The 72,089-nt window shown below is 33.5% G+C and overlaps 2 protein-coding genes across 2 annotated transcripts; both read left to right on the top strand.

The window, feature by feature from the left end:
• The first annotated feature begins 11,813 nt into the window (after positions 1 to 11,813).
• On the top strand, positions 11,814 to 13,740 carry LOC146993983 (uncharacterized). Its single transcript, XM_085826439.1, has 2 exons — positions 11,814 to 12,055; positions 12,758 to 13,740. The coding sequence occupies exons 1-2, from the start codon at positions 11,900 to 11,902 to the stop codon at positions 13,172 to 13,174; spliced, it is 573 nt and encodes a 190-aa protein (XP_085682565.1). The 5' UTR covers positions 11,814 to 11,899; the 3' UTR covers positions 13,175 to 13,740.
• Positions 13,741 to 19,442: 5,702 nt separating this feature from the next.
• Positions 19,443 to 67,270, top strand: LOC146993982 (uncharacterized). Its single transcript, XM_085826686.1, has 2 exons — positions 19,443 to 21,369; positions 65,935 to 67,270. The coding sequence occupies exons 1-2, from the start codon at positions 20,239 to 20,241 to the stop codon at positions 65,989 to 65,991; spliced, it is 1,188 nt and encodes a 395-aa protein (XP_085682812.1). The 5' UTR covers positions 19,443 to 20,238; the 3' UTR covers positions 65,992 to 67,270.
• The last annotated feature ends 4,819 nt before the right edge of the window (positions 67,271 to 72,089 follow it).

Raw genomic sequence — 72,089 nt, 5'->3', positions numbered from 1 at the left:
CCCTTAATTATGGCAAAATCTTCGTTTTCAATTCCAGAATGCGGAAATAAGGGTGATCGCGCATGCGCGCCCTTCTTCACTTAGCCAACAACCGGACCCTCAATCGCCAAAAACCTGAATGACTTACATTGAAAGACAAGTAGCAACCTTTGACCTTTCCGTCACGTACTTTCCTCTCTTAAGGTCAACTAACAATGAAAATTCTTTCTCGAACATTCTAAAGCGCGCGAAATCATGACTTGGCGAAAATTGCCTCCCTTTCCCTGCTTCTTTCACAATGAATAAAAGTTTGTACAAGATTTACAAATAGAGGAAAATAAATAATACTCTTTTAAACTAAATAATATTTCCAGAAGCATCTGTTTTTCCCCAAAATTAAAGCCTTAAATTAAATAATTCAGAATCAAAATAAAATTTAAATTTCCATAAATCATAAAATCATTCACCTAATTTTTTATAACGCTATCAGATAATTTCTCTACATAACAATATTATCAATGAACTCATATTATCAAGTGCAATTACGATACCAAACACTACGTATTAAAATATGAGGTAAACGTTACTTCAAGAGTTAAAGTTAACAATTTTGCTACTGTTGAGTAGATCGTCGGGCTATCGATATATGTCGTACGTCGGAAAGCGTTATAAATATATCAAAGCCAAAAAATTAAAAATACAATTTAAATGAAAAACGACGTCTTAAATATAATTCACAATTAAAACAACAATACAAATTTAAAATACACTAACAATATGTTAACCATTGCACATAGATAAAGTTACATTACTGCTCGGCATCACACACAACCTCGCTTTCTTTTCTACACAACAATCAGTATTCGCTCGAAAAACATCAAAGAATTCCACAGACTCGGTGTCCATGTGCTCATCCATCAATTTTCACCTAAAGAAAAATCAGAGAATTGCTCAAACTCGGGATTGCGCAACACATTGACTTTGACCATGTGCACATCGATCTATTTTCACTTAAAAAAACATCCCAGAATTGCCCAAACTCGGCATCGCGCACAACATCGGCATTGCGCACCACATTGGCTTTGCCCATGTACACATCGACCTATTTTCACTTAAAAAATCCCAGAATTTCACAAACTCGGCATTGCGCACCACACTGGCTTTGCCCACGTCCACATCGATCTATTTTCACTTAAAAAAAATCCCAGAATTGCACAAACTCGGCATCGCGCACAACCTCAGCATTGCGCACAACCTCAGCATTGCGCACAACATTGGCTTTGCCCATGTGCACATCGATCTATTTTCACTTAAAAAATCCCAGAATTGCACAAACTCAGCATTGCTCTCCGGCTCTCTGGCTGCCTTCGCTTGTGGTGTGAATGGGACACCCCTTTTTGGACCATAAGATCACTTTGTGATCAGGCGGGTTGCGGCGTTCTAGCAAAAACAAAACAAAACTCACCATTGCGCACCACACTGGCTTTGCCCATGTGCACATCGATCTATTTTCACTTAAAAAAATCCCAGAATTGCACAAACTCGGCATCGCGCAAAGCATTGGCTTTGCCCATGTGCACATCGCTCAATTTTCACTTAAAAAAATCCCAGAATTGCACAAACTCGGCATCGCGCACAACCTCAGCATTGCGCAAAACATTGGCTTTGCCCATGTGCACATCGATCTATTTTCACTTAAAAAATCCCAGAATTGCACAAACTCAGCATTGCTCTCCGGCTCTCTGGCTGCCTTCGCTTGTGGTGTGAATGGGACACCCCTTTTTGGACCATAAGATCACTTTGTGATCAGGCGGGTTGCGGCGTTCTAGCAAAAACAAAACAAAACTCACCATTGCGCACCACACTGGCTTTGCCCATGTGCACATCGATCTATTTTCACTTAAAAAAATCCCAGAATTGCACAAACTCGGCATCGCGCACAACCTCAGCATTGCGCAAAACATTGGCTTTGCCCATGTGCACATCGATCTATTTTCACTTAAAAAATCCCAGAATTGCACAAACTCAGCATTGCTCTCCGGCTCTCTGGCTGCCTTCTCTTGTGGTGTGAATGGGACACCCCTTTTTGGACCATAAGATCACTTCGTGATCAGGCGGGTTGCGGCGTTCTAGCAAAAACAAAGCAAAACTCACCATTGCGCACCACACTGGCTTTGCCCATGTGCACATCGATCTATTTTCACTTCAAAAAATGCCCCAGAATTGCACAAACTCGGCATCGCGCACAACCTCGGCATTGCGCACCACATTGGCTTTGCCCATAAACACTTCGATCTATTTTCACTTAAAAAATCCCAAAATTGCACAAACTCGGCATTGCGCACTACACTGGCTTTGTCCATGTGCACATCGATCAATTTTCACTTAAAAAAACATCTCAGAGTTGCACAAACTCGGCATTGCGCACCACTCAAAATCGTCTATACGTCTCAAAACCGTCTCTCTACCAGTTTCATATTTGTTCCACAAATTGGGCACTTATAAGATATTGCAATCAAACTTTTCTCCATACACCACTCAATAACGCACTTTTTACCTCTTCGCTCCAACTGATTAAAAAAATCCAGATTCAGATACTCATCCATTCTGCAGTAAACACCGACCAAGGCCAACTAGATATCTACAGGCCTGCTCCAATCTGATGATCACATGATTTGACGTCATAATCTTAGTCTTTCAATCAAAGAATCTCTAAGGAGAAGAATGAAAGCTTCCATAGACGCAATGTAAACCTGTTTCACCTCTGCGCCGCTGTACCGAAGAGCCACGGCTATGCAGTGAAACACCAGCGCAGGGTGAAATTTAAACAGCGCGGTTCGAGGAGATAGTAAATTTTTTCTTTGAACTAACTCAAAATGTTTTATTTTCATTCATTTCTGGAGTTTTATGAGCAAAAGGATGTTAGTTGGAATTTTGGGCGAATTATAGAAATCCTGTCCAATTTTTACTTTCAATTTAAACAGCGAGCCGTACGAAGACAAAATTTAAATGAAATAAATTTCTTAATTCTTTTCTCCTGTAAACTTAAAAAGGGGGGAAAACGCATGTCATACAAAACTTAATAAATTTTTATGAATCCATAGTTAAAATTTTACAGTGAAATTTTAAAAGCAAAATTTGCAATAACTAACTGAAACAGAAAAAAATATTTAAAGACAATTAAAGGCACCCCTAAATAAATTGAAAACACTAAAATACATTATAATTATCCGACAACTTTAAAAACAAATTACCATGAAAACGTTTAGACAATTATTTGGAATGACCATTGTGAAAACCAAGAGCAAAGTTTTCACCCAATAGCCAAAACCATTTCACATTCATTACATTTAAAAAGTCTTTAAAAGAATTTCACATAGCTAAAACCAAGTACCTCTGACTACAACAACAAAGAACGTTTTCGAACAACGTGGTAAAAGATTGCTAATATGGCCGACGGCATGCTGCATTCTTTGATGCTGCTTTGTTGCCTCCTGATATTATTTCGCACATGCGCAGTGAGGTACGGAGGGTGGATAGCTTTGGAATGGTTTTAAAAGTAAGCTTCAAGGATATACATAATGTGTCTCTTCGGTATGACGGAGCCACATTTGCCTCGGGGAACCTTTACTTCTTCTCCTTAGAGATTCTTTGTTTCAATTTTGTAGGTTGAGCTTGCTTCGCCGTAGGACTAGTGCTAGTGAAATAATCGTAGTGTTTCAATTTTGTAGGTTGAGCTTGCTTCGTAGGACTAATGCTAGTGAAATAATTGTTTACATGTGTTTTTTCTTCTGAAAAATTTTGTATTTTACCGGGAAGTAAAATATTATATTGTGAATTCGAATTTATAAGAAAAAGTGTGTTTTAGAATGCCAAGAAAGTGTAGTGTACCTAAATGCCGGTCAAATCACGATAGCACTACTGAACATGTGTCCACTTTCAAATTTCCTTCGGATACTGTACTCTCACAGAAATGGATAAAAAATATTAATCGCAAAGATTTTGTAGCTGGCAAACACAGTAGTGTATGCATTAAGCATTTCGAAGAAGAATTTATCGTTCGAGAAGATAAAGCTGTTCGTGATGATGGGACGGTATTAGTAGTTCCTAGAACTATTCCAGCTTTAAAAAAAGATGCTTATCCAACGATTTTTCAAAACTAGCCATCTTATTTATCGAAGAAACTTCTCACAAAAAGAAAAACACCGGAAGAAAGAGAAGCAGAAATTGATATCGTTGTGATAAACAATTTGAACAGTGGAAAAAGAATGACATTATTAGCGATTTTGAAATCCTAATAAATAATTTTGAAAAAAAAAAAAAAAAAAAAAAAAAAGATCTTCCCTTTTCATGGATATTCATTACCAAAGGTAAGATCTTTTGGCTATCGAAATTAGAATTTTTAAACTGTCCAAAAGTGCTTGTATCTTTAAAAATATTGGAAGATTTAAATGTAAGAGTTTTTTTCAATGAAAATGAAATTCCCATTGAAAAGTTCAAATGGATATTTGGAGAAGAAAAGCTATGTGATAAATGGTCTAAACTTGAGACAATGATTAGCCATTTGGATGGTTTTTCTGCTTCTGATATTCATGATGACTGCAATTTAAATTTAGATAAAATATCAAAACTACTGTTGAAATGTGCAGAAACAGGAAATAACCCACATTCTGAGAAATTTAAGTTTTTGTATGAACAGATTCAATTAATACAAATGAAACATCCTTCGTATAGTGCAGAATTTCTTGCCTGGTCTTGTTATATATTTTATTGTAATCCAAACAGCTACAATATTATATGTAACAGTAAGTATATTATATTGCCTCATCCGTCATACTTAGGGAAGTTATCTCTGAAAACTGGCCGAGCAGATTCTGGATTGCAAACAAGTCACTGGATGTATTTGAAAAAAAAAATGTGAAATTTTAAATGATTCTGAAAAAATTGTCAATTTATTATTAGATGAGATATATATAAAACACAAGTTTCGCATAAAAGTGGTCATGTTTTAGGTTTTTCGGATATTTCGCAGATGGAGGCCACAACTCTGCAAACATTTATGATAAGCTCTATATTATTAAAAAACAGAGATATTGTAGCAATGTTTCCCGTAAAAAACTTATCATCACATCAATTATTAATATTTACAAAACAAGTAATTGACCATGTACAGTCTTGTGGCTATCGAATTATAACTGTAATATCAGACAATAAAAGAATTAACAGAAATATGTTCGAAATGCTTTGTGGTGGTGCATTAAAATCCTCATTTATAAATCCTACCATGCGTAATCTTCCTATATTTATATTATTTGATACAGTTCATTTATTGAAATCTATACGAAACAACTGGTTCAATCAGAAAGATTCAAACCAAACATTTTTTATACCGTCATTTGAAAACTCAAATATTGTTTACAATTCCAGTGTTCTACATTAAAAAAAAATGTATGAAATAGAAACAAATGATAATATTAAAATGGCTCCAACTTTATCAAGAAAAGTTTTATTTCCGTCTTCTATAGAGAAGCAGAATGTAATTACTGCTATTAAACTTTTTGATGAAAAGACTTTAGCTGCTCTGCAAATTGAATCACAGAATAATAGAACTGGGTATGGAAAAGATGTCTTAGAAACTATACATTTTATTGATATAATTTTAAAGTGGTGGAAAATTGTGAATGTTAAACACTCTAAAAAGGCCTTACAGTTTCGGGATGTATTTATGCAGCCTATAAGGACACCAGAAGATAAAAGCTTAGAATATTTATCACAGTTTTGTTCGTGGCTTATATCATGGAACGATTTTTGCCCAACAACAAAAAACTGTAAGTCACAAATTGGGAAACTGTCCAAAGAAACCCAAGTTGCTCTTCTCCATATAACAGCAACATTGAATGAACTTTCAAAGTATTTGTTAAAAGAATTTAAATTACCTTTTATTCTTTTAGGAAAATTTCAGACAGATAACCTTGAGGGACGTTTCGGTCAATTTCGACAAATGAGTGGCTGTAATTATAATGTATCCTTACAGCAGATTATAGAGTCTGAAAGAAAACTAAAATTAATTAGTTTGCTTAAAATGCAGTCTTCTGAGAAAGGTTCATTTATTTTACAACATTTTTCTTGTAATGATAATGAAGATTTTAATGATGATCAACTTATTGATAAGGAATTTGTTGATGTTTTGCATCAATCCAATGATGTTAATGTTACAGAAAAAGATATAATGTGTCTAATTTACATTTCCGGATATGTTTGTAGATCTGTATTGAAGCATATAAATTGTAATCTTTGCAGGAAAAAATTAATTCTTGACAAAGAATTAATAGTTGAATATTGTGAAGATTTTGCTGCTATTGATCAAGGTGGTTTATTTTGGCCTACAGAATTTGTGCTTTTCATTAATACCTCTGCATTTAAAATATTTTCAATCCTAATATCTGAAATGTATGAGAAATTATATATTTCATCAAAAAATCAACGTTCTATATTAATAAGTCTCATCACAGAGAAAGTTGAAAACAGGATTATTTGGGATGATAATATTTGTGAGTGGGGCAAATCATTGCATGATTTGTTGAAAAGTTGTGCCACATGCATTTCCAATATATTGCTGAATAATTACTGTAAGGTTAAAAATAACAATTTAAAGGAAACCAATGACCAAAAAAGAAAAATGAGTAAATTAAATAATTCTGGAATTTAGGTGAATTTTTTACGTAATTTTAAAGTTAAATAATTAGTATTTGCAAACTGTGCATAATTGAGCCATAGATATATTAAGACACAATAACACGCCGAATAAATACTAATTCAGAAGTCAAACAACAAAAATCAGCGTTATACCTACAAAATTTTCACAGGACTAGTTTCGATGGTTTTACCGAACCATCATCTTCAGCTGCAAAACCGCAAAATCATTTTGCGGTTCGGTAAAACCATCGAAACTAGTCCTGTGAAAATTTTGTAGGTATAACACTGATTTTTGTTGTTTGACTTCTGAATTACCATAGATATATATATGAAATTGAAATTACCTGATCGCGAAAAAGTATATACCCTTTCCAAAGATGAACATTTCCACGTATAAAATAAATAAAATATTCAATAAAGAGAAAGATATAGCTTCAATTAGATAAGCTTTAAGATAAACAAATTGTAGATCATGATTTAAAAGTAATTTTTACCAAAACTAAAGCAGAAGAAAAGACGAGAGAGAACAATTGAAAAAGATTATGTAGTATGATGTATGAAATGATAGAAGAACTAAGTTCAATGGAGGCTCATGAAGTCTGGAAATTAGTTGAAAGATCCATCAATAAGAAAATTACGATGTTTACGAAAACTACAAAATAAGATTTTTGATATAAAAACTGCATATTTAAATGGATACTTGAATAAAGCAATTTACATGGAACAACCACCTGGATTTAAATCAGATTCAGACTGCCAAGCATTAATAGATTGGATAAAAAAAACAAAACAAAGTAGTAGTTCAAGGCACATTAATCGAAATCCTTTGACGTAAGCCAAAACAACTGGCTAAATCATGTTTATTTTTGTAGACCTCAAATCAGGGGCTACAATGATAAGCCTGTTTTGGCATTCATATTTCAAAAATTTGAATGGCAAATTTCTTGTTGATGTGAATTAATGATGTTTAACTCAATAATTAATATCTTATAACATTGTAATGATTTGCTGAATTTTTCATTGCTTAATACTGCATGCATCTTTTACTATTTGTCTATTATTAAATAAATTTACAGTGTATATTTAATCAGATGTTCTTTCATAAGAATTTTTTATAGCATCATATGGTGCTCATTGGGGTAGATTGCATAGTTATGATCTCAATTTATTTTCAGAGAATTTTATAACATATTTATGGATATGCTACAAGATTTCTCGGCTAATCTTTGGAATATGGTCACAGGTAGTTTGGTGACATTTTGGTAAGGCGATAAACGTTACTAGCTAGGACTTTAGCAGTGTACGTGGATAAAGTCAAGAGTGTGCGCAATGCCATTTTTGTGCAATTCTGTGATTTTTTTTAAGTGAAAATAGGCCGACGTGTACATGGATACCGTGCATGTGCAATTCTTAAAAACGCGGCAAGCAGTGGGCGATTCTGCACTTTCTCCCAATTTAGCACCTAATCTTCGTCATGATTAAGCACTTTTGTTCCATAAAAGTTCAAATATAAGCGTAATTAAATGTTGAGTAAAAAAAAAACATGCCTTAACTTCCAGAAAACAAAATGGCATCCAAAACAAAAATAGTAGGTTGCTGTAGCAGGGTTGGTCGCCAAAGTTTCGCCAAAAAATCGCCAAGTTACCATAATCCAAAGATTAATCGATTTCTCGTATAATGTTCATGCTTTAAAACATCTTTAAAATAAAACTTTTTTTCTCATATACAGTCAAAAGTCATTAATCCAGACTCGTCGGGACTTCGGCGATTCCGGATTATCGATTTTTCCGGATTATAGATCATCAGTTTAAATCTCGTAAGATGGCATGCAGAAATTCTAAAATTAAAAACATGAAACCTTAATTTATGAAATAAAGAACAATTATGATCTAAAGGGTATCAAAATTTACAAAAAAAAAAAAGCTTAATATTTATTTGTTTACATTATTAAACATTTCTTTCAATGTAAGTTGTTTTAAGTTGCTTCGTTATATGTGATAATACTTTCTCTTTAATTCTATAAACAGACACAATTTCTTTTTCAGTTACAAAGTTCCGCTGTTCAAGTCCCGTTAATTTTTGTGCCGAGAATACCGACTAACTTGTCAATCGAAATTTTTTCGTTTTCACTAACCTCTCTGTCACATTCTTCATGTCTTTATCCATTTTTTGCAGCAATTCCACTTTTTGTTTGATGGACATCGAAACAAACTTTCGTTTTGTACGATCCTTTGGGAGCTCCAGAATCGGAAAGTCTATTTGACATAATCGAAAGTTCAAGTTTACTTTTATAAAATTGCTCTTACAGTCTGCAAAAAATAATAATCCGGATCCAGTTCGAAGATTAAGGAACAACGCAATCATCAACATTAACTGAAATAGATAATTAGATAATTTTAGAATATGCCGTTCGTTATACATAAAACGCGCACGCAAAATCGTATTCTGCGCTTGCGCACACGCATATGCACAGTGGTAAAAGGTCTTACGCGTACGCGTAAACGCCTATGCGCATGTGTCAATGCGGCGCATGCACAGAAAGGTTTTAGCTTTGAGGTCCGGATTATAGATCATTCTGGATTATGGGTGTCCGAACTAACGACTTTTGACTGTATTTCCCAAAATGTTCACTTGTACGTTTAAAATTAAAAAGTACAGGTACTTACGTATTATCGCAACCAGGTCAAAATTCGCATAAATTGCGAAATTTGGCAACCCTACTTACGGCAACCCTACCTGTTATACGTAGTTTTGTAAATTCGCATAAATTGCGAAATTTGGCAACCCTACTTACATCAACCCTACCTGTTATACGTAGTTTTGTAAAAAGAGCATGTGGAGATTCACAAAATTTTCCTGCATTTTCGTGCAAATTTTTGTAATATATGACAGAATAGCAGTGTACATGGTAAAGTGAAGAGTGTGCGCAATGCCATTTTTGTGCAATTCTGGGATGTTTTTTTAAGTAAAAATAAGTCGACATGTACATGGTTATGGCGAATACGGTTTTTAATCAGTGCTAAAAGCAATGGCCAAAAGATTTCCACCGAAAAAATAATTCTGCAACTTATTCAAATTCGTAACCGGATGGGTTTAATTGCTATTTTATATTTTAAAAGAAAATAATATAAAAAACTGTATTAAAAATTATCTGTAATTAATAAATGTACATTTTCTTTCTATTCATACTTTTTTACTCAAACTTACAAATAGCGCCAAAACTTACGAATAGCGTCAACCTGGTTGACGTAATAATACGATAATACGTAAGTACCAAAGTACCTTAAGATATTATATTGAATGTTGAAACGTCCTTATGAGAAAGAAAAAAAAAAAAAAAAAATTGGCTTTTGCTTCAATAGGATTGCATGTAAAATCATAAATGTAAATCAAAATTTTATTTAAATTAATATGTTTATGAATTTTGTTATGAAATATCACATATCTTTTTAATATTTAAGCAGTATAAATCAATCTAATTAATTTAAGCAATACAAATTAATGTAGTAGTATGTGGTGTACAAAGAGTTTAAATATTTTTAAAAGAAAAAAAAAAAAAAAAAAGAAGAATGTCTAAATTAATTGAATACTAAGCATCTGTAAACTATATCCGTGTTGGCATATAGAATGATATAGATGATATATTGTAATATCAGTGAGTCGTAGAAACTTATTCAAGTTTGAAGTTTATTTTTGTGGACCTCACATCAGAGTCTACAATAATAATGTTCCATTATTAATATTTAAAAAATTCAAATGACAACTTATTGCAGATGTGAAATGATAATTTCAACTAGCTAATCAGTATCTTGTACTATCCTAATGACTCTCAGGATTTTTCATTGCTTAATATTGTGATTTTTAATGAGATGTATTAAGAGTGTATTTTAAATCAGATTTTCTTTCATACGAATTTTTTGGAGCATGATATGATGCTCATTGAGATTGATTGCATAGTTATGATCTTGCTTTTTTTAAGAGAATTTGAAATATATTTTTGAATATTCTGTGTAATGTTTTTGCTATAAAACATCTTTAGAATGAACCTTTTTTTTTCAATATGTAGACTAAACTTCAGATATACTTTTAATATATTAATGTATTAATAAGATTTATGTATTTCACTTAATATCCACATGTGTATTTATTATTAAAAAGCATCTTAGGATCTCTGATTGAATCTTGAAAAATCTTTATGGGAATGAAGAAAAGAAAGAGTTCGTTTTGCTTCAATATCATCGAACCAAAAAATAATTATAAAGCAATATTTTATTATATTAGAATTAATGAATTGATATTAATTTTATTATGAAATACTATATATGTTTGTTTAGTATTCAATCAGTATAAATCAGTCTTCATAATTTAAGCAATATAAAATTATCTGAGAGCCTTAACATATTTTTTCTTTTTATTACAAAATGAAAACATCTCATGTTTAGTTCATTACATATGTTATATTTTCATTGATATTAACATACCGTATAATTTTTATAAATATTTTGTGTCCATATTATTTCTGTTTAAAAGTTCAGATATGTTTCAGTTTATTTAAATCAGCTCTGCTAAATTTACAATATCACTCGAATCTTATTTTTATTTTCTGTTTGATAAATCGGTAGAACGGTATTTAGTATTTAAATATCCATCATTACGATGTAACATAGTACGTTATTATTCCTAAAATTCGAAATATTAGTTGTAAAAATTAATTTAACTTGACTTGTGTTTGAAATAAAACGCTGCATACTACATAAATGGTTTGGTTTATTTAATTATGGCAAAGCACACTAGGGCTATCTGCCTAAGGGGAGGGATGCCTTCGTGGAGGACTTTCTAAGGGAAACTGACTCGTATACACGTTACACATGGGGAAAACCACGAAAACGCCCATGCAGCCAGCCCGTTCGCGGGATTTGAACCTCGGACCGAACTACCAGTGTTCAGCGACTTTACCGATCGGCCGCTGGCTACATAAATGAATCAGTCGGCTGCGTCTACCCAACACCTCCTTATAGAAGGAAGCCGGGACACTGAAGCGAGGGGAAGCTCTGACGTCACAGGTAGTCGTCTCTGACTCACCTCGCTCCTTCAAACAAAATCAAAGCCCCGTAGTTGAGCCAAGAGCGACGAACGTGGAGTGGTTATTTGCGTTAGCGACAGAGTTTTTATATTGTCTCGTGCTTTTTTTATATATTGTCTCGTGCTTTTATAATTTCATACGATGCCTCATAAATGTGCTGTAGCCACATGTCGTGGTAATTATAAAAACGGACCAAAAGTGGCTGTATTCAAGTTTCCAAATGAGACTGAACTCCGGATGAAATGGATAAGGAGTCTACGAAGAAAAGATGGCTTTCAACCTACTAAACATACCAGAGTAAGTTCAATTTTACTGCATTTTTTTATGTTTTGTATCTTTACATTTTTTTATTACTTTTATTGATAGGTATGTGATGTTTATGCTTACGATATTAGATTTTGATCTGTGGGTAAGAAGTTTTATGTTTGAAAGATTTTTAATCTTGCCTGTTTTAATCATTTCAAAAAAATATTTTCCTTCAAAGTTTTATGAATGAAATAAAGTTCCATATAACAGGAATAATTCTAAATTTAGTAGTTACATAAATGCCAATAATTTGTAAATGCTTTCTAGTATACTGTGCAGGCAGATTCTGTAGTTATTCCAAATTTATCATAATTTATATGACAAGGAACTACTAAGTAATCATAATAGGTTTCATTTTAAAATTTTTGTAATGATATATGAAAGTTTGGTATGATGTATTTAAGGTAATTATTTGTATTTGGTAACCAGTGTTTGTTGTAAACAATTATCTCAAATATATAATTTTCTTTAAATGTAAATAAAGCTGTAATCATTATGATGAGCATTCCAGATTTTACAAATTACTTAAATTATACACGTAATTGAAATGATATTACTGGTTTTTTAATTCGTATTTATGTATCAAATTATTTATTTAAATCATAGGGCTTATTGACTTCTGTTACTAAATATTAACATGCATCTAACTTTTGTACTCACAACAAGTTGATTTTTGAATATTTTCTTTTATAGGTATGTGAATTACATTTTCGATCAGATGAAATAATACGAGAAATCGAAATGTATGATGAGAAATCAGCGAAGTTAATTAAAGCCCCAATTTCTAGGCCACGTTTGAGAAAAGGATGCATACCTTCTCAGTTCCCTGATGGCCCATCCTACATGTCATCAAATTCTGTATCGAGAATGTCACCAGAAAAGAAGAAAGCTCGTTTAGAAGAGAAATACCTGGAGAAAGCGATAGAAGAAAGTTTGAAAATGAAAGAACGGTATGATAATGAACGATCATTTGAAAGTTTAATTGAATTCAATAATTGCCTAGAACATCAGATTTTAGAAACATTTTGGACAACTGTACATACTGAAAATTCAACTATGTTACTTGATATTTTAAGTGACCCAGCTTCAGAAATCGGTAGTAATAAATGAGGATTTAACAGTATGTGTTTATATTAAAAACATCGCTATAAAATCTATTGGTAAATTTGTTTTCCCTCTAAAAATTAGTAATGTAAATATGTTTCTAGAAGTACTAAAGGAAGTTGAAAGTCTGTCTCATGACTTACAAAATGAAGAATATATTAAGAATTCTATACAAATTGTGGATGATATGCTTTCAGAATTGAAAAGAGTGTTACCTGAAAAAGAAACTGAACTGAACTTCCTTTCAGAGCAAGTAAATAAACTAAATGTAAAGAAAGAGAAGTATCGATATACTCCAGATTTACTTATTTTTTGCAGTTTGTTAAACTCGATCTCACCGCATGCATACAAGTTTTTACGACATTCAGGTTACATATCTATTCCCCATCCACGTACTATTCGTAGAATTTGTTCAACGTTTTCTCTTAATCCTATTACTGAGCAATTTAATGATGACTTTTTAGGATATGTTAAACAAAGATGCAAGGATTTAGAAGAAAATGATAAAACTGTAATTATTATGATGGATGAAGTGCATTTAAATTCATGTTTCGATTTTAAAGGAGGAAATTTGTGTGTCATGGCCTACAACTGTGAAAAAGCTGCTACAAGTGCTTATGTTTTTATGATACGTAGCTTATTATCACCTTTCAAGGATGTGGCACATATATTACTGTGTTTCGATTTTAAAGGAGGAAATTTGTGTGGCATGGCCTACAACTGTGAAAAAGCTGCTACAAGTGCTTATGTTTTTATGATACGTAGCTTATTATCACCTTTCAAGGATGTGGCACATATAGTAACTTTCACTTGAAAAGTAATAGTAACGAAAAATTCATTTCTATGCATCTATGTAAATAAGTGTCTGGGTTGTATTTTAAGTGGTCCTTATTATTAATGTGGATATCAAATTAGTGTTAACATATGGTAAGATTCTTTATCATTATAATTGACTTGAAATATTGAAAAATTCATTTCCTTGCCCTTAATTTGTTGTGTAAAGTGTCTGCGTTATGTTTTTATGTGGCCACTACTTTTATCATTTGGGTATAATTTTGGTGTTAACATGATAAAATACTTTATCAAAGTAACAGTTATATGTTTCAAAATGCTTACAAAATGTTATGTATATAATAACTGCCACTGTTATACTGGTAATGGGTCATTATACTTTTGTTGATATGGACAGATATTGACTGTTTTACATTCAGATGACTTGAAATATTGAAGAAGGCATGTCCTTTTTTTAATTTCTCATCGCGGGTACAAAATGATATGTATATAATAACTGCCACTGTTATACTGGTAATGGGTCATTATACTTTTGTTGATATGGATAGATACTGACTGTTTAACATTCAGATGACTTGAAATATTGAAGAAGGCATTTCCTTGCCTTTAAATTGTCATTGCGTAAAAAGGTGTCTCGGTTTGTGTTTTAGCGCAGCCACTACTTTTATCATTTGGGTATAAGTTTGGTGTTGACATATGGTAAAATGCTTTCTCCTGATAAAAGTTATGTTTCAGCATGCTTACCGAATGATATGTATATAATAACTGCCACTGTTATACTGGTAATGGGTCATTATAATTTTGTTGATATGAACATATACTGACTGTTTTATATTTAGATGACTTGAAATATTGAAGAAGGCATGTCCTTTTTACTTCCTTGTACGAAGTAAAAAGGAAGTATTGTAATCGCGAAAAGTTTCAGGCAGCATATTTCACCGAAAATATCCATTTTGACTGCTATCGAATGCAATTTAACGATGTTTTTGCACCATATCTGTACGTAAGGACAGAATAAAATACTCTTTTCCTTCAAAAAAATTATAAAACTGCTTAAAAAAACTTAAACTAAAATTAATTCTGAAGAGAATTTTTCGTGGCTTCTGTACGTACGTTCGTGCGTACGTACATATCTCACATAACTCAAAAACGAGTAGCCTCAGAACGTTGAAATTTTGTATATAGGACTGCTATAACATGTATATGTGCACCTCGTATTTTGGTTGCAATCGGCCACACCAAACATATATAAATATATTTATATATATATCCACTCTATGACTTGAAATATTGAAGAAGGAATTTCCTTGCCTTTAATTTGTCATCGCATAAAAATGTGTCTGGGTTATGTTTTAAGTGGCCACTACTCTTATCATTTTGATATAATTTTTGTGTTAACATATGGTAAAATGTTTTATCGAGGTAACAGTTATATGTTTCCGGCATGATTAGAAAATTGTATGTTTATAATAGCTGCTGCTATTATACTGGGAATGGGTCATTATAATTTTGTTCATATGGACATGCAATGACTGTTTTATATTCAGAGCACTTGAAAGATGATAATATTGAAAAATTCATTTTCGTGCTGTTGAGTGTTTGCTGCATAAAATGGTATCTGGGTTGTATTTAAATGGCTACCACTTAATGTTTAGTAAGTGGTTATCATTTGGTGTTAACATACTGTAAAATGCTTTCTCATGATAAAAGTTGTGTTTCAGCATGCTTACAAGATGACAAGTTTATGGTAACTGCTGCTTTTATACTGAGAATGGGTCATTATAATTTATATTTTTTATATGGGCATGTACTGACTGTTTTACACTTAAAAATATTGAAAAATTCATGATGATGACAAGTTTATGAAAGATGACAAGTTTATGGTAACTGCTGCTTTTATACTGAGAATGGGTCATTATAATATATATTTTTTATATGGGCATGTACTGACTGTTTTACACTTAAAAATATTGAAAAATTCATTTCCTTGTCTTTAATTTGTTGTTGTGTAAAAAAGGGTCTATGTTGTGTCTTTAAGTGACCATTACTTATATCATTTGAGTATAATTTTCATGTTACCATATGATAAATTACTTTATCAAGATAACAGTTATGTGTTTCAGCATGGCGACAAAATAACAGGTTTGTAATAACTCCTACTATTATTCTGGGAATTGGCTGAATAAAGGGTGTCTCTGATTAGGAGCACTCATTTCACAAACCTGTGATTTTCACGTGCATTTTGAAATTACCGGTGTCCCATAATTAAGACTGGTGGCTTTCTGGACAAATCATTTTGATATATTCTTTGCTTAAATTAAACAAGCCTGATAGCGAGTAACTTAGAAGATCACGATTTTAGCTTGGAAAAATTACAACAAAATTGTGTTGCATGTAGTGACCAGATACTTTCAAATTGGATACTGGTGCATAGGTAAAACATTTTTATTATTTTCTATATTTGAAACATTAACTGATAATCACTTCCTTTACACAACATCAATAAATGTTTTTACATATACTGGTGATGCTGACATCCATTTGCTGTTGAATGTATCTTTATATGCTTCATAAATAATAATAGCCATCGTATAAAATTTAATATCATTTGTGCACCTGAAGTGTTTTAAATGGTAATGGACGGTCTTCTCAAGTGTTTGCCCGATATTTATCCATATTATGGCAGTATCGTAATACATTTTGAAACTATTAATTGGCTGTTGTAAAAAGTTAATAACGGTGTTTGTAATTGCCAGACAAAATGGGTTGAAATTTAATGAATAGAAACTTGAACTTGCAGTATCAAAATTTAAATATTAAGGTCACATAGTCTCATCTTATTGTTTCTGATGAGACCCAATTAATATAGAAGCAGTTTTGAAATTTTCACACCTGTTAATAAATAAGAATTGATGAGATTTCTTAGTATGGCAATATGCTTAATGAGATTTCTGCTTCAATTTTTACAAGAAAGTTTGAATAATTTATTGATAAAAAGAGATCAGCTGGTTTTAACTTATTTGTATGTTATAACTTAGGTGTTGTGTTGTTATGCTGACTGCTTGCATAAAATTGTAAATAAAATTTTTTTATTTTTCACTTGTGAATCTTTATTTTCAAGTTCAGCTATATAACTAACACAATACAGTTAAGTACATATACAACTAATATTATTGGTTCTACAGATTTAAGCAATAATTTTAAATTGCACATTGAATTATTTGCTAAGCAAACCTCTGATATACTAATTTATTTGAAACTTGCAAGACACATAGCATATTATAGACAAAATTTAGTGCATTTTTATATCATTTTCTTTTAAAGACAAATTACTGATTGGAAGAAAAATGAAATGATAAGTAATAGTTTGTATGCAGATAATTTGGGTTTTTTTAATAAACATTAGAAAAATATAAAGCAATATTAAATTATGAGGGAAAAGTCAAATTCCTTTTTTGAGTTAGTATGGCTGATTTTTAACTTTTTAAATGCTGCTGTGAAACCTACAAGGAAGTATAATTCATTAAAGTCAAGAAATAAGAAACAAAAAATTCTTAAATTTATGTCAAATTTTATTGTGTTAAATTTTGAAGTAATTAAATTATTCATTATATATAATTGAATCTCTGAATAAAATCCCACCCAAGTATCTATATCAAATAGTGAAATCAACGTTAAGTACGGCACTAGCGCGCAGCCTGTTTTGTTTCGTTGCTCTCTCGGGGTTTCGACATAGACGACTACGCGTGACGTCACAATCCAGTGTCCCGGCTTCCTTCTATAAGGAGGTGTTGGTCTACCGGGGAACAATCGCCTTCGATTGTGACGTCACAAATCGGTGGAGCAGGCCTGTAGATATCTAGTTGGCCTTGATTAGACACACTCATCAATAATCAAAACATTCTTTAAGTAGAATTCTTTTCTGTATTTTCAGAAGTTACGGTTATAATTTTTAATTCATGCATTCAATATTTTTAATCGTTTGCTAATGATCGTTTGGTATCTTAATAATACATTTGTGAGAGATAATTCGTTGCATTAAATGCTAACACTACCACACAACACACAAAAGTAGATTTATAATTTAAAAAAAATATCGCGCAGAACATTATAAATCTACCATTTCAACTCAGTTAAAATATAATTTAAGTTTTCTTTAAATACGAAGCTATAGATTACTTATAAATTGTTTTTAAGAAGAGGAGTAAGATACTGGCGCTGCGATCACGAAAGCTGGAGGCAGTGTGTAAACACAGCTCCGAAATTTTTTAAATAAGTGTTTCAAAAATGTTTTCAACTCTCTAAAATAGTTAAATGCACCTTTCCTATGTAATATCTCATTCATCAAATTGAGAAAGGAAACTTCGCTTCTTCGAAACTTCACGTGTTTTGTTAGCTGTTCACTATGAACACGAGAAATCCAAAAGAGGCCCTGACACGGAATATTCAGATAAGTAACATTTTGTTCTCTATAAAATATCTGTTTCTCTATCACTAGAGTGTCATTAAATTTCTTTATTTATTATTTTTCATAAGATTCTAGCATTATACAATAGTTGGTAATAGTAGCAGGTCATGTGGTTCTTTTCTTCGTAACTATTCCGTAGAGACGCCACATTCCTTATCAGTAGTCCGTTCTTATCAGCAACTCACACCCTTCGGAGGCCCCCCCCTTCTCGTGCTTAGGAATTTCTTGTGAGGGAAAAATGGGGATCTCTTGATCATCGACGAGTACAGATTATGATTTTTGTAACAAAGATTCCCGGCTTTTTTTTTTTTTTTTTTTCAGGTCTCAAACTTAAAATTACGAGCAAATAAAAATACAGTGACGGAATTTGTTCAACTTGTACTATAATAAATTTCAACGGTTAAATTAATATATTAATTTTATATTTAACTAATATTTAAGAAAAATAAACTGTATAATTTATTTTTGCTGAAATGCTCTCACACTGTGTATGATGGATTTATAATTTTGTCAATTACTGTTTTTCTGAAATATACATGAATTTTTTTGGGAACGGTAATATTTAATGTTACTTTAGTTAAAATATTATGTACATCTTTGTGATGATATATGTCTTTTCTAGTTAGGTCTCAAGATAAGGGTATACACATTACCATGTAGGAATTCATTCCTTTTTTTTTTAACTTAGCTAAAGTTTGCTTCTTAAAGACACTAATTTTTGCAGATGAACTCCTTAACTACACTCATGGACACAATCGTATTTTAGGATATTTTCTACTTCTTTTCCTTTTCTTTCTATAGGCCCTTTTTTTTTCTCCTCTATTATTTTTGGGCCATTTATTTTAAATTTTATTTTGTCCCATCTTTTCTTTCTGGCCTTTTGAACTCGTAAAAAATGTACGAAGTTCCTTTTTACTCTCCTCAAATACGAAATTGCCCCTCTTTCTATATACCTTTCCTTCGCACCTATGCTTGATTTTTCGCCCATCGGTGCAGAAAGACTTAGCGGGTGCAAAACAAGACATCTGTCTACTTTGTCTGTCTGTCTGTCTGTCAGAAGAGGAGTAACCAATATTACGTCACAAAAAGGCTAAGAGAAGTAAACACAGCAACAGCATCGACTGATGCAGCCTGTTCTGCGATTTAGCCCTAATGATTTATGAAATGTGTTCCTAAAAATCATGCCATGCATAGATCGCACTAAATGTGTCATAACTGTATGCGCATCAACTATTCTGAGCAGTCGAGGTCTGGTTCTGAAATTCTAGCATCTCCCAGAATACCATGAATAAATGATAATCTCTTGATTATATTTCTGAAGTGACGCTCTCAGTTTTTCTAATATATTTGAGTACAACATATATTGGAAAATGTCATGCAGAGAAACAAACTACTTGTGCCTCACCCAACATAAAAACCTCATGTAAAGAAGTCATGTATGTGAGATAAAACTCATTTAGACAGAAGTGTCAATTAATCTTTCATTTGCTTCTTCATGCAGGATGTGCTATACTTATGAGGTATGTGATAAATCATTTGTTATAAGTGTATTTTCAAAGACCATATGCTTATTCTCACAAGAGAGAGACTTTGTCTATGCCATGTGTGACAAATCATTTAGATCAAAGGCTTATTTAAACCACCATATACTTATTCACACAGAAAAGAAACCTAGTGTGTGAGGTATGTAGAATGTCCTCTAGACGGTATGTTTCTTTAGACAAACATCTGCAAATACTTGCAGGAGAAAAAAGGAGTACGTAAGGTATATAAGAATTGATTTACACACACTAGCACTTTGAACAGTAATATGCTTATTCATGCAGAAAAAAAACTTCATGTGTGTGATGTATGTAACACGTCATTTAGTCAAAAAAGTGAGTTAAACAATCACGTACTTACTCACACTAGAGAGGAACAATATGTGTGTGAGGTATGTAACAAGTCATTTCTTCGAGAGAGTTGTTTGAACAACCATGTGTGTATTCATATAAGAGAGAATCCTTATGCATGCGAGATATGTAATAAGTTATTTACTGAAAAAGGTAGTTTAAACAAACATATGCTTATTCACATAGGAGACAAACCTCATGTTTGTGAGGTATGTAAAAGGTCATTTACTCAAAAATGCCATTTAAACACGCATGCAATTATTCACACAGGAAAGAAACCTTACATGTGTGAGCTATGTAATAAGTCATTTACTCAAACAAGTAATTTAAAAAGTCATATGCATATTCACACAGGTGAGAAACCTCATGTCTGTGAGTTATGTGACAAGTCATTTTTTCGAAAAACGTGTTTAAAGAAGCATATGCTTATCCACACAGGAGAGAAACCTCATGTGTGCGAGTTATGTAACGAGTCATTTACTGAAAAACGTCATTTAAACAAACATATACTTATTCACAGAGGAGCATATCCTCATGTGTGTGAAGTATGTAACAAGGCATATACTCAAAAAAGTGATTTAAACAAGCATATGCTTATTCACACAGGAAAGAAACCTTATATGTGTGAGGTATGTAACAAGTCATTTACTCTCAAAGGTGTTTTCAACAGACATGTACTTATTCACACTGGAGAGAAACCCTTTGTGTGTGAAGTATGTAACAAGTCATTTACTCAAAGAGGTGGTTTAAACAAACATGTACTTCTTCACACTGGAGAGAAACCTCATGTGTGTGCATTATGTAACAAGTCATTTCTTCAGAAGCATTGTTTAAACAACCATATGTTGATTCACACAGGAGAGAAACCTCATGTCTGTGAGGTATGTAACAGGTCATTTGCTCTAAAAGCTCGTTTAAACGAACATATACGTATTCACACAGAGCAGAAACCTTATGAGTGTGAGGTATGTAACAAGGCATTTACTCAGAAATGTTCTTTAAACAAACATATACTTCTGCACACTGGAGAGAAACCATATGTATGTGAGGTATGTAGTAAGTCATTTACTCTAAAAAATAATTTAAACAACCATATGCTTATTCACACAGGAGATAAACCTCATGTGTGCCATATATGTAATAAGACATTTGCTTTCAAATTTAGTTTAAGTTATCATATACGTAATCACTCAGGAAAGAAACCTCATGTGTGTGAGGTTTGTAAGAAGGCATTTATTCAAGAAGGTGATTTAAACAATCACATGCGTATTCACCCTGGAGAGAAACCTCATGTGTGTGAAGTATGTAATAAATCATTTTTTCTAAAAAGTACTCTAAACAAACATATGCTTCTTCACACAGGAGCTAAAGCTCATGTATGTGATATATGTAGTAAGTCTTTTGCTTACAAACATAATTTAAACAGCCATATGCTTATTCACACAGGAGAAAAAGCTCATGTCTGTGTGATATGTAATAAGGCATTTAGTCTAAAATGCAATTTAAACAATCACATGCTTCTTCACACAGGAGAAAAACCTCATGTGTGTGATATATGTAATAAGTCATTTGCTTACAAACGTAGTTTAAACAGCCATATGCTTCTGCACACAGGAGAAAAACCTCATGTGTGTGATGTATGTAATAAGTCATTTGCTTACAAACATAATTTAAAGAGCCATATGCTTATTCACACAGGAGAAAAAGCTCATATCTGTGAGATATGTGATAAGTCATTTACTCTAAAATGGAATTTTAAAAATCATATGCTTATTCACACCGGGGAGAAACTCAGTAACTAGTGTGTATAAGAAATCCCTTTCGATGTTAGAAAAATTGAAAGACCCATGTCTACAGGCTAGTGTCTTGATGAAGTCAGTTTAACTTGTTATTTCATTTCAGCTCTTAATAAATCATTTATTTTTTTCCTTACAAAAAAAAAAAAAAAAAAAAACCTCATGTTCAGGAGACAAGTTACAAGTGATTTTAAAGGTTTGCTGATTTAAAGGAACATTTTTTTTTTATCCCTAGTATTTAATTAGTAATGAAAGATTTAAGATAGCATATTCAAACAATGAAAAGTTAGAGATTGATTATATTGTTCTGAATCAGATAATTTTATGGATGTCACATGCCTATCATCTAATTAATATTGTGAATTGTTTGAAACATTGAACATTTTTAAATGAATCGAAATTTCAAGTACATTTCACATGGTAATCCTCTATTGGGGACAGTGCAGAATTGCCCACTGCTTGGCACGTTTTTAAGAATTGCACATACTTGGTATCCATGTACACATTCACCTATTTTCACTACCTAAGTATATGGTAGCTTAAACCTTTTTTTTTTTTTTTTTTTCAGAATTGTTAAAAAATGGCATTGTGCACACTCCCTTTATCCATGTACAGATCGACCTATTTTCACTTAAAAAGTCAAAGAAAATTGGCAAAATCAAATTCTTCTTACTCTTGTAAAAAGCACCAAACAAATGCCAATCAAATAAGTGGGCGATTCTGCACTTTACCCCCTCTTTCTACTGCATTTTTCTGAAATGTATTGTTTTGTGATATGTTTACTTCTTTAGGATTTCTGTATTTCTCTCATAATCATTAGCTTTTGGAATTCCCTTTTTAATGTTGAGAATGCTTAGAATTCAGATTTTTGCAAGCTTATGTATTCAGTATCCTATGTTTAAAATATTAATTTTGGGCTATGTTCTTCATACCGTAATGCAGCTTGTAATGTTTTTTAATAAATTTGAAATTTCTTGAGGAAGTAAGAATGTGGTAACTTTTTGTGGTAATGTGTTACTGCAGCAACCTTAATACAAGTTGCCATACTTTCAGTATATGCCAAACTCAGTAAATAATATATTTCAGTGTACTCCTTGATAAAAATTGGCGATTTTTTTTTTTTGGTGCTATTCCTGTTTATGTCTAATGCCCTCACCATTAAAATGCCACCCAAAACATAATGCACTAAAGCAAAAAAAATCTGATGTGTACACCACATGACTTCTTTGCATGGAATATTAAATTATTCACATTTTTTCTTGCATTTTATTTAAACTTAGTGGATTGAATTAAATCTACTTCCTTGACAGCTCATAAACCACAATAGAATAAATGCACTCTTTAAAATTCACTATATTTGTTTACCGTAGCGACACTCTGGCTCTAGGTTCACTTAACAGCATTACATTTCGTCCATAGTATAACTCAGAATGCATATAAATTTATATCTTTTAAAGAAGTATCTAATCATTGCCAGATATTCTAATCAAATACTATAACAAATCTAAGACTAAGTATGAAAGAAATTAAGCAAACAAAACAAAAAAGAAACAGTTTTTCACAGATGATTCAGTATTTCTCATTCAATCAATTCAGTTCTCACTTCCCGACAAAAATATATAAAAAATCAAAATATCTATATTAAAATGATGAAGTAAATCTCAAACACTTATTTCCTCAAATAAATTCCAGAATGGATTAAGCATGATTTAATTCGCAATAATAAAAGAAGGCGTTATCTTTGTTGTTGCGAAGGGCATTCAGTTACGCGGCACTTCGCGTAATTGAATCGCCATATCCTCGGGAGGAATTTTTTGATGCCAAGATGGAAATGGCATGTTTCGATGTCCGTCAGACAAAAAGTGGAATTGCTGCAAAAAATGAATAAAGGCTCCTTTGTTTCTCTAACCATTCCGAAATCTGTTTATCAATCTCACGGGGGGGGGGGGACGTCGCTGCACGCAATGAACTGGAAGTTGATCTGTCAGCACTATCCTTATCTTTAGGGCAGATGATTTTATTTTATTCGGCTTATAATTGTTTACTAAATGTAGTATTTCATCTCGATGTACTCCATCTTTGGTTGCAATTTTCTAATTTCGACTATGCGTAATGTATGCTTTATGCATGCGTGCATTGAAAGAAATGTTTAATAAAGTAAACAAATAAATATTAAGCTTTTTTTTTGTAAATTTTGATACCCTTTGGATCATAATTGCTCTTTATTTCATAAATTACTGTTTCATATTTTTAATTTTATAATTTCTGCATGCCATCTTACCAGATTTAAACTGATGATCTATAATCCGGAATCGCCGAAGTTCCGACGAGTCTGGATTAAAGACTTTTGACTGTATTTTCCACTCTGGATTCTTTTATGTACATAATTTCGATTAATAAGGTTAAGAGGGTTATTTATACACTTTTTTTCTTGTTTAAGTGCAAAAATAGTTTTCATGTAGGTAACCGAAGAAATGTAATCCTGAATTGCATAACTGCAGGGAAACAAGATTTATAACATTCGCTTCTATGGCTTTTCACAATGTTATGCAAATATTTAAATTTCAGAACGAGACCAATCAAATAGAATAGGATAAGGTTATTTGAATTTTTATTTATTCCATGAAAAGTTAAATCCTAAAATATTATTTTTGTGCAATTTGAACATTGTCTATAACAGTGGTTTCAAACTGGCGGCGCCCGAAACCATTTGATGGGGTCGGCGAATGTATTTCAGTTATGCATTTGTTGCAAATACAATGATGCAAAAATTTCTATGATTTACTTATTTGAAGTTTCAGTTTATTTTATATTCACTACTATTAAACATGAGTATGAGTAACACGTCAGAAAAATCTATAAATATAAATTTTATATAAATTTAATTAACTTTTATTTGTTTTTTTATGAAAAAACAAAGAAATGCTCATGTTTTGGCTAATGTTTTAGATTTTTTACTGATATACCTAACTTTTAATCCACAAAATCCTCTGCTGTTAAAAAAACTGCTTTTATGATATAGGGTGTCGTTCAGCTACTGAAGGGCACAATTGTTGCACACTGGTCTCAGAGTCAAGCCATTGCTAATAGACTTCCCTGTCCTTAATAAAATAGCTCGGGAGTGCTTTTGATATTCTAAATAAATCTAATTGTATTTATATACAGACATAATTAGAAAAACAGCATTTGGTTAAATTAAACAAATGACTTCCATAAATTAAAAATATATGTATATTCGTATTAGAAGTACAATTAATTTATTTAGAAATTAATTCCTGTTTCATAAGGCCAGGCTCCTATATATTTAAATACAGTACAAAGTCCGTGATCCGGACTCGTCGGGACTTCGGCGATTTCGGATCAAAGATCATCAATTTAAATCTGGTAAGATTGCATTCAGAAATTATACAATTAAAAATATTAAACCATAACTTATGAAATAAGGAGCATTTATGATCTAAAGGGTATCAAAATTTACAAAAAAAAAAAAAAAAAAAGCTTAATATTTGTGTGTTTACTTTAGTAAACACTTCTTTCAGTGTAAGTTGTTTAAGTTACTTCATTTTTTGTGCTACTTTCTCTTTAATTCTATAAACAGACATAATTTCTTGTTCAGTTACAAAATTCCACTGTTGAAGTCCTGTGATTACTGTGTCGAGAATACCGACTAACTTGTAAATTGAAATTTTTTTGTTTTCAATAACCTTTCTGTCACTTCACTATTGGAAGCACGCATGGGTAAACGCATTAAATGTGCATGCGTATGTTTGTGGCTTTGAGGTCCGGATTATAGATCATTCCGAATAATGGACATCAAGATTACGGACTTTGTACTGTATTAAGTAGATAATTTTAAAATTTTTCATTCTAATTAGAAATTATCTGGAAATACGAGCAATAAGTTAGAAAAAGAACATATTTTATTCTATAAAAATAAAATCATTTTATTCTGATTAGAAGTGTAGTTTATTTATTATAATTAAAAATTTTATATGTTTATATGTTTTATATTTTATATGGGATAAGTTGAGCCACAAGTACGGAAAAGGAGCATATTTTAAAATTTTCTTTCATAAAAATAAAATTATCTTATTCTAATTACAAGTGTAATTAATTTATTTAGAAAATAATTAAACAGCGAATTCAACCTACTGAAAAAGTCGTGCAAAGTCACGACATTCAACACAAAGCCAATGCCAATGAGGAAAGTTTTCGGAATTCCTATGGTGATCAAAAACCCGACGCAAAGTATCAACCATATAGAAAGAAAATATCCCTTTCCTTTTCCCTATCTTACTTAACATCTGGTCTAGCAACCTAAACACTCTTCCAAATGTTTGGTGCATATTGCCCAAGTTGGCAAATGTGATTTCCAGAACTTCGCCAAGTTCTGGAGTTATCCCCTTGTGAAGCTTAGTTTCTCTAGATTGGCAACAAATTCACTATTTTGCCAAGTTTGAAATGTAAAAAAACATTCACGATCGCAAAATTCGTTAGGCTTAGCTCACTGAAACAACTTTTAAATTGTTGATAACTCCAAAAATATTGCATGCAGATTTACTAAAGGCATAAAAACTTTAACTGGAAGATAAGAACAACATGATTCAATCATTTTTAAAGCAAAAAATGCACAACTTACAAACATATAACAGTAAAGAAACTGAGATCACTCAGCCAGTTAACAGAGTGGATATATATACATATATTTATATACGTTTGGTGCTGTCAATTGCAACCAAAATATGAGGTGCACATCTACATGTTATAGCAGTCCTACGTACAAAATTTCAACGTTCTGAGGCCCCTCATTTTTGAGTTATGCAACATAGGTACGTACAGATACCACGAAAAATTCTCTTGAGAATTCCTTTTAAATCAATTTTATAATTTTTTTGGGAGAAAAGGGGCCTTTATACTGTCCTTACTTGTGGATGTCATGCAAAAACATCATTAAATTGCATTGGATATCAGTCAAAATTGATATTTTCGTTGAAATATGATACCTGAAATTTTTTTGTGATTACTATACTTCCTTTTTACTTCGTACAAGGAAGTAAAAATGTATAATCTCAGTAAACTGGATTTTGAATCAAACAAGGAAATAGCATAAAGGAGGAAATACATGTTATCTCATATACATACTACAAAATAGGAAATATCGAATTACTTTATTTAGAAGTTTCTGATGTTTCAATCTATGGTACACAAAATCTTTCTAAAATTACCTGAACTACAATATGCATACTGCCGTCACCACATAAATTCACAAAAACAAGGTACTGTGAGTAGAATTTCTTGTGACAAATCTATTGAAATCCAAGCCATCTAAACAATCTTTACGTTCTACCATATGCATTTCCTTCATATGAACAGGACACTTGGAGTGACTACTAAGTGAACCTTTCTTTACACACCAGTCAATTAATGTTTTTCTCCCTTTTCATTTCAAATCATACAGAAACTTCAGATTGATCTTAGCGCATACAGCCATTTTACAATGTAAAGCACAAAATAAGCAACGTACTTCATAACTAACATCCAACACATAAAGTCCTTACAAATATTTTCTCATCAAATTCACCATAATCTCATCATAATTTGGTTTTCATAACTTTCAACTATTCAGTTTGCTGTAAATAAAACAACAACTTGCCGATAATCCAAGGAGCATTCTGGAATATAGACTTACCTAAACTCTGGCAACCATATCCATAAGCATTCTTCCAACAACCATGCATATAATAATCCTTTAGTCAAGCAATTATGTCATTTTGTGTGCGTTCCTTTTTGTTGTATTCCAAAGTCCAACAGTTTTGATAAACAAATAGTGATATTTTTTGCATTAAACTTAGTTTGGGGAAAGTGCAGAATAACCCACTGCTCGGCGCATTTTTAAGAATTGCACGTGTACACACTGACCTATTTTCATTAAAAAAAATATCCCAGAATTGCACAAAAATGGCATTGCACACTCCCTTGACTTTATCCATGTGTACATCGACCTATTTTCATATAAAAAGTCAAAGAAAATTGACAAAAATCCAATTCTTCTTGCTCTTCTAAAAATCGAATAACAAATAAGTGGACGATACCCCTTAGTTTTAAAATATGGCCTTGCTCTGCACTTTACCCCTTAGTTTTAAAATATGGCCTTACAGAAATGGAAAATACTGTGGTAAAATTTCCACAAGAACACAGAATTTTTGCTGAAATTTTTCTAAATGGGACAGCAAGGAAATTCTTTTCCTCGATTGTGCTGCACGAACCGAATTCTGAACACATTCAGCACTTAACTATGGAAGAATTATGTTTTCCTTGCATTTTCAAGTATATTTTCATTTCATATATTGATAATGTTTACAAACTTCAGTAAATATTGATAGTTTGGGAATCTCATTTAAATATATGTACCAAAATTACCATCTTGCACCTGATAAGTAACTTTTAGCTTTTGATCTGTAAAAAATCAAAAATTGTGCTAAGGTCATTGCATTAATGTATAACTAACTCTTTTATTGTTCATAGATCCATGCAAATGTTTCAGATATGTTAACAGTTGTAAGACCCTGTTCATTATCTATTATTAAGTGTTCAGTTTTAACATCTGGTTCCTGTGGAACCTGTGGACTTTCATATTACCGCCTTCAAATTCTTCATGTTCTGAAGTTCTGAAGAATTGTTAAATATTTCATCACCATGTGCATGCTGTAGTTCGTATTAAACTTGGCTGTTCTTAGATTAGCACAAAATTTAATTATAATTCTACAATTAGACATAAAAATATGTTTCTTAACTTCAGTAAGCTTTCAATAATTTTTTACATACATCCATGCTGTAGAAAAATCCCACCTGCCTAAACATATAAAAAGGCATTTGGAAAATATATTTTACATAAATGTAAGAAACGGTTATTTACTAAATGTGTCTTTAAAATTAAAGTGCTAAAAGAAAACATGATTTTTAATTTTCAAGGACACTCACTGGCTTTCTATATAGATTAACACTTATGTACCAAACAGAATCTCATATTTATCTTATAATTTGTGTTCTCTTTGGAAGTGTTTATGCAAATCAACATTATTAGAAATGGGAGCCTAAATTTATTTTGAAATTTACTGAGCATGGTGAAATATTTCTTTTATAATGCAACTTTAGAATAAAAAATAATCTCTAAAATTATGTACTTTATTGTCTCTTTTGTTATTTTTAACACAAGAGAGATTCTGTGCTGAAATTATATTCACTTGATGTTTCCAACCAGGACTCCTAACATAAATAAGTATTCTGTTGTGGCGAAATTAGATATCTAACAGAATATAACTTTGCCAGATCATTTTAATTTTATTTCATGGGTCTGATTGAAGTAATGTTTCATCTGTTTTAATCTACTTGTTTTTTTTAAATATCTTTTTTAAATTATAGCTATAAATTTTTTTTATCATTATTTATATCCTTAAAAGCAAAAGAAATATATATATTGAATTTAAAGAGACATTTAAATATCAGTATTCTAAAATTCGTATTATGAAATTTTGAAATTCCGTGTTTTAAATAACTTTTATGTAGTATTTGAAAAGATTATTATGATCCAAAACAACTACAGTCAAACGTCGTTAATCCGGACTCGTCGGGACTTCGGCGATTCCGGATTATAGATCATCAGTTTAAATCTCGTAAGATGGCATGCAGAAATTCCAAAATTAAAAATATGAAACCGTAATTTATGAAATAAAGAACAATTATGATCTAAAGGGTATCAAAATTTGCAAAAAGAAAAAGCTTAATATTTATTTGTTTACTTTATTAAACATTTGTTTCAATGTAAGTTGTTTAAGTTTTGCTTCGTTTCATGTGATAATACTTTCTCTTTAATTCTATTAAACAGACATAATTTCTTGTTCAATTACAAAGTTCCGCCGTTCAAGTCCTATAATTGCTGTGTCAAGAACACCGACTAATTTGTCAATCGAAATTTTTTTGTTTTCAATAACCTCTGTCACTTTTCTTCGCTATCGGAAGCGAATTATAATGACGAGGAACTTGTTTTAAATCATATCAAAGACGGAGCATATCGAGATGAAATACTACATTTGGTAAGGAATTATAAGCCAAATAAAATAAAAACATCTGCGCTGAAGATAAGGATAGTGCTGACAAATCAACTTCCAATTCATTACGCGCCCGCGGCCGAGCAGCGTGAAAATGATAAACAGATTTCGGATTTCAAAACATACTTTCGCTTTAGATCCTTTACATATTAACAAATATATATCGGAAATTCTATTTGATATAATCGAAAGTTTAAGCTTACTTTTATAAAATTGCTCTTACAGTCTGCAAAAAATAATAAGCCGGATGCAATTCGAAAATTAAGGAACAACGAAATCATCAACATTAACTGAAATAGATAATTATTTAGCTTATACGTCCATTATACATAAAATGCGCACGCGAAAACGTATTCTGCACTTGCGCACACTCATATGCGCAGTCGTAAAAGGTCTTACGCGCACGCGTGAACGCCTCTGCGCATGTGTCAACGCGGCGCATGCGCAGAAAGTTTTTAGTTTTGATGTCCGGATTATAGATCATTCCGAATTATGGGTGTCCGAATTAACGACTTTTGAGTGTATTAATTAATGTGTGTATGAAACGTAAGTAATGGAATGAGTTCCTAAAAATGAACTTTTCTTGAAAAAGCTTTGGAGTTACTTATTAATTTATTTTTAATACTTAGTACATCAAGCATAAGTGTAAAAATAAATAATTTTACCAATAATTATCTCAAGGAAACACTGAAAAAATGAGTTAGTACATCAAGCATAAGTGTAAAAATAAGTCATTTTGCCAATAATTATCTAAAGGGAACACTGAAGAAATGAATTTGGTAGCTAGCTGTTGTTTGTTTTAATATTCTAAAACTATTGTGGCCTGAAACTGTCACATGTCTTTTTGAGCTGATAGTCTACCCTGAGAAGACAGGAGAAGAAGAGTTAATTATTGTCTGCTCCCTCACCACATTCGCAATCGTCTGTGTCGCGAAAGCCAGAGTGAAATTTGTATTTAAGGAATGGACCATGTCCCATTAGAAATTGTGTCAGGTAATAATTTTGAGTCTGCATTTCTCTAAAAATAAGGTATGAAAACCACTACCTTGGACCAATAAATAACTTTTGCCTTTTCATCTAATCAAAAAAACTCCAAATTGCATCAAGATTGTTTTGTTAATATAAAAGTACCAAAATTTATTTTAAGTATTTTATCTGCTGTATTTAATAAGAGAGTTTAATAATCCTACATTATTTACTGTAAATATGTTTTACTATGCAATAAGCTTTTCTGGAGAAATATCCTTGCTTTTAGTAGTCAAAGTAATACATATAATTGTTTCTACAAACATATACATGCAGCATTCTTACACAGATATATAGTAGAACACAGTTTGTAACATGTAATCTCAATTAAACAAGCGCAATATTTATATATCTCTGTTTATCAGTATTTACAACATCATTTAATTATTTAATGTTATATGCAATATAAAACTAACCCTGCTTATAGAAATGACATTGTTAATAAAATATTTCATTTTTTTACATATTTTGAGGGTAGTGTAATTGTAGAATAGTGACTTAACAGATACAGAATGCAATGATAAACAGCTATTTATACTGGGTAATGTCTATGAGGTAAATTACTTTAAAGCAAGTACCTAAAATTGACATATGTACAAAGTACTTGTATTAAAATGTGTTTTATATATAAAGTGGCAAGCTAATCACAAATTATAAATACAGTCAAAGGTCGTTAATTCGGACACCCATAATCCGGAACGATCTATAATCCGGACCTCAAAGCTACAAACTTTCTGTTGACGCATGCGCATAGACGTTTACGCGAGCGCGTAGCACCTTTACGGCTGCGAATATGCATGTACGCAAGCGCTTAATACGTTTACGCATGCGCGTTTAATGTATAACGGTCGGTATAAGCTAAGCTAAAATTATCTAATTCAGTTAATGTTGCAGATTGCGTTGTTCCTTAATCTTCGAACTGTATCTGGCTTATTATTTTGCAGACTGTTAGAGCAGTAAATAATTTATAAAAGTAAGCTTGAACTTTCGATTATGTCAAATAAAATTTCCGATATATATTTACTAATATGTATATGATCTATAAAGCGAAAGTATGTTTTGAAATCCGAAATCTGTTTATCAGTTTCACGCTGCTCTGCGGCAGTGTGTGTGTGTGGGGGGGGAGGAGAAAGGCCAACGCCGCGGCGCGCAATGAATTGGAAGTTGATCTGTCAGCACTATCCTTATCTTCAGGGCAGATGTTTTTATTTTATTTGGCTTATAATTCCTTACTAAATGTACTATTTCATCTTGATGTACTCCGTCTTTGATATGATTTAATCAAGTTCCTCGTCAATATAATTCGCTTCGGATAGTGAAGAAAGTGACAGAGAGGTTATTGAAAACGAAAATATTTTGATTGACAAATTAGTCGGTATTCTCGACACAGCAATTATAGGACTTGAACAGCGGAACTTTGTAACTAAACAAGAAATTATGTCTGTTTAATAGAATTAAAGAGAAAGTATTATCACATGAAACGAAGCAACTTAAACAACTTACATTGAAAGAAATGTTTAATAAAGTAAACAAATAAGTATTAAGCTTTTTCTTTTTGTAAATTTTGATACCCTTTAGATCATAATTGTTCTTTATTTCATAAATTACGGTTTCATATTTTTAATTTTGTAATTTCTGCATGCCATCTTACCAGATTTAAACTGATGATCTATAATCTGGAAAAATCCATAATCCGGAATCGCCGAAGTCCCGACGAGTCCAGATTAACGACTTTTGACTGTAGTTTGAGTATTAATTATAAAATTTATTGGTCATACCAGTTATATGGACTAATTGTTGGTAACAAAATAACTTTTGGATAAATGTGTTTATGTACAGAAGTATGAATGCATCTTTAAATAATATAAATGAATATATCAGAGGTGAAGGATGAAAAGGAGAAAATTATTTTAGTGCAGGTGCAATTCGTGCCAAAATCTGGATGAACTATGACTTTGAAATGCATTGAGGTTACAGAATATAGTACATTATACAGATACGAAGTTCATATCAAATATAAGTTATCTATGTTGATATGTAATATGCTCAAACAATTCTAAAAATAAATGATCTCCTTTCAAGTACTTAAAATAGCATCTACTAATTGTATATTACATATAAATTAATGAATTTAAATCTAATTATAAATTATAATCTATCTAAATTATTTAGATATAAAATCTAAATATGAATTATAATTTACAAGGTAGTTAATCCCAATATTCTATGTGATTTATTTATGATTCCTAGCAGCTACATTCATAAATTGCCACTCAGTTATACTAAATACAAATGTTTACTACAGTCAAAAGTCGTTAATCCGTACACCCATAATCCGGACCTCAAAGCTACAAACTTTCTGCACATGCGTCAACCCATAATGCGTTCACGCATGCGCACAGGTGTTTACGCATGCGCGTAATACTTTTACGTATGCGCATAATACGTTTATGCATGCGCGTTTAATGTATAACGGACGGTATAAGCTAAACTAAAATTATCTAATTATCTATTTCAGTTATGTTGCAGATTGCGTTGTTCCTTAATCTTCTAATTGGATCCGGCTTATTATTTTTTGCAGACTGTTAAAGCAATTTTATAAAAAGTAAGCTTGAACTATCGATTATGTCAAAAAGAGTTTCCGATTTTGGAGCTGCCAAAGGATCTAAAAAGCGAAAGCATGTTTCGATGTCCATCAAACAAAAAGTGGAATTGTTGCAAAAAAATGGATAAAGGCATATCCCTTGTTTCTCTAGCCATTCCGAAATCTGTTTATCAATTTCACGATACTCTTCGGGGGGGGGGGAACGTCGCGTCGCGTAATGAACTGGAAGTTGATCTGTCAGCACTGTCCTCATCTTCAGTCAGATGTTTTTATTTTATTCGGCTTATAATTCCTTACTAAGTGTAGTATTTCATCTCGATGTACTCCGTCTTTGATATGATTTAAATCAAATTCCTCGTCATTATAATTCGCTTCCGATAGTGAAGAAAGTGACACAGAGGATATTGAAAACGAAAAAATTTCGATTGACAAATTAGTTGGTATTCTCGACGCAGCAATTGTAGAACTTGAGCAGCGGAACTTTGTAACTGAACAAGAAATTATGTCTGTTTATAGAATTAAAGAGAAAGTATTATCACATAAAACAAAGCAAGTTAAACAACTTACATTGAAAGAAATGTTTACTGAAGTAAACAAATAAATATTAAGTTTTTTTTTTTTTTTTTGGTAAATTTTGATACCCTTTAGATCATAATTGTTCTTTATTTCATAAATCACGGTTTCATATTTTTAATTTTATAATTTCTGCATGGCATCTTACCAGATTTAAACTGATGATCTATAATCCGGAATCGCCGGATTATTTTACCCTGAGCGGCAAGGAAGATAAATTTGTATAGAAGTGTTGGTTAATTTTTTTTTTTTTTTTTTTTTTTTTTTTAGTATGTTATTTTCTTCATGCATGGGTAAAGTCTTTCCCTTAGAAAATTATCCATGAACACATCACTCCTGTTAGACAAAGCTTTAGTACGTTGCTTTAATCATTTAACCAACAGAATGAATAAATTTTGCTTCAACGAGCAGGTATGACACCTGGAGCTTACTTTTTTCTTCGCCCCTAATTTTCATACTTTTAAATGTGTTTTTAGAACTGAAATTTTTAGAATTTTTAATTGTGTATCTGTTTTTTTTTCGAAAAAAGGCAATTATGAATTTCAAATAAGATAATTTAGAATTATTACATATTATGCAGACCTCTTATTTCACCAAACAAACATCAAGAATTTTTTTTTTTTTTTTTTTTTCTCATACCAATGATTCTTCTGTTCTGTTTCCTGATAGTGAAACAGAGCTAAACTATCGTTTTATTATGAGCCACAGAAGTTGAAGATTCTTTTATTATTTCATCAGTTTTTTTATTATATAAATTTTCTAATAACGTGATTAAATTTATGTATTCCAAATGAATTTTAGCCTCAGTGGGAAGAAAGTTGAAATGACAGATTTGCGGTAGTTCAAGTCCTAGCAAAGAAATTGGGACATAGATGTGTTTGTGACTTCCTCCATATGTGACATAAATATAAGTAAATTTCCCTTAGAAATTCCTCCGTGTACTTTGCTTTAAATATTTAATGGGCAGACAGCGCAAATTCTGCTTCAGTGAGCAAGCTTGACACCTTAGGTTGTGTATGGTTTTCTGACTAGAAAGCAGGAGAGGAAACTACTATGATAATTAAAAGCTTGTATTAGATTATAATAAAACCTATTGAAGCACCTTGCAATAATTCAATTTTTGTTGCTAAATAATGGAATTATTTAGCAAAAGCAAATACTAAAATAAAATGTACAGCAAATATATAAACAAGCATAACTATGTATAAGCAGCAAATACTAAAAATTTCTAAATTTTCGTAATTCAAAGTCAGACTACCTGCATTTTTTAAAATAGGAGTCATATTTTATAAATTATTTGAATACTGTAACTTATTATCTGTTCAGTAGGTAACAATGAAAGAGGAACTAATGTTTATAACGGGTGTCTCAAAAAGAACGCCGGATTTGAATCTACTATAAACCAAATTTATTTATTTGAAAGAAGCAAACAAAACACGCCATTCTCTTCAGGAGATGTTGAGATTATACGTAAAACGCAATATCGGGCATATGACCCCCCTACTAGCCCTACAAGCAATCATTCTGTCCATGAAATTAACCATCACTCGCTCGCACATTTCCCCATCAACTTCACTGAGAACCCGTTGAGTTTCTTGTTTGAGTTCCAACAGATTACGGAGTTTGTTTTTGTAAACTCATGACTTAGTGTATCCCCATAGGAAAAAGTCACAAAGTGTCAGGTCACAAGATCGAGGTGAATAGGTTTGGTCTCCTCGTAACGAGATTAGTCTGTCTGGGAACTTCTCACGCAGCAGAGCGATTGTGCCTCTTGAAGTGTGGCAAGTTGCACCATCTTGTTGGAACCAGAAATTTTCGATGTTCGTTTGATCCAACCGGGAGCCAAAAGGAAATTAGTGAGCATCGTATGATAACGAATTCCATTCACCGTGACAGCCCTTCCTTGGTCATCTTCAAAAAAATAAGGACCGATTAAACCTCCACTCCAATTTGCACACCAAACTGTAACTCGCTGAGGATGCATGTCTTTTTCGTGAATTACTGTTGGATTCTCTGATCCGCATATTCTGCAGTTTTGTTTTTTCACAAAGCCGTTTAAATGAAAGTTAGCTTCATCTGAGAAAATGATGCTTTGTGAAACCCCGTGTTTCTCGTTCTTTTTCCAGGATCCATTGCACAAATTGTCGTCGTTTCCCATGATCCGCTGTTTAAGTTCCTGTGTTAATTGAACTGTGTACGGTTGTAAATGTAAATCTTTCGCTAAGATTCTATGCATTGTGGCTGGACACATGTTCGTTTCTTGTGCACGACGGCGACATGAATTTCCGGGACTCACAGTGACCGAATCAAGCACAGCAGCAACATTTGCCTCACTCCGGCCACTTCGAGGGCGTCTCGGGCTTTTGATGCCTACTGTTGAACCGGTTGATCAACCTACGAACAGTGAATTCATTTGGTGCATTGTTGCGTCTCATAATCGTACGGAGTTTTCGGTTTCCGCGAAACTTTCACCATTTTTGTAGTGAGTTTTCACAATCAACACTCTGTTCCGTACTGTATCTTTCCATGGCTATACACCACAAACATTAAACCTGGAAAACAAAAGCACAGTATCAAAATATAAGCTCAATGATCAGTGATAACAAAACATGCAAAAACAATGTTGCCAACAACAACAAATAAAAATAATGGTCTTTTCAAAACGGCGTTCTTTTTGAGGAACTCTATAAAAGTACTTTTTTTAATTGAAAGTGCTACTCCTTTATGTTAGATTTAGGTTTCCTTCAGCTCACTATTAATTTGTAATATTGATTCTAGTGATATGTTTGAGTTAAGATTTTAAACTTTTATATAAAAGAACAATATACTGACTTAAAGCGTTTTTTGAAATAATGAAATTTCTTTAAAAACACGTAATTAAGAGCAAGGCTAGCGCCAGAACTTTTGCAACCGGTACATCCGCACCCGACGGCATATAAGCAAAATGTACACTGCTAGGACAACTGCTTACATTTCTGACTTTTGTTTACATTCTGCTGTTCGGCGTTACGAAGTGCTTTCTTTGAATGTACATTTAGTTCTTTGGAATGAAAGTGTTTATATATATGTGTATATCTGTATATAACGATTTAATGTTTGCTTCAGAATATTAAGGATTACTCTACTACTGTAAGGATTACTCTACTGTTCCAATACAAAATTAGATCTGGTCAGATGGAAGTTACTGATGGCTGGAAGATGCATGTAAAGTGTGGTTTACGAATTATTCTGCATATTGATAATCAGAAACTTTTAAGTGATAAAGAGTTAAATCATCTAATATACAAAATTGTACCTGCGGGAATTAAACAAAGTGAAATTATCTTTTCTTGGTTAAAAATGTTAATTTGTGTTGGTAATTAATGCAATAAATATTTTGAATCAAAATGTCACCAGTTGCCATTGCAATGAATTAACATAGTGTGTGTCAAGAAATCCTTAAAACACATTTCATATCTATGTGAATATTTACAGCATTATTAACTGTGATTTGATTTTTTTTTTGAGATTCAATATGCTTCTTATAAGTAAGCTTAATTTTATTATTAAAATGTAAAGACTATAAAGATGAAAAGATGTCCACTCTAATGAACATACTGAAATGTAATTTAGCTGTGAAACTACTGAAGTTAAGTGATGAATATGTTATTTAATAAGAACTGAATGTATTTGAGATATGCTACCAGCTGTAATATTTCAAGAGTATTGGATATGCATATCTATGAAGATTAAATCACTATTAACTGACATATTATGGTTCTGGTAAAGCATATATCATATTTGGAATTTTCATTGTTCAGTATGCATTCCTAGGAAAAAAGTTCAGAGTTTTGCTGAAATGTAAAGAAAATAATACTGAATAACTGCATTCATAATCAACTGTTTTAGTGCCTAGTGTAATAGAGTTACTGAAATCTAATTTAGCTATAAAACTGCAAATGCTAAATGATGCTGAACGTAATTTAACAAGAACTGAATTTAGTAAGATATGTTACCAGTTATGATATTTCAAGACTATCGAAAATGCTTGAACAATGAGGTATCATTACGTATTTTAAGGTGTAACGCTGAATTAAATCCAATAAGTATACTTTTATTTACAGGAAACATACCTTCAAATGAATTGCTTGAATGCGTATTTACAGTCCTTTACATCTAGTTAAACACAAGGTAAGCCAAAACCAAATGGATTAAAAAAAAAAAATTAACTTAAAGGAACATTTTAAGTTTAACATTTTGACATATTAAAGATTGATTACCTGTAGTTCCACTGATGATTGGACTTGATAAAATATGTCTTGAACTGACATTTTTTTTTTTTATTTTTTATTTTTTTTAGAAAAAGCATTTAATATTGATTTTCTTACATTAGTATGTATTTTTAACTGTTAAGTTTGTGCATTTAAAAAATTTAATGACATGCAGATTATTATATTTTCATTTATTTCCAAATTCATTAAAAGTATTTGTTTACAGTTTACTGCTTGATTTTATACATTATATGCATGAGTAATAAATAATTATTGTAAATATGCTATGTAACTTACATTGTGATCTTTATAATGAAACAACTTATTTATATATATGTATATAAGATATGGGAATCGGGAATGATCTATAATCTGGACCTCAAAGCTACATTCTGCGCATGCGTACCGTTTACACATGCGCATAATATCTTTACGCATGCGCATAATACTTTTACGCATGTTACGCATGTTTTACGCATGTTATGCACGTTTAATGTATAACGGACGGTATAAGCTAGGCTAAAATTATCTAATTATCTATTTCAGTTAATGTTGCAGATTGCGTTGTTCCTTAATCTTCTAATTGGATCCGTCTTATTATTTTTTGCAGACTGTTAGAGCAACTTTATAAAAAGTAAGTTTGAACTTTCGATTATGTCAAAAAGAGTTTCCAATTCTGGAGCTGCCAAAGGATCTACAAAGCGAAAGCATGTTTCGATGTCCATCAAACAAAAAGTGGAATTGCTGCAAAAAATGGATAAAGGCATGAAGAAATTGACAGAGAGGTTAGTGAAAACGAAAAAATTTCGATTGATAATTTAGTCGGTATTCTCGGCGCAGCAATTACAGGACTTGAACAGCGGAATTTTTGAACAATAATTTATGTCTGTTTATAGAATAAAGAGAAAGTATTAACACATAAAACGAAGCAACTTAAACAACTTACATTGAAAGAAATGTTTAATAAAGTGAACAAATAAATATTAAGCTTTTTTTTGGTAAATTTTGATACCCTTTAGACCATAATTGCTCTTTCATAAATTACGGTTTCATATTTTCATTTTATAATTTCTGCATGCCATCTTACTAGGTTTAAATTGATGATCTATAATCCGGAAAAACCCCTAATCCGGAGTCGCCGAAGTCCCGACGAGTCCGGATTAAAGGTATTGTATTGTATTCTATTTTCGGGCCGGATTCAGAAATGTATTCATGTACACTGCTAAAAGAAAAATGGGACAGTGCTAAATCTTCCGTTCTACTGGGCCGATTGACAAAATTCAAATTACGTTCTTCATGTCTCGAAAGCGCGACTTAGGATATATATTAGATTTATATATAGCACTATTCTAACATAGGTATTTTGACACAAAATCGGACTTTTTCTCAAATAACATATCAATATTTTTCCATATTTCGATTCTACGACTCAAATTACGCCTAAATATGAAATTTTGTAAAATTTGGAGCGAAATTTACGGAGAAAATCACAAATTTATGTTGGCACTTTTTTTCAGTTTGCGCCAAGAATAGTTCACTTGGCGAACTTCTTAATATATGGCAACCTAGTTTCCTTTCCTGTGAGAGGGAAAAAAGTCACCATCGTTCCTTTTTACTAAATAATATTCTTTATATTATATATATATATACTCTGTCGTTGAGGAACATTCCTTCTCTGACATGCGCCCCCAAGCAGTACAGAATTTTGAAATCCCACCTTGGGAAAATTCACGGATTCAGCTTCTTGATGTTTTCAAACATCACGTGAAGGCAAGCACTAACGAGATCGTTTACAGACAACTCTTCGCTGAACACAGGCACAAATATAGCAGTTATCATCCGATATACATATACACAGATGGATCAAAGTCAAATGATCATGTCGGGATGGCATTTGTATTTGAAAATTACATAGAGGGCAGATGCCTGCACCATGCTTTCTCAGTTCTAACATCTGAACTAACTGCAATATATTATGGTCTTCTGTACATCTCAAAGCTCTGCCACAAAAAATTCATAGTTTATACAGACTCGTATAGTGCTCTTAAATCCTTGGAAACTTTTCCCAACACTCAGAATCCTGTGGTAGTGGATGTTCTCAAAATTCAAATAAATTTAACTATTCGAAGATATGAAGTACTGTACTGCTGGGTTCCTGGACATGCTGGAATAAAGGGAAATGAGCTTGCAGACATCGCAGCTAAGTCTGTTGTTGAACCGTCCAGTCGCCTTATCCCTTTTAGAGACATCTGCTGTGTCATCAAGGGAAAGGTCCGAAAAAAAATGGCAGCAAATTTGGGATGTTCAGCATCGCAATAAGTTGAGAAACGTCAAGCCTAGAATTGAGCATTGGGATTTTGCTGGAAATCGTAAGGAGGACGTTCTTTTGACTCGCCTCAGAATTGGTCACACTAGAGTCATACATAACTATCTTCTCAAAGCTGAAAATGAGCCTGTTTGTTTTAATTGTAATGTTTGTTTATCTGTTCGTCATATTTTAATTGAGTGTCCATATTTTAATAATCTTCCTCAGAAATGTTTTAATGGCTGTGACTTACCTCTCGACCGTTGAATCGGAAGAGAGGTCAATTGTAATTTATTTTATTATTTAAAAGAGACTGGTTTTTATCACCTAATGTAATTTGTTTTGAAGATTGTCTTGAATTTTAAATGTGTGGTTTTAACTTGTTTTTATATGACTTCATCCTCTGGATTTGATACATTTGTCTACTTGTTTTTATTTATTGTATTCTAATTTCATCAGTTGTACACACCCCATCTCGTGTTTGGCGCAATATAACCATTTTTGGTTTTGTGCCGTAATCTCTCACTCACTCACTCACTCTCTCGAAAGCGTGTTAAAATACTCGGAAGCTGTTCTATTAGATTTGGGCCTTTTTCTAAGCAGTCATTAAGACTAGGAAATCCCTTTACTTTGGCCGAAGCATCAAATACCGGTCGGAGTTTTATAGTTCTATTCTTTTTGATAACTTCTCGATGAGGAAGGTAAAGAACTTGCCCTAGATAATTTTTATCAGCCTCTTCAATTACTCCCTCTTCTAGCCATTCCTTGAAAACATCTCCATAAGCTTCATAATTGGACTCGATTTTAAGACGTTTAACAGTTTTGTTCAGTCTTCTCTCGGCTAAGTCAAAATAGTCTGTTAGTGTTGGATGATATTCCAACCAGGGCAAATCAACCTCGAAACGATCATCGACTATACGAACTGTATTTAGAAAATGTAACCGAGCAGCTTCTTGTAGTTCAGTCTGGTTTTTCTTGACTGATGGGTCAGTGATCCCAAGTGTGTCCAAAGTCCATAGATCTGTTATGGTCTCCACAGTAGATAACAAGGATGTAACTAAGAACGATGAAGAAAACTCACTTTTCGAAATATTCGGCATTCCTCCCATAACTGACCATCCAAATTTGGTCTCAATAGCTACGAGACCACAAGGCAACTCACGACGACCACCTGTCATGAGTTTTCCAGCTACATCAGCCCCAATAAGAATCTCAATAGGATTTTGACAATTATCCACAATATTTATATTACAGGCTGATAACTCTTTCAGCAAAGCTTGTTGACAGTAGGTGGCACTGACTTACAAATAATTTGTTGACTAAGAACTTTAAAGTTGCAATTATAATTCCCATGCACACTCGATAAATATAAAGTGTATACATCATGCTTGCATATCCCTGAGTCCTTCCCTCCAAATAAAGAGTGTTGTAAATATTCACAACTCTGAGGTTCATAGTTCATTTCTTTAGCTGTACTTCTTAATAAATATGATCGCTGTGAAGCAGTATCGATAATAGCTCTTGCGACGCGTTTTTTCCCATTACTTCTAATTATAACTTTGAATGTTTGAAGCATTACGTCCGGAGTAGAAGATAAATTTGAAAGAGCTTGATCCACTTCAGCACTAATCTCAGTTTTCTTTTCAACTTCAGGTGATTCTTCGTTCTTTGACATAGTTATTCGGTGCATCTTTCTACACAGAAGAATATGGTGTATTTTACCACAACACAAGCACCCAACTTTCAAGTTACAATCCTTGACTGAATGTCCAGATTTCAAACATAAAAAACACTTGTGAGATTGTTGAAACAGGAACTCCCTCTGCCTTAAAGGTATTTTTTTTTACTTTTAGACGGTCTCCAGAAAAATGTGAATTAGAACAGAATATGCACTGTTTTGATACTTGAGATGAAGTTAGAAGGTCTGTTGCACTAGGTATATTTGAAAACTTTCTACTCTTACATTTGTTCTCTATTACCTTTTTCTCATAGGAAATATTATGTTTTACTTCTACTTTTGGTTTCGATGTGTTGAAACTTTGAGAGGCTAAAAAAATGCGTTCTTCAGCTTCAACTTCGGCTTGTAAAAATTCTAAAATGCATTCTAAATCACTTTTCTCAATTATAGTTTTACTTTTGTCTGAATCATCTAAATTCATTTCTCGAATTCTACGATGAGCAGATCTATAGCGCTGCCAAGCAATAAGAGTTTCTTCGGTTAATGATGATTCAACTAGTGGAAAAAGCATTGCAGCATATTTTTCCCTAGTAACACCTAATAATTCAAGTGATCGCAGTTTACTCTCAAGTTGATCGAACAATTTTCTTAATGAATTTTTAGAAGTGTTCTTGTCATATCCTTCTTTTTCTTGGGCGTGTAGCTTCTGGATATGTATTTACTTCCTACCGTAGACGTATCTTATTGTGTGCGTTGCCTAAAACAGCCATTTTAACAGCACAAAACTTTATTAACACACAAATAAAAATAATAAGTACAAACGATGAACACACAAGTATCACTTCGTTTCTTGCATCTAAGCTTACATACAACACCTTTCCTTCGTTATTTCGCTACCACCTACTAACTACTCTTCTCTAGTAAGTCTCATGAGAGAGAGGCGTTGCAGGCCGTTCAACTAAACTGCGCATGCGTGGTCATCACGTCATGACACCTCCCCTCGAAAAGATTTGATTGCGTCTTTCAATGACCTGTCAAATCCACATATATAAACATTTCTTGAAACAAAATAAAATAACATCCATGAAATTTTCGAACTTAATTAACCAATTCTTACCATTTTAAATTAAGTAATCCTATTCATTTAAAAGGATGTAACATTCAATTAACTTTTCAAACTTAAATCCTTCACATAATCATATAAGCAGTTATCATATAAACGAGACAATACAAATCAATCATTAACATTAAACATAATACTTTAGCAAACCCTAGCTAAATCTTTAAACACATTAACTAACCTTAGAAAAAAAATTTAGCATTTTAGCTAAAAAAAAAAAAAATCAAACTAAACAGTCAAAATGTCTTATAGTTCATAGTTCATAACATCAGTCATGCTTCACTCACTGGGAAATATAATCATGTCATTTTAAGTCACGTCATCAATAAACTCAGCATGGTCTATTTGTCTACACATAATGTTACTGTTCCATTTTGTTAACGCATAAATGACTGGATGCACATATTCACTTTCTGATTCAACGATTAGCTTTAGCTGTAAAAGCTTATCTATTTGACGATCAGCTTCATTTCTTAGAACTTCAGGTTGCTTTCCTGGCATACTTCCAGGTTTCAGTTTGATGCTGTGTTCTCTCACATTGGCGATTTTTGGAATACCAGTTCTTAGGTTCTTATGCCTTCTTAAAATTTCCATAAGTTCTTTCTTCTTATGCGGTTCAAGGTGTGTAAAATCACATTCCTCATTAGAATAGTGTTCTTTTGCTTTCTGTGGAACAATTCTTGGAACGTTTTCAACTTCGCCGAAATCGATATCGGTATCATAGATCACACCGACATTATTCACAGCGGTATTGAACTCTCGTATCTTGTTTGCGTGAACGTGTTTCGATGAATTGTCAGGCATTTGTACTATGTAACTATAATCAGTATGCTTTTTGATGATCGTAGCGGGTCCCGTCCATCTGGCATAAACTTTGTTTTGGCTATCAGGGATTAAAACTATAACCCTGTCACCTTCCTTGAATTCTTTATGACGAGTCTTTCGGTTACGGTAGAATGCATAAGCTTGTTGCTTTCCAACATCTGTAAGTTCTGCGTATTCAGCAGCTTTTTCCAATTTCGTCTTCAAATCATTCAGATAATCGGTAACTGAACTTAACTGTCCATGAAGAACAGGAGTTTCATTAGTCCATGACGATTTCAAAATAGACAACGGGCCATTAGGACGTCTTCCATAAAGCATTTGGAACGGACTAACACCAGTCGTAGCATTAGGAACTTCTCGGTAGGCCCAAAGTAAATACAGTAGATGTTTCTCCCAATCTTTCGAATGTTCTCTAACGGTATGATGTATCATTCCCTTTAAAACAGCATTAAATCTTTCTACCAGGCCATTTGAACTTGGATGATAAGGAGTCGAGAACCTTGGGGACGATCCGATCCTTTTCAAAAACTCTTGGGTCAACGAAGCAGTAAAATTAGTTCCTTGATCTGAAGCAACAATTTGAGGAATTCCGGTGCGTGAAAAGATTTGCAACAATGCATCGCATGTTGCTTTGGCATTCAAATTCTTCAATGGCACCGCTTCGGGCCACCTTGTACATTGATCAACAGCACACAGAACATATTTGTAACCTCTACAGCTTGGCTCTACAGGTCCTAGGATATCCACATTAATTACCTGGAATGGTTCTTTAGGACGTGTTACTGGCGTAATCGGAACTTCATCAAAGGGACGCTTTTTCGCTTGAAGTTGACAAGAAGTACAAGCACTGCAGTATTCATTTACATCTTTCTTGATTTCAGGCCAATAGAACGAATATCTCAAACGTTCGGCTGTCTTCTTGGTTCGCAGGTGGCTTCTTCATAAGCTAGAATGAGCCAAGTCCAAAATTTGTTTTCTTCTTTCTTTAGGAACGACTAACTGGTAAACTCTTTCTCCTAGAACTTTATCTTTATGATACAAAAAGTTATCAATAACAATAAAGTTATTACTTCCGTTCTTAACATTTTGCCAGCATGTTTTTAAAGATGGGTCATTCATTTGTTGCACTCGAAACAGTTCTGAATCCGAAACACATTGATCGTGTCCCGTGCTACCTTTGGAATCATCCTTACCTGTATCTTCATATACAAGCGCACAACATTCTATTATCTTCTTAACAGTTTCATTACATTTTTCATTAATTAGGTTATCCCTATCATGGTTAAGTATTTCGTCAAAATGTTCAGTTTCATGAAAAGGCATTTCACCGAAACTATCAGTAGCAATGTTCACATTTTTACATTCAAAATTAAACTTTCTTTTATCATCTCCCCTTAACTCATTAAAAGCACTTAACGACAAGAGTAAATCATTACATAACTTATCCACCATTGCACATGTTATAAAAATAGGTGACATAAATTTATCATTTTCAGAATATATTACTAAAGGTAGGTTAATGAGAGAAGCTTTTTAAAAGCTCCTCTCATTAACCCGAAAGCTTGCCCGAAAGCTGACGTGAGGATAACACTTCCATGTGGCGTACGGTATTTTTCTGGTACAATATCGGTCTTGACAACGGTCAATTGCGTGCCTGTATCTGCTACTGCATTAATTAATTTACTATCACATATAAGTTTAACGGTTGGCAAGTCATCTATTAATTCTTTAACCTCTTGATTCGCAGTAAAATATTTAGAAGAAATCTTTGCAGTTACGGCGTTAGAATTATTCTTAATTTCTTCTTTAGCAACCCTTTCCTTATCTTCATGCAATAATATATTATGATACTTAGAATTACATTTTGAACATTTTAATTGAGAAGGGCAATTTTTTATTCTACAGTTCCTTTCGAAACAAAGAAAGCATCGATTAGAAGCCCTTAAACTCTTTTTCCTTTCTTCCGGAGACATAACGCATTTTTCCGACGTATGATTTTCGCTTTCGCAAAATAAGCAAGGGAAAGTTCGAACAACTGCAATTTTGCTTACATTAGGGGAATAGCTGGCGCCAAATTTGTTGGCGTTGAATGAATTCAAGTGTGGAAGTTGTTTCGCTTTTCATTTGGTTGTGAATGCCTTCCAAGAGAATTAGCGTGACTCTTAGAATAAAATAGATTTAATGAAGTTCGTTCGCGACTTTTAATTTCCCGTTTTAGAAATTTCATGAGGTTGTCGACATTAAAAGTTTCCTCATCTGCGTTTTGACGAGCAAAATCAAGCGTTATATCCTGAGGTATGCATTTCATTAACAAAGGGTATAGTAAATTTCCGTACGATTCGGTCTTGACCCCTATCGAATTTAGTGACCTTACTTGTACGTTGCAGGTATCATATAATTCTCTCAAAGAATTAATGTCATTAGAACTTCGGACAGGCCGTAAATTTAAAAGCTTATGCATGTAAGAATTAATTAGGAGATCTTTTCGACCATACCTCTCTTTGAGAATTTTAAAAGCTTCGTCGTAGTTTTCTGGAGATAAAGAAAAGCCTTCTATTGTTTTTAAAGCTGCACCGCCTAACAGGCTAAGCAAGTAATTAAACTTATCTACTTTAGATAGTTTTACGTTTTGATTTATTGCCGTGTCAAAAGAATTGTAAAATGTCTGCCACATTTCAGCATTTCCATAAAATTTATCAATCATAATCTTCGGCAATTTAACATTATAATCAGAACTTTTATCGACACCAGAAATAGATAAATTGTTACTATCATTAGAAGAACCATTAGAAACTAGCGAATTATTGCTATTTCTTTTTTCTTTCAATAATTTTATGCCTCTAAAGCTCCATTTCGAAATTTTTTCTTCGTATTCCAAGGCACTTTCGATTTTGGTTTCAATGTCATTAACATCAGTCAACGTTTTAATTTTTTCGTCTAACGCTCTCAAAGAAATAGCTTTTACTTTTAAACTTTCCAGTGATTCTTCAAGGTCTTCAAGGTTACCGGCTGCAATTAATGATTCAATAGCATTTGTTACTTTAGTAATGGCTGAACGCATAACTTTCCGTTCTTTCTTAGATTTCGTTAGCTCTTCAGCCATTTTTGTAACCTTGAATTCCACTTTACCACAAAATAAATTCAACAAATTTCTTACCTTTCTGAAGACTCACTTACGCATTTATCCGTGAACTTTGCAGAATGACATATCCTCCTGTTCTGACACCACTGTCATATCCTTCTTTTTCTTGGGCGTGTAGCTTCTGGATATGTATTTACTTCCTACCGTAGACGTATCGTATTGTGTGCGTTGACTAAAACAGCCATTTTAACGGCACAAAACTTTATTAACACACAAATAAAAATAATAAGTACAAACGATGAACACACAAGTATCACTTCGTTTCTTGCATCTAAGCTGACATACAACACCTTTCCTTCGTTATTTCGCTACCACCTGCTAACTACTCTTCTCTAGTAAGTCTCATGAGAGAGAGGCGTTGCAAGCCGTTCGGCTAAACTGCGCATGCGTCGTCATCACGTCATGACAGTTCTGTTTTTGAAGAACTAATACTAATAAGACTCTGACATATACCTGAATCAATAGTTCCTCTCTGCCGAAACGCATTTTCAGCTGTTTTAAAGCTTTTTCGTAACTATTACCCCCTGGGGGATAGCTCTTAATTGATTCTTCAGCAGGACTGCCTTTTTCCATTGCTTGAGATAAATACGAAAATTTATCGTGAAAATCGATATTAATGTCCTCATCAATTTTTGAAACTGACCCCAAAAGTATAGCCAATTTCTTACACTACCGTCAAAAGTAGATAATTTTATTTTTGGGTAACGTAATAAAGTGATCGGCTGCGAAACAATGTTCAAATTTTCATTTTTAGAAGATAATTGTTCACTCACTAGTGTTTCTAGCTTCTGTTTTAATAATCTCCATCGATCAATATACATTTCTGACTCATCTACCGCTTTCTCTATTTCGGTATCGGAAGTATTTTCAGAATACAACAAATGTTTATATTTCTCTTCACATGCTATCATTAATAAAGCTTTCTCTTCAATTAGCTTTAATTTATTAATTTTATCAGCACGATTTAATTTGATTTCTTCCTCATCAAAAGTATTACATGCTCGAGTAAACAACCTTCTAAGTTGCTTTCTATCCTTCAAAACAATACCCATAATGCACAAAGAATAAAAGAAAATATAAAATATTTTTTCACTCACTCTTAAAAATGCAGCCGTAGTCCTGTCTCTTGGACGCCAGATATCCCGTTTTACCTTCGATATCAGAAGAATTATGATGGAAAATGAGTATACAATCAATTATCCAATGAAAGACATCTCGTCACGACACAAACAGTTTAATATTACGATTCTATTTACAAGTCTAATTAAGTGTTAGTTTTAGCTTTGACACCTCAAAGCAATACTCAGAACATAAATGGAATAAAATATTACTCATCAGTTTTTAAATACTCATGAAAAACATCTCAAAAAGTCATTATTCTCATTAGGCTCACCAGCGGCAGAGCGGTAAAGTCGCTGAACACTGGTAGTTCGGTCCGAGGTTCGAATCCCGCGAACGGGCTGGCTGCATGGGTGTTTTCGTGGTTTTCCCCATGTGTAACGTGTATACGAGCCAGTTTCCCTTAGAAAGTCCTCCACGAAAGGCATCCCTCCTCTTAGGCAGATAGCCCTAGTGTGCTTTGCCATAATTAAATACACCAACACCATTATTCTCATTACTTAAAACGAAAGTAAACAATAGAACAAACTCGAAAACGTAGATGTAAAAACTCAACTGTTGCCAATCGCGATTTACTAAATTACATCAAAATATAAATAATAATCAGGTAGAGGTTCAACTTCAGAGTGCCCATTGCTTTACACAATTTTATCCTACATTTGGTTTCTTAAAATGTTATTCTATTTTAGTCACATATTTTATTTCTGAAATCGCAAGAATCAAATATCATAAGGTAAAAAAGTTTTAAATAAAAAAAAAAAAAAAAAAAAATACAAATACTAAATTTTACGCAAAAATTTATTTTTCTTCTCTTTAGGCATTCTGCAAGTATATTAGAAAGTATCCAACTTTTCGAAATATCTTGGTATTTCTGACACTCATTTTAAATAAAGTTATCGCCTTCCATTTCATAAAGGCCCACAAACGGCCGAGCGGTAAAATCGCTGAACACTGGTAGTTCACTTCGGGGTTCAAATCCCAGTAAACGGGTTGGTTGCATGGGCGTTTTCGTAGATTTTCTCATGTGTACCGTGTATGCCAGCTGGTTTCCCTTAGAAAGTTCTTCACGAATTATTTGGTCAGAGCCTTTATCAGTCGTTAGAGGCTAAACATTTTGAAGGTATGAGATGAAAGGAAAGCCTGGTTTCCTCAAGAGGTTTTGGTTTATTTAATTATGACAAAGCACACTAGGGCTATCTGCCTAAGGGGAGAGATGCCTTCGTGGAGGATTTTCTAAGGGGAACTGGCTCGCATACACGTTACACATGGGGAAAACCAGGAAAACGCCCATGCAGCCAGCCCGTTCGCGGGATTCGAACCTCGGACCGAACTATCAGTGTTCAGCGACTTTCCCGCTCGGCCGCTGTCTCATCAGGAGGAAAAAAAAACATCTTTAGCTGACATCCACATACATCACTGGATAAACTCCTAAATCTTCAAATAATTCGACTGAGAAAATCATGGGATTCTTCATTTATGATACGATATGATGTTCTATAACGTAATTTAAATTTATACAAACATATAGTCTAAAACCAGTCGCTCTTCACTTTAATCTGCAATGATATCGTTTTTGTCTTTTCTATTAACACAAACTCAATTGATGGTATTTGCTGGTGTACACGTCCAAGTGTTTTCTCTTTGAACACCTAATGTCTTTGAAGTATCCTGAAAGTATATTCTAAAGCGTCCTACATTTTGAAACATCTTGGTATGTCTGACAACCAAATTTCCCTGCACACTTTTACTTACTTTTCTCCCTAATTTTCTTCTTTCCTTCTACAGTCATTTTCAGTGCTCACACAAGAAAATTAAGATTTTTCGATTGCTAGACTTCCATAAATTTTGCATTCTTGTCAATTTTTTAAAATATCAGTTACATGAATTGCGTTTCAGCTGAAGACAGCTTTTCATTTTCTAGTCATTTTAACTATAAATAAAGTTTAAAGCGAAGTCCAAAGGATAAATTCTTTAATTAAAAGATTTTTGCTAAATGACAAAGAAATAAAACAGTCCAGCAGGGTTTATTCTGTACCACCGAGTAACCCGATTCTTATATCGGCTGAAACAATCTAAATCATATTAAAGATCGTGTTTTTTTATACAATCTATAACTAGAGAAAAAAATTAGCTTCTTAAAACATTCTTTCTAAGAGGATTAATTTAAAAGATTATATTTATATATTTTTAAAGCTGGGACTTGAACCAAATTGTCAAACTTTTAAGTTTAATTTACATGGTGGTTATAATTAAAGTTCCAACTTTAAATGGTCATAAAAGGAAAACTACCGGACCAAATGTTATCAAACTTGGGAATCGTGTAAAGGAGGTTATGGGAATTTATTTTCCGCGGGAAAAAAGAGTTTAAAAACTTACCACCAGGGGGAAAATGGCGCTGTATACAATATTGTTAAATGAAATAAGATATGAAAACATCTGTTTAAAATGTGTGTAATAGTTTCCGAAACGTCTTACAAAGCATGTTCAATGTAGCGTCCAGCATTTTCCGGAAGCAAGTTAAATCCTGTTACTGCATTCTCAACAGCAGCTCTTAGCATATCAGGAGGAATGTTACGGACACGTCAGTGTATCACATTTTTCATTTCTGCCAAATTGTTTAGATTATCACCATAAACAGTGCTTTTGAGATAACCAAATAACCAAAAGTCACAGAGGTTGAGGTCTGGTGGGAAGTGGGGAAGTGTCGGCCTATAAGACGTTCATTCGTGAAATGTTGCCTAAGTAACTGTGCAACACACGTGAGGTGGGGCCCAGCCCTGCATAAAAATCGTAGTATCTAAAATGCCACGTTATTGCAGTTCATGTATCACGAAAGATTTTAACATTGACTCTAAGCGAGCTGCAATCACAGTGGTCCAGCTGTCGACTCCACTTCAGAGAAAAATGGTTCAGTTATCAACTAGCTATCATTGAACACTAAACGGTGTGGAATGATTGTTATGCAATCGAATGCAGCAGGAGAATGCAATGGAACTAGATAGATGACATGAGAGATTTCTTTGGCCCAAATCGATTAAAAGCGTTTTGAATCAGTATCTTCATGTTTTATGGCCGAACTCAGGCTTCAAAAATTACAAATTAGCGATCTGTAAAAAAACGATTTCCAGACTGTACGCACTTGTGCGAGTGATTTGCAATCTCACATTTTCTAATCGCTAATTCGTGGATTTCACGGACGAATTTCTCACTTACACGGATGGCGCACTCGACCTTTATCGAATTTAACGCCTTTAAATGGTAATTTGCTTACTTCAAAGTTTCTTAAGGGTATACAACATATTAAACCCGTGTAACAAAAGGTTAAGTTAGATTCCGACCCATATTTCGTTTAACAATATTGCATACAGCGCCGTTTCCCCCTGGTGGTGAAGTTTCGAACTTCCTTTTTTTCTCGGAAAATAAATTCCTATGACATCCTTTACACAATTACCAAGCTTGATAACAGTTGATCCAGTAGTTTTCCTTTTATGACCGTTTCAATGTGGAACTTTAATTATAACCACTCTGTATATTATTAAATTTTAATTTGAAGCTATGCGTTATATGTATACCATGCGTCAATTTTTCTCTTTTATGGAAAAATAAAGAATCGAAGCAAATATACTTAGGATAATGGACCAAAACTGAAAAAATTTCCCCTTCCTCCGAAAATCAAATATTGAAACTTCGACCTTGAATTTATTAGGTTACCGAAATATTTAATTTGACTTATCTTCTAAGTCCTAGTTCCGACAATAATTCCGAATTACTTAAGCTGAAGTAAAAGATTTAGTATATATTCACTGTATGTTAATAAAGTAATCAGAGTGTAATAAAAATAGATTATAGAATTTACGCTAATGCAACTTTTTGTCTGACTGCACAACATGTAATGGAAGAGAAGGCTTGTAGAGATCTATTTTTGACATGCCTTTAAAGTAGATGTCATACTCCTTTTGTCTCTTCAATGTCAAAAAACTTTCCTTTGAGAGGCAACTTTAGTTTTTGGAAAAGAAAAAAAATCACAAGAAGACAAATTTGAAGAACATGCAGGACGATTGAGTACACATACTTATTTTCGGAACACAAGCGGTCCTCCGACTGGTTATTGAATAATGAAAAGATGCATTGGAATACGTTTTCTGACTGAAAACGCAAGATTAATAGTCATCTGCTTAATTCACAGCCATTTACAAGTCTCGGGCAATTGCAGAATCATTTTGATCCTGAGCTTGTAAGACAAACCTAATATCACTGGATTTAAACACTTCTTTAATCTTCCGAGAACGTTCTTCCTTCTTTAGCTCATATCCCAAGAATATTAAGTGAATACAATTATTGCAAAAGAAATTGAATATTCATTTGCACTGCGGCTTGGTAGTTTACTAACGAGTTAACAAAATTTAAATTCTGATTTTTGTGTCTAAGAATACAACAATAATTTAAATATTTACAAATAAAATATTAAATTGGAGATTTAGTTGGAGCCTCACCAGTTGCCTAGGATTTGAAGATTGTTAAATACTAATTGTTTGTTGCGAAGTCTAACTCAGGCTGCATAGTTGGTTTTCGTAGTTTTCTAGGTTCTCTTTACAAAGGTTCTCTATGAAATAAGCTTAATCAAATAGCTCCCATGTTCTTTCTATGTTCAAATAACCAACTAACCTAGTTTAAACGCGATTTCCAAGTGAAGTTACTAGCAAAACCCGAATACTCATTAAAAATCATGTAGCTTGCCAATCGGGAGTAACATGAAAGATACGGCGCCAATAATTGAATTGCTGTTACAGTACGCTATTTCTAAACTTGGTCATTCCTTAATTAAATAGCCCACCAGCGGCCGAGCGGTAAAGACGCTGAACACTGGTAGTTCGGTCCGAGGTTGAATCCCGCGGACGGGCTGGCTGCATGGGCGTTTTCGTGGTTTTCCCCATGTATAACGTGTATACGAGCCAGTTTCTCTCAGAAAGTCCTCCACGAAGGCATCCATCCCCTTAGGCAGATAGCCCTCGTGTGCTTTGCCATAATTAAATACACCACACCACCACATCATTATATTACTGATGATTAGGATTCAGTTCTTGACAATTACATTCTAAATTGGAATTTTAAGGATATAATGAAAATACGCAACCCACAAAAATACATTTTAGGATAAAAATGAGTTGATTTTTTATGTTTTAAAACTTCTTAAATTCATTTAATAAACATCGTATCCTCGTTGTTAATTGAATTCAGAATGTTGGGTGTCGTTTGTATAATTATTCTTACTTCACCACAGAACCTGCTGACTTATCCAGCCATTAAGTAGCTGCAGATCATTTCTACATAACCATTGAACTTCCATTAATTCAGTCTCTAGAGGCTTGTATGTTTATATCATAATTTGACTTTTATAAAAATGATTATTCTAAATCTTATGTTTCTATAAAAATACACTGTGTTTTAAAAATATGGATGATAGTATCAGCCGCTCTTTCAGCCACTTCATAAGCAACAGTTTGTTTAGAAATAAATTATGCAGTTAATGTCATAAAATATTTTCATAAATTTCAAATAAACATCAAACGAAAATTTTCAGTTACAGGCAATTCGATTTAAACAAAGTTAAAGTAAAGTAGCAGACGATAAAACGCCGAAGGTAAAAATTTACTCGTACAAAAATTTACTCTTATTTTTTTTTTAAAAAAAAAAAAGGAAGAAAGAGAGAAATTAAAAAAAATAGTTAAAAATTTGAATAATATCATCTGTAATTTTTAAAAAAATAGCTTTTCATATAGCATTAATAAATATTTATTACGCATCATTGAGGGAAAATATTTCATATAATTAATTCTCCGTAAAATTTTACTTGAAATTTAAGGTTAAAAATAGCTGTGGCAATTCACTGTAACAAAAATCCATAAACCACATTTGGCGTTATTATCGCTTAAAAAAAAAAGATGCCAAATTTCAAAACTCGAAAATATGTAAATTCGTGTATATCTTAGAAAATTTTGAATAAAAAAGTCTAATTTTTTGCAGATATGCTTAAAAATACACCTACTTTAAGATGATGGTAAAAATTTTATAGGTTATAATTAAAAATGTTTTTCGAAAAATTTATAAAAATTATTTAAAAATAGAAATTTAAAAAATAAAACACAAAAAATGGGTAAATTTTATTTGGAATGAACCTAAATTTTGAAATGTGAAAGGAAAAATAATAAAAGTTTAATAAAAAAAGATATATTAATAAATATTTACCAAATTCAATTAACATTGAGGAGCTAAAATTTTGAGAGCTAATATTTTAAAAACTACTCGTACAATTTTTACAAAACTTGGTATTCTGGCATAATTTGAGTCGTAGAATCGAAATATGGAAAAATATTGATATGTTATTTCAGAAAAAGTCCGATTTTGTGTCAAAATACCTATGTTAGAATAGTGCTATATATAAATCTAATATATATCCTAAGTTGCGCTTTCGAGACATGAAAAACGCAGTTTGAATTTTGTCAATCGGCCCAGTAGAACCGGAGATATAACACAAAATAAAATGTGTATACACATACATGTACACACGGTATGTGTATACACATACATGTACACACGTGCATAGGCCCAGCAGTGGCCGACTGGTAAAATCTTTGAACACTGATTTCAAATCCAGGGAAATTGTCGGGCTTCATGGGAATTTTTGTGGTTTTCCCCATTTTTAAAGTGCTGTATGCTAGCCAGTTCTCTGTTGTATTCCCTTTAGAAAGTCCTCCACAAAGGAATCCATTTCCATAGACAGATAGCCCTAGTGGGCTTTGAAATACTAAACGAAAGTGAAATCAAAACTACTCGTGGATACATGTATACATCTCTGATTCCTGTGCCGCGTAATGGCAGACCGCACATTGAGTTGAACACTGTTAAGCGAATTTCGCTTACTGCGCATGGTTGATGGTGTACCTTTGGCGCGGGGAGAAATATTGGCGACTAAGCAACCCTACGTTAGCTCATTCGTGATCTCCACGGCTGTCGAATGTGTTCGAGTGATGTTTAAAATTGCAATGTTGTGGAACTTTGCTTATTAGTTATTTTAACGTCCATGCCGATTGCACTTGCTTATTTTTCTAATATATGTTTCATTTTAATTCGTCAATAACAGTGCATTTAATATTTGTTAACATATGTTCGTAATAATTCGTTATTTAAATGTAATTTGTTTACGTGTTATAATTCAGTAATTGTAAACTGGAGTATCTCGCTTAGTTTGTTAGCGTATATTCGTGCTTTTATTTTCTCATTTCAAAGATTTTAATAACTAGCATTAAAGAATTGTAAAATTTCTTCAGTGTTATTTGCAAGCATTTGTTATATTCCTCAGTGTTTTTTTATGTATGTACGAATGGAACGTATGGTAAATCCTGAATTGTTTTTATTGCTTAAAAGTATAATGAATAAATTTTCAACTAATATATCCTAAATTTCAGTCTTTTTCTGAAGGAAAATTTGTACAGTTCCAAAGGAATGTGCATAATTTCATAAATATTATATTTTACATTTTGAATGTAAACACTGCTTCACATTATTTCGCAATAATTTCAGCTTTCTAGTTGTTTGAGCAGTACAGCAAAAAAATAGTACTTTAACACAGTAATACTCTACGCAGATTTAAACGCCAGATTTGTTTACAATTAGATGGCGATACATCTGCCATATACCGTATTTATCTTCTTTTCAAATTGCGCCAACATAGTAATTACGCCAAATAGTTTTCTGGGCATGCGCAGTATGCAACATTCGTTTAACACTGTTCAACTCAATGTGCGGTCTGCCATTACGCGTCCCGATAACAGAAGAGTACCGGTCAAAATTGGGCTTTTAAAGATATGTGAAAAAGAGTTTTGAATTAAAATCCGGACTATATATCATTATCTTGTAATAAATACAGACTTAAGATCACACTGTAACTAGTATTTAATATAAGTTTAACTAAGCTGTCATTAATGTTTTATACTTACATTAAGTATTGAAATCAAGATCAGAATGTTATTAATTCGTATTATCGTTCGTATAAGTGCTTTACATTTAGAAGTCCATTCTGTTATTCATAATTTTATATCCATTGTTAACAAACAAGAACAATACAATACTAATTATCACATTTATTTACGAGTTCTATTGAAATGCAATAATTTCCTTTTCCAATATCTTCTTTTACAAAATACTTTCAGTCTATAATTCATTTTTTAAATGTTAATTTCTGTTAAAGGCCGAGAGTGAACCTGTTTATCAAAATTATAATTGTGTCTTGTCCGTGTGTCATTTTCTGATTGAAGGTCTGCATTTCAACCAACATCATTTCAAGTATTTTAATGATTTCGACGTGCCTCTTGACCGTATTATCGAGGAAAAGGTAAATAATAATTTGTTTCCGTACCTGAAAGAGGCAGGTTTTTATTATTTGATTTGATTTTATTATATGTTGTTTTAATATTTTAATACTATGCATTTTATTGTATAACATGTTTTATTTTTGATTTTGATTTTTGATTTTTAGCCCTGTTTCTTCTTTGATACCACGTGGTGTGCAAATGTCTCATGTGTCATTTGATGCAAATTACTGTGTTTTTCATCATATATTTTTAATTGTTTTTAGTTTGTGCTTGTGGCATACTTGTTTTTAATCTTAAAAAAAAATTTTTTTTTCAGGGCTAATAACCTTTAAGGTTTTTGTGCCATGAAATCCATTATCACGTGTCACTTAATCCCATGTCATGTTTAAATTCTTTCAAAGATAGACCCTTTTCTCAAGCCTATTCTTGTACAATGCAATCATAAGATGATTATCGAAATTCTACTCACTATTAGCTGTAATCTCCAAATGGGGCTTTATGAATTCGTGTCTATCGTACCCATACAAATTACATTGACCAAAAAAGGTATTCGTTAGATTACATTGAAGGGTGCCCCTTGTATTATCGCGAAGTTTTGGTTTCACTTATCTCCAAGTTGTTGTTTCATCTACCGCCAAAGTTGTTGTTTCATTTATGGTAACCTGAGTAATTGTGGTGTGGTGTGGTGTATTGAGAACACGGCAAAGCACACTAGGGCTATCTGCCTAATGGGAGGGATGCCTTCGTGGAAGACTTTCTAAGGGAAACTGGCTCGTATACATGTTACACATGGGGAAAACCACGAAAACGCCCATGCAGCCAGCCCGTTCGCTGGATTCGAACCTCGAACCGAACTACCAGCGTTCAGCGATTTTACCGCTCGGCCGCTGGTGGGCCCTGAGTAGTTGAATGTTAAGGAAACCTTATTATGACGTAATTGGTTGCGTGATTGCCGTCAATTATGAATGATGAGAAAAAGATCTGTAAGGGCTTGTGGTGTGTGCTGGTTAGGAAGCACATTGCTTGTTTTGTGGTTTAGACGGTAGAATGGCTGAATGTGGTGATATTAATTTGAATTTTCTCTATGATTTGGAATGAAAGGGGAAAAGAGTACATTTAACAGCGCGCCAAATCTAGCGTACGCGCTGATTGATTTCAGATTGCGTAAATTTATATAGTTCTATATTTCTTAAGACGCCATTGAAATACTAGTTTAATTTTTAAATCCTTTTTTGATTCTAAATCCTTTTTTGTTATCCTATGGATTTAACAATTTGGGAATTGCCCATGACGAAAAGTCGGCAATAGAATTTTGGGTAAAGTGCAGAATCACCCACGGTTTGACGCGTTTTTAAAAATTGCACATACTCGGTATCCATGGGCACATCGACCTATTTTCACTTAAAAAAGAAAATCCCAGAATTGCACAGAAATGGCACTGCGCACACCCTTGGCTTTATCTATGTACACATCGACCTATTTTCACTTAAAAAGTAAAATAAAATTGACAAAAATCCAATTGTTTTTACCCTTGTAAAAAGCGGCAAACAAATAAGTGAGCGATTCTGCACTTTACCAAGAATATTTTCAAAGAAAAGGCATCATTCATTATAGAAAATTACGTTTGAACAACCAACGAGATGAAATTATGCTTTCGCGATAAGTAGGTAGCGAAATAGCGATGCAGACATTCATTCAGTTATGTTTAGCAATTTTTATATAAATTATAAATAAATTATAATAATGATCTGAAATAGTTATTTACTCTTTTACTTCCATTCAGTCATGTTTAGCCTTTTTCATATAAATTAAAATAATAAAAAAGTATTATATGAAATTAACCTTTCATCGACATTAAAACATCAATCTTAGATAGTTATTTAGTATTATACTTCCTTTCTTGTCACAATTATTAGGGTTGCCGCAATTATTTTTGGCAGCATTGGCATCAACAATAGTTTGGCGATTTTTTACGGCCCTCGAAACCGAATAGTACCCCATTATATTTATAAATGTCCTGTTTGTAGGAAGGAAATGCCTATGGTTGAACGTCGGAGGATACCGGCACTACCGAGGATAATTTTTACTCTTATCTTTGTGAATTTATGTGGTGACCCCGGATAGATAGTTTTAAGGACCCCAGATAGACAGTTTAGATAATTTTAAGGAGTTTTTTAATGCTGTTAAGGAATTTTGTTTGACTGAAGACAGGCAAATTTCTAAATAAGGTAAGTGGATATTTCCTTTGTGTAGTGCTAGATGAATTTCCTTTTTTATTTTATTTGATTGTTTGACTTAAAATATAGTTTATTGGTAGATCGATGTGTACATGGACGAAGTCAAGGGAGTGCGTAATGCAAGTTTGCCCAATTCTCTGATGTTTATTAAATGAAAATAGATCGATATGTACAAAGTGAAGGGATTGCGCAAAGCGAAGCTTGTGCAATTCTCTGACTTTTCTGAAGTGAAAATAGGTCGATGTGTACATGGATACCGAGTTTGTGCAATTCTTTGACTTGTTATTTTGGCTTCGTGTAGCGGCGATTTTTGGCGCTAACGTCGCGGCTACACAAAGCCAGACTAAAATGTCAAAGAACTGCACAAACTCGGTATGCATGTAGCGCTAAAAATCGCCAATTTTCCCCAATAGGCAGCCGTAAAAATATTTTTACCAAAGTTTTACCTTAATCAACACTCACCAATATGACCAAAATTAGTCTCGATCCATTACATCTAATCTGTTTCTGTTTTCAAAACTCACGTTTTGATTTTGTCGTAAGAGGTGAGTGGAACGAGAAAATGAACATATGCTCAACATAAGAGCATATAAGAGAGTGGTGGCAAACCTTTTTGGATTGGCGTGCCCCAAACCTTTTTTTTTGGGGGGGGGATCACTTGCCCAAAAACCTCTTTGATTAAATCCCCATGAGAGAGCGGTTTACCATGTGTTGCCAGGCGCAGTGAAATTTGAAGCTGGGTTAGATGGTTTGTTTTAGAGATATAATTGTAAAAACCAACTTTCTGGTAATTATAATTCCTCAATTTCCCTCCAATAAACAACTTCCGCCCAGCTTCATCAAATTCGGCAACAAGCTTACAGTTGGTGGTAAAGTGCCGTCTGACACTATATGTGCGACACACAACACTTTCCTCGCACAGAATGCATAATTCTTTCCTATTGTGGTCAATAACTCCGAATGATTCTGTCCAGATCTCTTGAACTGATCTTCCGCTATCAATGTTTAATTTTGCCTTTTTTGCTAGAGTAATTTGTGAGGGTTCAAGACCTGGAGCATGAAAAATATATTTAAACAATGAAAGTATTAAAAGTCACCGGCAGTCTGCAAATAATTTGAATTCGTTTAGCAAACATTAGCTGCTTCAACGTTGACGTATTCTTTGCCATGTAACAAGTAATATGATTGGGCCAAACAATTGAAACGTCGTAAATTGGGTCAATAAATACGTATGTATATCATTTCTATGGCTATATATGAACATCTTATATCTAGGCTGAGGCCTTATGCCAGTGGTATTATGCGATAAGTTGCAGTGGTTAAGTACAGGTGGGTTAAGTTCAATCTGGATACTAAAGTAGCAGGAAACTACACAGAAGAAGAGTTCAAACCCTTTCTTAACTCTTTAAAATTTACAATGCTTCAACTCGACGCTAACAAACTTCGCTTCTACTTGGGCGGTAACCTAAAGTTCGATAATTGAAAATTAAAAGTTGAAATGTTTAGCACGTGATGAACTAACCTGCAGAGCTTAGCGAGATCCCGAACTTCAACTCCCTTCTAAGCTAGCTTGTGGCAGCAAAGCAATGCAAATTAAGCCACTTGAACCAGCAATGAGCTACGGCAGAGACGGCAGCTAGAGCCTAACTCTTCCTTTCTCCTCTCGAAACTCGGCTTTTAACTATTTCCTTCAACATGAAAAATTTGCATGCGTTCACGCGCGCTACAACATTTAACTATTCTGACACTGACAATTAGGGGAATGAAGGCTTATAGAAAAGTCTGAACTTCAAATTTAAAATCTTAGTTAAAATGAATATAAATCCCTAAAAAGTAAGTAAGTGAAGCATTCAAGAACAGACTAAGACACTTATTTAAATTACGCAGTATCATTTTGTTGTGATTATTGATAAAGGAAGTAATATTTTAGTCGCGTGCCGGCTGATGAGGCTCTGCGTGCCGATTATGGCATGCGTGTTATAGGTTCACCATCACTGATATAGGTGATCACTTTATGTTTTCTACAAACGACATTTATCGGTTTAGTTGAATTTTACCTTTTTCCCTCTGAGATAAGTAGATGGTGTTACTTAGGCGAACTAATGTATATGATACCGAAATGAGCACCATGGCATTTAATGGATCGATATTACATAGCTACACAGATTGGAATTTACTAGCAAGTTTGCCCTAGAAACAGAAAAGAAAATTCAAAATTCTGCTGCAGAGGATATTTCAGCTGGCAACTTAACCAAATTTATATACGGTCAAAAGTCCTTAATCCGGACTCGTCGGGACTTCGGCGATTCCGGATTATCGATTTTTCCGGATTTATAGATCATCAGTTTAAATCTGGTAAGATGGCATGCAGAAATTATAAAATTGAAAATATGAAACCGTAATTTATGAAATAAAGAACAATTATGATCTAAAGGGTATCAAAATTTACAAAAAGAAAAAGCTTAATATTTATTTGTTTGCTTTATTAAACATTTTTTTCAATGTAAGTTGTTTAAGTGGCTTCGTTTCATGTGATAATACTTTCTCTTTAATTCTATTAAACAGACATAATTTCTTGTTTAGTTACAAAGTTCCGCTGTTCAAGTCCTATAATTGCTGTGTCGACAATACCGACTAATTTGTCAATCGAAATTTTTTCGTTTTCAATAACCTCTGTGTTACTTTCTTCACTATCGGAAGCGAATTATAATGACGAGGAACTTGATTTAAATCATATCAAAGACGGAGTACATCGAGATGAAATACTACATTTAGTAAGGAATTATAAGCCAAATAAAATAAAAACATCTACTCTGAAAATAAGGATAGTGCTGACAGATCAACTTCCAATTCATTGCGCGCCGCGTCCTTCCTCCCCCCCCGCAGAGCAGAGTGAAATTGATAAACATATTTCGGAATGATTACATAATCAAAGGATATGCCTTTATCCATTTTTTGCAGCAATTCCACTTTCTGTTTAATGGACTTCGAAACATACTCTCGCTTTATACATCCTTTACATATTAGTAAATATATATCGGAAATTCTATTTGACATAATCGAAAGTTCAAGCTTATTTTTATAAAATTGCTCTAACAGTCTGCAAAAAATAATAAGCCGGATCCAATTCGAAGATTAAGGAACAACGAAATCTGCAACATTAACTGAATTAGATAATTTTAACTTAGCTTATATATCGTCCGTTATACATTAAATGCGCATGCGTAAACGTACTATGCGCACAGGCATATTCACAGCCGCAAAGATCTTACGCGCACGCGTAAACACCTATGCGCATGCGTGAACGCGACGCATGCGCAGAAAGTTTGTAGCTTTGAGGTCCGGATTATAGATCACTCCGGATTATGGGTGTCCGAATTAACGACTTTTGACTGTACTACTGTTACGAAATAATGGAATGATTTGATCCAGTCTTATGAAATGAACAAAATATATGACATTAATGAACTATACAATTGTCTGATGCATATTTTTACTTTGTTAAAAGAACATCAGTGTAAAAATTGTTGTGACCCACATAAAAACAAATTTTTGAAACTCATCATCTTGCAGATTAAATACCAGATAGTATCAAATGAAATAAAATATCTTCAAATGCAAAACTATGTCACAAATGTTGTAAGCAGTCTGTTTATTTCATCTGGCTTTGGCAAGTGAATTTGTGATGAACAGTTTTTGAATGTCGAACCAGAATGAGCATGGCCCTTTTTGCACTGCGGCTGATTCTAACCTTTAGTCATAAAGCTGGTATGATTTCTCATTACAATGCATGTTGCTTTTTTCAAGACCTGCCAATGATGGATTACTGTATTCCCCCCAATCTTTTCAGTGCTGACATTTTTTAAAAATATTCACGTAATTTTCCACTTTCTGAATACAATAATAGAGAGCTCTCTTATAGTTTAAAAATGGATTTGTTCATGTAGTGATCGTTCTTGTCTTACTTACAAAGACAAAATCCCGTAAATACCTACATAGGTCACACTGAACCTTTCTTCTCCTTGTAAATTTTGAACTTTATGGCAGCTTAGCACAAGAACTGACGAATCACAGTGAAGCAAACGCGAACTGAATTTCATTCTATGACTTCATACAGTCAGCAGCTTCTCCAATTATTTATGGTCTAAAGAGTAGTAGAGAGTAGCATAAGAATACAGGTTAAATTACAGGCAAATATAAATCAAGATATTTTATTAGATATTGTCATATTATTGTGCTTTCTTAGTGAAAAGACGATTTATGTTAAAGAAATAACACCATGAAAGCTACCTGAAATTTATTCATCATTACTTTTAATTTGTTACGTTTTTAGTGTAACAGCAGCCTTTGGAAATTAAATTATTTGCTTGATTTTAGATCATAAAATTAGTAAAAAAAAGAAAAATATACCACTTCTTTTTGCTTACGACTCTGCAGTTGGGAGACAAATGACGACGTTCGGCATCTCTACACTGAGTGACACACTACAAGTACAATGTTGTGAATTATCCTCTAATGAATTACATGCATAATTTCTTGTACTACCACTCACTTGCAACTACAAAAACGCAATCATAATATTTGACATGACATTATATCAAAATGGCAAAATCTCTTGCCACACTATTTTATTTAAACTGAAAATCGCCATAGTTGCAAGTGCAATCCTGTTGTATAACTTTTTTTGGAGCGAATTCAATGAACTAGTCTAAATTTTCTCCATCTCCAATCATTAAGGAAATTAGCAATCCACGTATGAAGCAATAAAAAAAATTCATTCTGCATTAAGTTTTTTACAAGTTATATATTTTAATATGCAAAACCTAAAAAATAATTCAATAATTGAACAATTTACAAATCAGTTTTCACCCGTTATAATTTTAACATCTAAACGAATTACATAAAATATAAAAATCAATCTAAAAAATTTATTCGATTTTTCAAACTATATTTTAGCGTCTAAATAAATTGTATACATGCATAATGTAATCTAAAAAAAAAAAAAAAAAAAAAAAAAAAAAAAAAAAAAAAAAAAACATCCGCTATGCATTTTCACGAGTTATATTTTTAAAGTCTAAACAAATTGCATACATGCATAAAACATAAAGTTTGTAGAGACATTGGGAATTTTTCAAGCAGCAGTGATGAAAAATGAGCAACGCCCTCGCCGGGAATCGAACCACGGACTTCTAGAATATGCGCCCAGCGTGCTGACCACTACACTACGAAGGCATGCTAAGAAGACCGCAGAAATACCTTATATACTTCCCCTTTTAAAGGGCGACTGCGGTTTTTCGGGGACCCAATCGCCAAATCCTGGGTGTGGAGTATCATCATCCACCACCCTTTTAGTTCTGGCGCCACTGTAGAGACATTAGGTATTTTGGAAGCAGGAGAAGGGAAAATTGAGTAGTCCGCTCTCCGGGACTCGACCTTTCGAATTCGCGTCGAGCTTACTGACCAGAACACTACGAAGGCATGCTAAGAAGGCGAGAGAAATAACTTATAAGTTCATCTAAAAATTTTAAAGTAATCGAAAGATAAAAATTCATGATGCATTCAGTTTTACAAGTTAAGGTTTTAATATCTAAATGAATAGCATACATGCACAAAGTTAATTTATTTATTACTAATTTATTTGCTATAAAAATTAATAAGTCGTTCTGTAAGATCATTTTGGGTACTAGGTCCTAGAATTACTGATAGAGAAACATGAAAGTGCTTGCATCAGAGTGATACGATAAGAAAATATTACGTATATTACAAATATAGCAAAAAAGGTTGCCAAAGATATGTGTTTTGTTGGACGTGATGAATGTAAATCTCTGATGAGTTATCATCATTTTAATACTAATATACCCTCATCTTGTCAATAATTAATATTTTGGAGGACTTCAGAGAAACTATTTAGATCATTTTAATTTTTGTTAAATATAGCATAGGTGTATTTTGAGGAAAATTTTCATAATTTTTTTAGCAATTTTATTCTTAACAAATTTCTTTCTCAAAAGTACCAGACAACTTCTAAATTTTTTATAGCAAATATATTAGTAAAAGCTAGAAAATGTGCATTAAAGTGTTAAATGATTCAGTATTTAAAAGCATTTTTTAACCCAGTAAATTTTCCATTAAAAATGACTACATAAATTAAAAATGACTACATACTAAAAATTAAATAGAAAAGATTGCTGAAATGCTTATTTTTAATACAAGTCACCTCTGTAAGATTAAATTTTGCTGATAAAATTCGTATGATATATATAATTCGTATGATATTCGTATAAGTAAACCAATAGATTTAATGGACATACAATCATATATATGCCATAAAGTCATATAACCATGCCATGAAGGATAAAATTATTCTAATGTTTGAATATAAAATAATCACATTTCTAATCCGCTTACAAATAACAAAAGTGTAAAATAATCAAGTACTAACCTTTGCTCTTCTATAGGAAATCTGTAACATGTATTCCATCCGACTTGGACGAGATGGCAGGAGAACTTCGTGAGCAATACTCCTCCATTTGTGCATAAAAGTGTTCTATTTGGCTGATGCAAAGTGATGATCTGGGCCGACATTTCTAACAATGGCCGTACCGACGTGCACATTATCAGGAATGGAGCATTAACAGCTCTGCAACATAGGGATGAGATCCTCAGACCAACTGTGCTTCTGTACACTGTAGCAGTCAGGGATGAATTCATTCTCATGGACGATAAGGCCCCATCCGGCTCAGCTAGTGAATAATGTTTTTCTATGAAAGAATCCTTGGAATGGAGTTATGAATCGAATAGAACACGGTTGAGGCATTCTAGTGTTAAATATTTGCATAATGGCCTGTAGTAACGGCAACCGCCGGCAATAAAAAGGAGATGCTTTCCTTAGTGGCACCGCAGTTCATTTTAGTTCGAGCCAGAATAGACCTGCCCGGGGGAGAAGCCAGGGGATGAGAGATTCCGGTTCCCGTCTTGTTCCGGTTCCCGTCTTGTTGCGGATCCACTCCTATTCCGGTTCCCGTCTTGTTCCAGTCCTGTTCCGGTCCTGATCCAGTCCTATTCCAGTTCCAGCCTGGCCGTTTAAGTCCAAAACACGTAGGAGCGGAAGTCTGAATCCAGCGAATGGAGATATATGCCGAAAGGGCTAGATGGATTCTGTCTTTTAAAGGAAAGTGTTCTTCACCGTGCCGGCATAGCTGTTACTTTAAAGCACTTTGAATGTTTTTCCGCCCAAGATGTTAAGTTTTCGTTTATGATGTTAAGTTTTCATCAGTGTTGAAGTTCCAGTTAAATAAACCTTTAAGTTTTAGACAAGGTTTTTGTGTTCTTCAGAAAATTTTAGATTCGAAGTCAGATATATCACATAGGATATTAGCGGAAAAATCAACATTTGGCATCAAGCGACAGGACATTGTCTGCAAGGTAAGCGACTTTTTTATTTTTGAATCATGGAAGCCTTAAAAGTAGCACGAACTCAATATAGAAGACCATTCAGCAAAGCGTGTAATGAATTTGACAATGAAGAAACTAAATTTAATCAAGAAGAAAAATTATTAAAATAAAAGTTATTGCCGAGAAAGCTAAAATTTTGTTTGCTACTGAAATGAAAATACGAGAATTAATGTTTAAAGAAATTACAGATGAGACTTTACTTATTAAGGAAATGGATGAATCTGAATTATATTTTGATAGGTGGAGACTTATGGAAAGTAAACAAAAAGATCTCACTTTTGGTATCCCGAATGTAATTTTAATTTATCCGTGCTTTGTTCAGAATAAAATGTTACATTATCCGAAGATTAAATTGTCTATCTTTGATGGTAACGTGAAGAAATGGCTAGGATTTTGGGGGCAATTCCAAAAGATTGATAAAGATCCTACGTTAGATAATAATGATAAATTTGCTTATTTGGCACAGGCTATGGAGAAGAATTCTCCCGCAGAGGAAATAATTAAAAGCTTTCCTCCAACTGGCGATAGTTACAAGAGCGCTATCGAAGCATTGCAAACGCGTTTTGGTAACAAAGAATTACTAACGGAGATTTATATTTGTGATTTGTTAACCCTTGTTATTCAAAAACAAAGTACAGTCGGTCACAAAAGTATTCGAACACCGTACCCTAACAGAAAATGACAAGATGGCGTTTTTTTTTTCTCTTTCTCTCTGTGTGTCGTGTTATTCCATCCTAGGTTTTCTTCTCCCCCCCCCCATCTTGGAAAAAATTGGAAAAAATTGGTTACGATCTCTTTTTGAATGGGGAGATGCCATTTTGAGAAAAAGCTGACGACCCTATCTTGGAGAATGAACATGAACGCTCTACATACCCTTTCACTCTCTCTCTTTGAATTGGGAAGCCATTTTGGGAAAAAAGCAGACGACCCTATCTTGGAGAATGGAAATGAACGCCTCTCCCTCTCTCTTTGAAATGGAAAGCCATTTTGGGACCCTCTATTCTTGGGAAGGGAAAAAACTGAAGTCTGCACTTCGCTGTCTCTGAATGCGGAAAGCCATTTTGGGAAAAGTGGACCCTCTTCTTCTGATCTTGGAGAACTGGAAATGAACGCTCTACACGATCTCTCTTTGAATTCAGAAGGTATTTTGGGACCTTCTAATGTTGGAAAACTGAAATGGACGCTCTACGCATTTTCTCTCTCTCTCTCTCTCTTTAACATGAGTAGCCATTTTGGAGGATTCTCCACCACCATCCTAACCTTGGAAAACTGAAATAAACGCTCTACACCTTCTCTCTCTCTCTCTTTCTCTGAAATGGGTAGTCATTTGAAAACTCCCTAACTTTGGAAAAAAACAGAAATGAACGCTCTACACCATCTCTCTTTGAAAATGGGGGGGGGTGTCATTTTGAGACCTCCCTCCCCTAAACTTGGAAAAAAAACTGAAATGAACGCTCTACACTTTCTCTCTTTGGACATGGGTAGCTCTTTGGGGACCCTCTCCTCTTGGTAGGAAAAAAAAAAGAACTGAAGTGAAGGCTCTACACAATCTCTCTTGGAATGGGATCCATATTTCGGGAAACGTGGATCACCTCATGCTGGAAAACTGAAGTGAACCACCAAGATTGGACTCTATATAAAATTTTTTTATTGATATAATGAACTTCCTCCAATTGTTAAAAAAATTATTTTTTTTGTTTTTATCCCATTTCCGATGTGATTTCAGAAATGCAATTCCATAACAGTTCAATTTCATTCGAGGTTAAATGATCTAAACAGTCTTTGACCCACCCATCCGTATGATTATTTTCTTCTCCTTCCTGTTGCACCAAATTTTGTAAGTCCATATAATCATTCCATACGGGAAGGGCTGGATCCTCACAAGGCTGTCTTGAAACACTTGGAGTCTCTTTGGGATAAGTGGAGGGATCTAGGATGTCTGGACCCGGCTGCGATTCTACCTCCATGATTTCTGGACCCGTTGGAACTTGTTTACCCGGCTGAAATTCTGCCTCTACGATTTCTGGACCCGTTGGAACTTGTGAACCCGGCTGTGATTCTGCCTCCATGATTTCTGGACCTGTTGGAACTTGTTTACCCGTCTGACATTCTACCTCTATGATGTCGGGACAGGTTGGAGAAGAAGAAGAAAAAGAAGAGGATACTGGAAGAGGTTCTGTCTGTGAGGAGTCCGAAAGAGGTTGCCTGTTTGAACAAGTCGGGGAAGAAGAAGAAGAAGAAGCTTCTGGATTCTGAAGCGGATCTTGCACGCCAGGTAGGTTCCGGTAAGTCGACCGTTTTTTAAGAGGTAATTTTTTTTCTTCCTCCTCATCTTCAATTGTGATGACTTCAATTTCATTCCGTTGCCGGGTCGATTTTGTTTCGGGCCATGACGGTTTGGTCCAGCTCCTCTTATCATCTAAGGAAGGGATGGGTAAAGGTGGCGGAGGGTTTTCTTCTTCTTTTTCTTGAAACATCATCGGCGATTGGAAAGAAATCTCCTCTTTCAATTGTTTCCAAAGCGAGTACGAGCACCGATCGACGAGAAAGAGACTCTTCTGGGTTGTGACGATGAGATATTGCGTTTTCGGGGGAACGACATAGTTTTGAAAAGGTCTTAGAATATATTTCTTATATTTCATCCTGTCGCTGACTTTAAAACTTCTTTCCTTCAGATTGGGGGACGATGATTCGTAATAGGCGAGAGGAGCGGCTGTGGTTTGAACAATATGAACTTCGTCCTCAGCCGTCGTTCTCACTCCAAACGTAAAATATCGTTTCGTGAGAAAAATATTCTTCCACCGAAAACTCGTGCGCGGATCTGTATATCGCCGGTCTGTTTGAATGGGCCGTCTCAAAGCTCGATCCATCCGATTCCAAGAGAAGGGAGATTCCTCTTTCGTTTGTTGCGATTCGAATAAATTTCTGTATATATTCTGAAGGAGCAGGTTGGAGGATTCGACATCTTGGTTGAAAGAAACGATCGCTTGATGAGGTGGTAAATGCGGAATAAATGTCGCACAATGACACGCCAAAAAAATTTTCAAGTTGGAGATTTGCTTTAGCGTCTTCAAATCCTCCCCGTTCGAAATCCGTTGAGTTGGAAAAACGTCTAATAGCGACATGGCTCCCAATGGAAAAGAAATGATCTCGCCCAGTACTCTCGTCTTTTTATATATCTATATAGACACACACAGACGCACATAGAGGCTCTATGACGTCCGTTTTATTTGTTTTTTTTGTTTCTCTCTCTCTCTTCTTTCCAAGAAATCTTATCTCCATGACCTCTTTTTCTTTTCTTAAAAAGATGAATGTGTGTGGGAATGAGGAAGTGAAAGTAATAATTTAATAAACAAAAAATTATCCAACCATGACCTTCCTTTTTTTTTCAAAGTCACCCTTTCCAATCCAAGGACGTCCAGAGATAGAGGAAGCTGGGACAGAGGAGGAGGAGGGAAGGGAAGGTCACACTCTCTTTCTCTCTATAAATAAAAGGGGAGAGCCCCAAAGTCGTATTTTTGTCCAAGTGGATCATGAGGAGGCATCCCCAGCTCACTACGTGTATTCCTTTCAAATATAAATATGTTGATCTTTCCTTTTATATCATCCAAGGAGTCGTTTACCTGAAAGCCTCCGATTTTTCAAAATGTGCGGGTTATTATACCGTGGGGAGTTATCAAAAGATGCGGGACGAATTTTTGTCCGACGAAAACGTGTTGATGGCTCGTGACATTCCACCTTTGGATGCACAAATTTTGTTAATGAAACGAGCCAAATATTTTTACACGTCCCACTTTCTAACCGTCTCGCAAATGAATAGGATTATGGATCGTCTTGAGAAGACAAAAGGGATTCTCGTTAATTTTAGTGAATGGTTGCACAAATGTTTGCACGAACCTCTCTCGATCGAGAAGACTGGGAAGAATACCTATTATATTCTTCTCGAGGACTCCTCGTTCGTCTCATCTTAGAGAAGCTACGACTTTTGAAAAAATCCTCGAGCAAGAAAAAATAGAATGGTGGAACAACTACCCCATCCCTCTCCCCGAGCATCAAGAGGAGCCTGTTCAGAAGAAAAAGAAAAAACCTTTCCAAAAGCCTATCCTCATCCTCCTCAATAATGATGGGGATGAGGAGAAGCCTGTTCAGATTCCTCTCCGTTTGTCAAAACCCGTCGAGGATGAAAAACCTCTCCCTTCCTCAAAACCCCTTGAGGAAGAGAGACCCCTCGAGAAGGAGAAATCTCTCCCATTGTCAAACCTCCTCGAAGATGAAAAACCTCTCCATTTATCAAGACCCCTCGAGAAGGAGGGACCTCTTCCTTTATCAAACCCCCTCGAAGATGAAAAACCTCTCGATTTTTCAAGACCCCTCGAAAATGAGGGACCTCTCGATTTGTCAAAACCCCTCGAGGATAAGGGAACCAAAACTTCTCTCTCTTTCGAAAATGAGGGACCTCTCGATTTGTCAAAACCCCTCGAGAATAAGGGAACCAAAACTTCTCTCTCTTTCGAAGAGGAGGGACCTCTCAATTTGTCAAGACCCCTCAAGAATAAGGGAACCGAAAATCCTCTCCCTTTCTCAAGACTTCTCGAGGAGGAGGAGGAGGAGGAGAGACCGCTCCATGTCTCAAGACAGGACCCCCCTCTATCTCTTGAGGATCCGAGGGAAACGATTCCTATTGAAAAACCATCTATCGACGATCCCCAGAAAAGGTCTTCGGAGGAGATTAGACTTCCATGTAGAAAACGAATCTGCCACAATCATAATAATAATAATAATAATAATAATAATAATAATAATAATAATAATAATAATAATAATAATATACCCCCTTCTTTACCATTTTATTAAGAATACTTTACCATTTTATTAAGAATGATTTCTCCCTGATCTATTATTTCAAAATTCCAAGTTTCACTTCAGAACCATCTGTGCTGTTGAAGAAGTAACATGATATATGTATTTTTTTTAATGAGTTCTGTCAAGATTGAATTGTGCAGGATCGACCTTGCGAATTTTTTCTCTGTGTCTTTAAATAATAATGATACCGAACTGCTTTTTGTAGAGCGCAATGGAAAAAACCTTTTGTATGGTTAGGACAATTCATGTGTTCGATTCCATTGTATTTGAGAATCTCTTGCGTCGATCCCGAAAT

The sequence above is a fragment of the Stegodyphus dumicola genome, chromosome 11, assembly GCF_044657685.1.
Source record: "Stegodyphus dumicola isolate Sdum_Otavi_A_Nest chromosome 11, ASM4465768v1".
Lineage (NCBI taxonomy): Eukaryota > Metazoa > Arthropoda > Arachnida > Araneae > Eresidae > Stegodyphus > Stegodyphus dumicola.
This window is presented reverse-complemented; position numbering and strand designations above follow the sequence as displayed.

Bases quoted from the DNA above. Each gene is read 5' to 3' on its own strand.
- LOC146993983 (XM_085826439.1), top strand. From the start codon at position 11,900: ATGCCTCATAAATGTGCTGTAGCCACATGTCGTGGTAATTATAAAAAC. The intron at 12,056-12,757 runs GTAAGTTCAATT...TTTCTTTTATAG, and splicing joins AACCTACTAAACATACCAGA to GTATGTGAATTACATTTTCG.
- LOC146993982 (XM_085826686.1), top strand. From the start codon at position 20,239: ATGCTTATTCATGCAGAAAAAAAACTTCATGTGTGTGATGTATGTAAC. The intron at 21,370-65,934 runs GTATGTAGTAAG...GCTCTTCTATAG, and splicing joins AGAAACCATATGTATGTGAG to GAAATCTGTAACATGTATTC.